This window comes from Octopus sinensis, linkage group LG5, assembly GCF_006345805.1.
Source record: "Octopus sinensis linkage group LG5, ASM634580v1, whole genome shotgun sequence".
In the NCBI taxonomy this organism is placed as follows: Eukaryota; Metazoa; Mollusca; class Cephalopoda; order Octopoda; family Octopodidae; genus Octopus; species Octopus sinensis.
In genome coordinates, this window is record NC_043001.1 from 43,323,376 (window position 1) to 43,395,464 (window position 72,089).

A 72,089-nucleotide genomic window follows, 5' to 3' on the forward strand; every position below is an offset into this window, starting at 1 on the left:
GTATTATATACACACCACAAATATGAGCGGAGATACATGTCAATGGTTAGCTACTAAGACATAATTTTTCAAAATAACAGTACCCCCTAATGTGGAGACCTTATGCTTATGAACACACACACATTATACTAAACCACCTTACTGGATTACCATTAGTATCTCTTAAACATCTTTGTAATCTTTCTTAATAGTTCAAATATTAACTGGAAAAAAAACTTTTCCTTCTGTCTGTTAAATTCTCCTATTACCCTCTTGCAATGAAACTGTTCCTCTCATGATAGATTAATTTCCTTCAACCTAAACCTCTCACCTTTGTCATCGTACTCACTTTTATTCTCTCTCTCAATTGTAAGGTCTTTAGTCTTACAAATTGACCTGATCAGCCCAAAAAGTCACACCAAAACTGAGACATTGGAGCAAGGTGTGATACTCCAAATAGCATTCTGGTCAAACCATCCAGACTTTACCACCACAGAAAGTGGATGTAAAATGATGATGAAATGAATTCAAGCAAAGCTTTTTGAGCGGTAATAAAAATTCTCAATGGATTAATTGAAGTGTGAAAAAATGGGTTTCTAGAGGTAAACTCCATACAACATTCTGATCAGAATTATATTCACCATGAAGTTTCTTAGGTCACTCAAAGTTGTTTACAACAAAGCATGTGTCTTTCTATGTATTCAGTTCCAGTTAACTAAATTATACCTATTTTAAAAGATATATGTTGATGGATAAATATCTGACTCTTGGCATACTTCTGAACATCATTAAGCTTAGAGACTAATTTGTGGTGATGAATGCCTGTGTTTTTATTTGATGTTTCTCTGAATATAAATCTGTAATCGTTTCAAACAATTTAAATAATGAGGGAAAATCTACAACTTAATACAAAAGAATGCTGCAACAGACTATAATTGTTGTCTATCATTATATCTATAAATCCAGTTATTGTTTGCAATAAATATTTCTTCAGCTGTCTTCTTTCTTATCCTTTAGCATCATAAAAAATTATAAACCCTTAGCAAAATTAACAGCTTGTATAAAAGGTATTCTTAAGCATTGCATTTGATGAGTTCTGTTGAGAAAAAGTTTTCTATGCAAAGAATAAGGATGACAAATCCTTTATTACTGAAGATTGCAAGAAGTGTGCAATTTTTTAATGTCATTGAAATACTTTTCTTTATCCATTAAAATTGTAGATGCAATTCTCTAGCCTCAAGAAAAAATTTCAAAACTAATTCTTTCTTTCAGCTTTTGTGTATATTTATGATTTCATATTTTGTTTAAGTTATTGATAGCATTTGCCACAGTACTCTCCTTTCATTTTGGCATATCGAAGCCAGAGCTGTCAAATTAAAATTGTGGAGGGAAGATCTTCAGACGCTGGGCCTCATTGAGGAAATGACAAGGGACCGGGAATGTGGCAATTTGTTTTAAGTAAAATCGCTGTCTTCCATACATACAAGCTTATTCTTTCAGGGGTCAGTGCTTCATAAATGCATCCATGCCAGTGGCATGTGAAAAGCACTCCACACACTTAAATGGTTGACATTAGAAAGGGAATCCAGCTGTAGAAACCATGCCACAACAGACAATTGTAATCTGAACAGCTCCCCAGCTCCATGTCAAACCATCCAATCCATGCCAGCCTGGAAAATGGACATTAAACGATGATGATGACAATCAGATAATATTTATAGCCAGAATTAGCTAAAATCATTACCTGATTAACTAATATATGGTTATGAGAAATAGATATTTTTAAAGAATTATAAGAACAATAAATTAAATTTTAGGATTCTCTTAAAAAGTAAATATTTTAATAAAACAGTCTACCAAACCTTATTTAGCTTCCCTTATAACATCTAAATTTCATTTTTCAATACTAAACAGAAATTGGTTTAGTTTCACTTTGGGTAGTCAGGAAAGCTGAATTCAGCACCAATAACACCTATGTTCTGGGTTACAGAAACAGACTACTAATGGCTAAATAGCCTCCGAGTCACATTGTTACTGCTATGACCATTCTGAAATTGCCTAATATAGTAGGTCTTTAAATTTGCCGTGAAATATGATTAGTTCAACTAATTGTAAACTGCTAACAATGAATGTAGCATGATAATCTACATTATTTTTGGATCTTTTCGGTTTGAACGGCAGTTTTTAACATAATTTCTAGGTAACTAAAAAATTTTAAACTTCGTATACTGGTAGAATGTGTTTATAAAACATCTTTTTCTCTTGGCTTTATTGAGAAAATTCTATAGTTTGTAAGATATTTGTTGTTTTTTTCTGCAATTTCAACCAATCAATGACGTCTATTGAGGTAAAAAAAACATTCTGTGCCGTATGAATATGTCCCTCGTTTAAGAAACAGATTGGGTTTATTTACATTTGTGAAGAAAAAAAAATACCCTTCCCCCCACCCCTAACTAACCCTAACCCTAAAAAAGATTGAAATGCAATAGATCGATACTAGGGTCATAATTATGGGTGACAATTTCATATGACACTGCTAGAAAAAAACTGCTGTTCAAACCGGAAAGATCCTTATTTTTAAAATAATTAAATTTCTGTCAGCTAGATGATTGTATTCATTGGCTATATTGTGTTAAAATATGCTAGATCTAGTTAGAAATTTATTGAATTAGCAATCCTGACTGGAAGGATGAATTAATTCAAAAGTTTTAAGATGAAAGAATTTGTGAGTATATTATGTGCACATATACTAAGCATTCATGCTTAGTGAATAAAGATGCACATTATTGAGGCCAATTGTGATAATTAAACTCTCAGAGCAATCATGAATATTTAGCATTTATTTTGTGCAGTTACTTCTCATGTTCATATATACTCTTTTACTTGTTTCAGTCATTTGACTGTGGCCATGCTGGAGCACCGCCTTTAGTCGAGCAAATCTAACGGTCTCTTTTGCTGAACTGCTAAGTTACGGGGGACGTAAACACACCAGCATCGATTGTCAAGCGATGTTGGGGGAACAAACACTGACACACAAATATATACATATATACGACGGGCTTCTTTCAGTTTCCGTTTACCAAATCCACTCACAAGGCTTTGATCGGCCCAAGACTGTAGTAGAAGACACTTGTCCAAGGTACCACGCAGTGGCACTAAACCCGGAATCATGTGGTTGGTAAGCAAGCTACTTACCACACAGCCACTATAATTTTTTTATTTAATATCGTTAATTGAAATATTACACAGTAGTGGTGCACATGCCTTCGCTGGCATTGGGGTGAATGAAATATGAAATGCTATTATTGATGATCGCAGTGTGAGGAAAAGTAGACCTAACAGATGGACTAGATTTTGATTACTAAACAATAAAACCATAGCGGTAGGGGAACCAGCAAGACCATCAAGGAGAGTTACTGAAAACATTTACTTGTTATAGGACTGGCCAGGCTGGGGCACTGCCATTGATCAAACAATTACTTATACATTTATCAGTTTATTTACTGAACTGCTAAGTTGGGGTGGGTGGGCATAAACCAACACCAGTTGTCAAGGGAGACAAACATATATGACAGACTTCCACCTACCAAGGTGCTAAACATTGGGACTGGACCTGAAATCATGTGGCTACAAAACAAGCTTCTTAACCACAAAACCATGCCTGTGTCTTTGTACAGTGATTTTACATTTTAACAGCAAGAATTAAAATCTATCGAAACAAAAATATGTAATAATTTATGATATGGCATGAACATTTATAGTAGAACAAACAATAAGTTCATTGAATCAACTTTAGTAAATGGCTTGTACTTATTTTATGAACAGGAGAATGAAAAGCAAGTAAGTTAAAATATAAAGATAGCCGAATTAAATTCTCTTAGTCTGGTAAACTAACTAATCTTTCTGCTATACACCTTTCAAATAAGAATTACAATATCATAAAGTTTCAATAATTTATTACAATATAAAAACTAACTCCATTTGACCAATCACAAAACTGTACTTGGTTAATCCCATTTCCGAGATGTGTCTTTGTAGTCACCATCAGGTGGCTCATAATTATCAATTGGAATTGTTCGCACAGGTCCTTGATGTGTATAAGGTATAAGCTGCTCATCAATCTAAAAGAATAAAAAAGAGAGAGCTATTGAATTGATTAAACAATGCTAATTTATACTCATTAAACATCTATTTGTAAAGATAGATAGCTAAAGTTGTAATATGATAATTGTCAGTCAATAAGCCAATGTATTCAGGCGAGAGGACTATAATTAGAGATATGTGATTTGAAATAATTGTGTTGTGTAGTTGATGGAGGAAGGTAGCTGGAGACATAGGATCAAGACAGCCATGGCAATATGAAAATACAACAAATGATTTTCTCAAATACACTAAACAGATGAGAAAAAATTGAAATTGTCTAGAGAAGATAAAGTATATTAAAATACTTCAAAGAATCATAATCAGTAGGAGAGCAGGTTCTGAAAACATGGACTGAAATGAAGAACAGCAAAGAAAAATTAGAACAAGATTAGTACAGAAATAAAATGAAACAATGGAAAAGGAAGAAAAGAATGAATTCTTAATTTTCTTATTTTGAATGATTTTAAATAATCTGATTGGATAAGCCTATTAAAACAGCAGTTAAAGAAACAGTCTAGAAAGGGGTCCGACAGACCCCCTAGGGGTCGGCAAGGAATTACAGGGGGTCAAATGAGAGTTGGCATGCAAAAGACCAGCTCACCCAGATGAACTTGAAATACTTAGCACCATGAAACATGGGAAAACATAAACTTTTCACTGCAGCAAGAAGTCTGCTGTTGCTAACGTTTGAGGCCTGATATCGTAATCAGTGATTTGAGGGGATGCGGACTGTCAAGTGTTTGCTTAATGACTAAGCCTGCTAGGGAAGATGAGATACTAAATACATATCTCATAAACGTTTGTGCCAGTATCATTACCTGGTACGTGTGTAAGATATGGTATGGTAGGGTATTAAGATATTTTAAAGGAAGTGGGTGGTCATTGTAGAAGGAGAAGTGGCTAAAGGGAGTCGATGGTTGAAAAAGTTTGGTGAGCCCTAGTCTACAAGTATTTTTAGGAAAACTACTTAAGAGGTGTAAACAATAGGCTCACTTCAAATTTCCTATGACAAACTGACAACTCCTCACTACTTTTCCTAAAATTTTCTCAACAGTAAAACTCTCACACACATCTACTATTAACAAAGAAGAAAGAAAAAAAATACAAAGTTACTACCTGAATAGCTAAATGATAGAGTTCTTCAGACTCTTTTCGAAGTTCAGCTAAAGCTTCACTCTGAGCAGTTGCAGCATTATCCATTGCTATCAGGTCTTCATGAAATTTGTTTTTCTGGTAAACTGACCAAGCTTTTTTCAGTAGTATTCGATTTTCAGATTCTTCAAATGACAACTTTGGTTTAGCACGGTGCCTCTGACTTTAAAAAAAAAAATCATAAAATCACATTCATATAACAACACAAATAAAAAGACTCATAAAATATCTATTTATCTGTCTGAATATGAGATACATGAATAATCTTACACATTTCTACTTTAAATAACAAAAGAATTAGATTATTAAATAATAAAAGTATTTTGCCACATTAAAATCACTACAGCTATCATTCAAAGTGTGTATGAACTAGTAGTGTATGATCCTTGCATTTCGTCACCCTAGATATTGCATCATCAACTTGTGAGCATTTATGTGGTGTTAAAGAACAAGCACACACTCCCATATGCCCTGCCCTTATCAATGGAAACTGAATTATTTCACACATCAACTAGGACTTAAGGAGACACGGAAACCACTGATTTTGGCAAAACAAATATTTAGCTCTCTTTGCCAGTTTCTAATCCTTTGCAAAGGCAAGGAGGTACTATCCCTTGTAACATACTTTTCCACATTCTTTCCTCTTTCAGGATCCAACCAATATTAAGGAATTTCCTTGACTAGCAATGATAGCAAAATGGCTGCTATTGCTATTCATCATCATCATTTAACATCTGCCTTTGATGCTGGCATGGGTGGGATGGTTTGACAAGAGATGGCAAGGCAGAAGCCTACATCAGACTTCTGTAACTGTTTTGGCAGGATTTTTACAGCTTTTGTCTTTTTGTAAAATTCTCTCTTATTTTCAAATACTATTTTCTTTGAGATGGGATTGGTGCTATCATGCTGGATGACTAGTACATCTCACTAAAACACAAGTTAATAAATGTTTACAAAACTGAAATATAACAATGTTCAATATTTTTCCACTCTTTAGTAAATGGGTGGATATGAAAGTTTCTGGAGACCTTTTGTTGACAGCTGCATAATAATAATAATAATAATAACAATAACAATAACAACAGCAGCAGCAGCAGCAACAACAACAACAAACAACAAACAACAACAACAACAACAATAATAATAATAATAATCCTTTCTACTAGGGAGGTGGAAATGAGTTGATTACATTGACCCCAGCGTTCAACTGGTATTTATTTTATCAACCCCGAAATGATGAAAGGCAAAGTGGACCATAACAAAATTTGAACTCAGGTCTTAAAGACAGATGAAATGCCGCTAAGCATTTTGCCCAATATGCTAATGATTCTGCCAGCTTGCCACCTTAAACCTTTTATTGACAGCACAATAATAATAATAGTAAATTTTTCCTTATTAACCACTAACAGTTTGCATGAAACATTGGTACAGGACAGTGTACCTTGTTTTAACATCATGATGGTTTGAGCAAAACATCATAGAAGTGATGTTGTTTCCAGTCTTCTGTAAAAAATATGTGGCCATGGGGAAATATAACCTTGCCTAGAAACAGTTGAGGTTTGGTGACAGGAAGGGCATCCAACCATAGGAAATCTGCTTCAATAAATTCCATGGAAAAGTGGAAATGATGATGATGACATTGTGCCACATACATATTTGACAAACATCTCAGAGAGATACCATCAAACCACTGTTCAAATATTAATCAACATAGACAAAAGGGAAGCAAAACAATAAGTCACAAGGTAATTTACTAATTGTCAAGATGATGATGATGATGAAGAAGTAGTGGATAATATTCAGCTTGTGTAATAGATGAAAATAATATAAGGTTAGGAATAAAATTTAACAAAATTACATTTTTTTTAATGGGCACAACATATCATTTGCTAGGCCAGAATGGATATAAAATGAAATTTGTATTACATATACAATGAGACAAAACTGTGTTGAATTAAATCAATCTCAGCATATGTCAAGTATTTAATACTTTAATCCAAAATGAATGAAAGAAGTTGACTAGTTGATTTTAAACTAAAAAAGAAGAAATACACCCTTTGGTATTTAGACTATATTCAGCCAAATATTCTACTTATTATATGTTCAAACTGACCATATTCTACAATGCCATTCTTAAAATAAACAATCACATCATCAAAATTTCAAAGCTATGAGATAATGCAAGGGTAATTCAAAACAGTGTGTATAAATAAACATTACATTTGACAGAGTGGTCTGAAATCTAAAGGTGTAAAGTACACTGGTTCTTCACCATTTCTGACAACTTTTTAATATCTATAATGAAAATAAACATCAGAAATTCATGATTATCTTTAAAGACAACTTACTTAACTTCTTTCCGAAGTTGAGCACTTATTTGGACTTCCTCAATAGGTTTTAATTTTTGAGAATATTTTTCAAGTTTTTTAATTTGTTTTTCAATCTTTTTTCGTTTTCGTTGTTCTCGAGCCATAACCACCTGGATATCAGTTTTCTTCTTTTTTTTCATTGGCATTCCACTAAAAAGAAAATATTTATAAGGCAAACTCAAATTTTTGCAGCAGTTGATCAGAATAATGAAAATAACTTTCATTTATATGAAATAGACTCATTTCTGGGTTAAAAAAAAAAGAATAATTTTAATTTATTTTATAAATAATGTACATGCAATAGAAAGAAATGTACAAGATGATAAAGAATTACTACACAATAATGTAGTTATCTTTATAAAGTAAAAAAAAACATGAACTCAATTAAGTGTTCATCATCAGCATCATTTAACGCCTGCTTTCCATGCTAGCATGGGTTGGATAATTCGACTGAGGACTGGCGAACCAGATGGCTGCACCAGACTCCAATCTTATTTCTTTACTACCCACAAGGGGCTAAACAAGGACAGACAAAGGCATTAAGTCAATTACATCGACCCCAGTGCGTAACTGGTACTTAATTTATTAACCCTGAAAGGATGAAAGGCAAAGTTGACCTCAGCGGAATTTGAACTCAGAACGTAAAGACAGATGAAATACCGCTAAGTATTTCGCCCGGCATGCTAACATTTCTGCCAGAGTTTCTACAGCTGGATGCTCTTCCTAACACCAACCACTCTGAGAGTATAGTGGGTGCTTTTACGTGCCACCAGTACAAGGGCCAGTCTGGTGGTACTAGCAACGGCCACACTCAAATGGTGTTTTTTGCATGCCACCTGCACAGGAGTCAGTCCAGCGGCACTGGCAACAACCTTGCTCGAATGTTTTGTTCACATGCCACCGGCACAAGTGCCAGTAAGGCAACGCTGGTAACGATCACATTCAAATGGTGCTTTTTACATGCAACTGGCACAGAAGCCAAACAGCTGCTCTGGCAGTGATCCCACTCGGATGGAGCTGTTAGCGCCCCACTGGTACGAGTGCCAGTCATCGAATTTGGTTCAAGATAAATTAATATAGTGGTTGCTCTCTCTCTCTCTTCAGGAAAATAATCATCCAACTTCCACTCCTATCAAATTTGGCTTTATGAAGTAGTTTATTAAAGCTCAGAGTAAAGATGGACCATGCTTTCACTATATCTGCAGCACATTTCCCTGTCTGAGCAGTGAAAAGATAAAAGCTGAAACATTTGATGAGCCTCAAATCAGAAAATCAAAGAAAGATGGGAATTTTATAAATTCAATGAATTGCATTGAAGCAGCAACATGGAATTCACTTGTAATAGTTGTAAATGACTTTCTGGGCAACAGAAAGCAGCTGAAATAGTCAACAGCATGCTGGAGAGCTTGCAAAAGTCGGGAGCATAAGAGCATAAAGCTGCACAATCTCCAAATCCCCTTAATAAATTCCCTGTAAATCTTGGTGACACAAGTGACTAATGGGGAGAATGTTTCCATCAGGACATAGAATCAATAGAACAAAGATATCAAGGCAGATGGGACTTGCATATCGTAGTGGACTATTGCTGTAATTCAGTTCATGATTTTCCTGAGGCTCAGCACTCAAGAAAATCATCCAAATGCAAATTCATGGGAAATTAGGCATAAACAATGTAATTTGTCAGTACAAATTTTTTAATTTTTACAAGTTATTTCACTAGAATTTTCAGAAAATGTTCTGATTTTGAAGAAAATCAATTTCTATGTATGTTTGTAAGTTATATCTTGTTCCTTGTAAGTTGTTTTATTGAAAAAAAACAATGAAATTCTATGGATCTAGTATCTTAAAATCTTGATGTGATAGTAATAAATGGTTGTCACCTTCAGATTCTGTGTGTCAAAAAACCCCTAGTTCAAGTTCACATTTTTTTGACAATAAAGAAAAAATTTTTTTATTGTTGGCCTGTGTAATTAATTTGAATAATTCTCCATTTTCCAATGCATCAAGTAAAATTGATAGGATATCAAAAACATTTTTAAAATAGAAACCCATTAAAAAGTTAAAACTTACAAAAAAGGAAAACAAAAACAAAAATGTAATATTTCAATTAAATATTTGTGAAAAAATGTACTAATTTATTGTTGAGAATGATGTAATCTCTCTTGACTTAGTGTAATTCAAACCATATTAACTGGCATTCTTCCCTGCAAAACTGATCTTACTTGACAAAGCTTAACTGCAATAAAAAGACCATGTTTTATGGAATTAGAGTTATTTCTAGGAATGTAACACAGATAAACTCGAAGACCTAACCTTCAGCAACATGACAGTGTAAACTATAAAATGCAATCAAACTTACTAAAGTAAATCAGTTGTCTGGAAATACAAAGGAGTTCCTTGGGTGTGAAATAGTCTTGTGCATGGTGAAATCAATCTGTAATATGAGAAAAGAAAAAATACCAACTTAATCAAATATGAAAGAAAAAGTTGTGTGTGTGTGTGTATCATCATCATCATTTAACATTAGTGTTCCATGCTGGCATGGGTTGGACAGTTTGATAGGATCTAATGTGTTCAAGAAGTGCATCATGCTCCAATGTTTGTTTTGGCATGGTTTCTATGACTGGATGCCCTTCCTATTGCCAACCACTTTACAGCATGGACTGGGTGCATATTTTGTGCCTGAGATTTCCGTGCAGCTCACAGAACTACAAACCCTGGGGATTCATTCTAGGGGATGAGAAGACTGAACCACATGAGATGGGGGAAGTGAGAGTGCAGTTACTTGTAGAAGATCTGCATGGCTATCACATCTATTTGGAGAAAGGAAGAGAAACAGAAAAACAATAGGTGCTGCAAGAGATAGATGATGGTAATGAGGTGCCTAAGTGACTCCACAAGCCACAAGGTAAGTTGAAAAATCAGTTTGCAAGATTGTATGAGAAGGAGAATGAAGGGAAGCAGACTGCCAAAATGGGTAGGACTGAAGGGTAGAAGAGCATGGAGCCATGAGTTGGGGATGATAGAAGGATACAGAAGAGAGTGGAATGGAACAAGCAGCAGGAGTAGTAAAGATGATACAGCTGTGAATGAGGAAGGACAAGAAAAGGATTTGCACTATATACCCACAAACAGACAGACACACACACACACACACATATATATACATGAATCACATGCACATATATGTGTACATGCTTCCACATGCATGTATCTGTGTGTATATTGCAATGATTGACCACTAACTCCACAAGTTTTTTTTATTCTCTCTTTATTTCATCATGTTCCTTTCTGTTGAAGAGTGTATAAAGTATGTGGAGGCGCAATGGCCCAGTGGTTAGGGCAGCGGACTCGCGGTCATAGGATCGCGGTTTCGATTCCCAGACCGGGCGTTGTGAGTGTTTATTGAGCGAAAACACCTAAAGCTCCACGAGGCTCCGGCAGGGGATGGTGGTGATCCCTGCTGTACTCTTTCACCACAACTTTCTCTCACTCTTACTTCCTGTTTCTGTTGTACCTGTATTTCAAAGGGCCGGCCTTGTCACTCTCTGTGTCACGCTGAATATCCCCGAGAACTACGTTAAGGGTATACGTGTCTGTGGAGTGCTCAGCCACTTACACGTTAATTTCACGAGCAGGCTGTTCCGTTGATTCGGATCAACCGGAACCCTCGTCGTCGTAACTGATGGAGTGCTTCCATGTATAAAGTATATAGCATGTTTATATGCCCTTAGTGTAAAAGTTCTTGCTAACAACAGATAAGAAAACACAAATCCCATACAAATTCGTGTCAGTGAGGTTAATATTTCTCAGCTGAAAGATAGAAAGCTGCTAGCTATGGTTTCAAATACGATTGTCTAAGTTTACTGGACGACAATAATGATTGAGAAATCCTACAGCAATTCTCTTTAAATTCTTATATTCTCGAATTTAACTAGTTGTCTTTCTCCAGTCTTTTTAACAAACTGAACTTCATTTTATTCTGTTTTTTTTTTTAAGATTAAGAACCAGCAGAATCGTGAGAACGTTGGACAAAATACTCAGCAGCATTTCTTCTGGTCCTTTACGTTCTGAGTTCAAATTCCGCCAAGGTCGATTTTGCTTTTCATTCTTTCGGGGTTGATAAAGTACGAGCCGAGCAAATAGAGTCGATGTAATCAACTAACCCCTACTCTGATGTTGCTGGCTTTGTACCAAAATTTAAACTAAGATTAAATTAAATTACGTGGAAAATTCATAAACACTCTTCCTAAATTATTAATAATATGGTTGAAATTGATTGAGATCTCATTACATTTATATATTCAATTAATTCACTAAAAGTTACTATGCCATTAAGGTACTTTACACCAAGTACTTGCTGCTAAGTTACAAATAGATACATTATTCTAGGAGTCGGAATTACAAATTTCTTAAAAAGATACGATCTCTCAGATTTATAGAAGAGAAACTGAATTGCTTGCTGTCTACGTTATTTTCAATGACATTAAGAAAAAGAATGAATCTTTCCAACTGATGTGCAGACTTGGCTTTACCGACATCATACATTGACAGCGCTCATTCAAGGTCGGATATTTATCAAATAATAAACACTGTAATTTCAATCTTTGCGTTAAAAATATCATTATTAATAATTTAAAGGGACATATTTTTTGACAATTAAAGGGGCATATGAGTTGGCAATTAAAGAAATTATTACTGTAATCTATTTTATTATAGAAACATGTTTATTGTTATCATGAATTTTACAAAAGCAAAATAATAATACAATTAAAGATTCAACTGATAAACGAAAATTATCAATAAAAGTCTTTAAAGAGAGTATTATATATATATACTATGATCTTTACCTTGGGTTTATTAAACTTTTAGTAAATCCCGATATAATGGACGTCATTATCTGTCCGAACTTTGAAAGGTAAATAACTATAATGTATATTAGAGTTATTTGCCCTTAGGTGGTACCCCTAGTCCCCCCTCTCTCTCTCTCTCTCTCTCTCCGTTTGTTGGCATAAAAATACACCATGTGTGTTTGACACACTTCGATTTCAGCATTGCATATTCAGGGTAAAAAAAAAAAAAAAGATTTAGTGCATTATGGGAGCTCCACTTCACAGATAGGACAAGGAGTGATTTTTTTAGACATTTGGGGGTGGGGGTACGCCTTATCTATAGTATATATCGTAATTATATTTCATTTCTGTATGTGTAGATAAATATAGACAGCTTTATTCTTTATTTTATTTAATTTACTGTAAATTTTCCATTTTCCATGGAGATGCCGGTGATGTTCTCTCCATGTAGTAAACTGACTTTAATTATTAAAGAGTAAACACTAAGAGTAAAAGATGTTTTATATGACATCCTACCAGTATCCGAAGTTTGAAAGTGCTTAGTTACAAAAAATTAATTTCTCGATCTGCCGTTCAAAGGGTAAAGATCCCTTTATAACTGTAATTGTAGAGCATCTAGAATCTGCTCTCTAAATGGGAATTGTGTGAGGAAAAATGTCTACAAGTGTACTTTCAAGATTCACAACGTCTTGAAGTATTATATACTCGTAGGTAAAGGCGGCGAGCAGGCAGAATCATTTGCACGCTGGGCAAAATACTTCGCGACATTTCGTCCGTCTTTACGTTCTGAATTCAAATTCCACAGAGGTCGATTTACCTTTTCATCCTTTCGGGGTCGATAACTTAAGTACCAGTGAAACACTGGGGTCGATATAATCAACTAGTCCCCTCCTCGCAGAATTTCAGGCCTTGTGCCTATAGTAGAAAGGATTGTATTCCCGTAGGTTCCACTGTCGGTGTCAAAGAATAGAATCCTTGTGCATTTTCATTCGTTTCACAACAGCTAACTCCGACTTTCCACCTCTTTAACCGAAACCATCTTCAAAAGGAATGAAATTTAAATGGTTGATCATTGATTCTGCCCCTCCCTATCACACAACAGGACGTAAATGTCGGTTATACCAATGCAAAACCATCATCATTAAAACTGACGATCTGATCCTACTCAATAAGCATAAGGGACTAGATATTGATTGTAGACACTGCTTGAAGTGTTTCTTTAACACCTACCTAGGGTAACCATTCTTCTTCGGTACTCTTACTCCCTTTATTTAGATTACGGTGAATTTTACATATCTACTCTAACAGCTCTGTATTCCATTCAAGATTACCAAAACATCTCCATCTTTCTTATTTTGGTGCACCCATATTATGTAATTCAAAATATAAACAATAATAAGCTATAACATAAATTTTGCAGCGTGGAAGAGGTTTATAAGCCATTTAAAAACACAAAATCCATTAGATTCACTTCAACATTTAAATTTAATTTGTCAAAATATTTTCGTTGCATTGAAACTTTGACCTGTTCACTGAACAGGTGAACAGCTCGCGGTTTCAAAGCGATGAAAATACTTCGACAAGTTAAATTTAAATGTTGAAGTGAATCTAACGGTTTTTTGTGTCACTTGCTATGCAAGTACATCTCCGTAATAACATAAATTTTTATTTCTAAAAATGAAAGAAAACTAACAGTAAGATGGAAAACAATTTATTTTTGTATACTTTCACTTTATTTCCATTTGAAAATTTCCTTTTTTTTATTGTTATTGTAGTCTTTGATCAGATCCTCACTTTAACACCATGAACACTTCGAAATTATATTTCCAATTACATGAACCACTTCGAATATTATTTTAGCAAGTTTAAAGTGATTTCCTTTGTGTAATAACCATTTATCATTTCTGTGGTGCCCCTCTCCCCCGCCTCCTTTGATGACCTTAGCACTTGCTTATTTTGCTTAATGGTAAACCCAGTGCTTCTGCCAGATACCAAAGATTGTACCTCCTATTCAGCACCCTGTACAATCTTTGTGCCTATAGTAGAAATAATTATCGCTATTAGTGTTAGTAGTAGTAGTAATATTATAACAATTATTATTATTGTTGTTGTTGCTATGCTTGACTTTTGCTTTGTATTTATACAAGTTAACTCCAAATCTCACCCAGAGACCTCAAGAGACAAGTTAGAAGTTCAAGTTGGTATTATGCCTAGGGTGTCATATATTTGGTTTTGTACATTGTATTGTTCTAGAGCGTTTTAGATTACATAGACAGTATTTTACGTAGGATATGGGCAGTTCCCATGAGCACTATCTTTTGAATTTCTACCATTTTGGGGTTTCCTGGTATCTGAACTAGGTAAGAACCACCCCCTTTTGCTATCATTCCTAAGGCACCTATGACAACAGGTATTGTTTTAGTCTTGAGGTTCCACACTTTTTCAGAGTAACACATGCACGATTTTCATTAAGAAAAAAAAAAAAAATTTTTTTTTTTTTAGTGGAATCAAGTACCCTGACCTCCTAATATGCTGCAAATCCCTTATTTTGGTTCAGGAAGGTGGGGCGGCGAAGGGACCCCCCCCCCCGTCCTGGATTCATTGGAATTTTTTTTTCTCCGTTGAATGAATTCCTGTGACATCCTAATATGCTACAAAAACCTTTTTGGGGTTCGAAAAACGGAGTGGGGTGAGGTGGAAGCTTCAGAAATTTCACCTACCTCTACCCCCATTGATCTTTTCATCAGCACGATTTTCACTAAGGATAAAAAAAAAATTCCAATGAATCCGGGACGGATTTCCCTAACCCTAACTCTGAAAAGATGAATGGGAATGGGGTGGGTGAAATTTCCGAGGCTTCCACCTCACCCCACTCCGTTTTTCGGACCCCAAAAAGGGTTTTGTAGCAGGGATTCACTCAATGAAAAAAAAAAAATTCCAATGAATCCAGGACCGGAAATTTCGGGCCTATAGTAGAAAAGATTATTTTCATTATTATTATTGGTTTTTTAAAACAGGCTATTAGAGTAGAAACTGTAGAATTTAGCAGGGAACTAGCGAAGACTAGAGTAGAGAGAGACCGTTTTGGGAAATTAGAAGAGGCACTGAGTAGAGGCATGGCGACTGATGTGCTGGCAGCGAGATTGGTTCTGAACCAATTCTTCAACACCAAGCATGAAGTTTGCATTGTCAGAGCTAGGGCATGTGCTCTATAGCAAGAGGGAAATGAAAGCTGTTCGATTGGCCTAGGTGGCCAAGGCGCAACGTGGTAATAAAACTACAATTCGGTCTTTAAGAGGTCGGGATGGGCACATGCTACACGAGTCGAAGCAGATTTGTGCGGAATTTCAGCGGTACTTTGCTGAACAGTACGCGCGGTGGCCCAGAGGCGGAGGTGAACTTCACTTACTACCTTGATGGTATGCCGCGGCTTTTGGCCAGGGACATAGAGACCTGCAAAATGCCGATAACAGCTGAAGATACACGTGACGTGTTGCACAAGGGAGCGGTTCCGGGATTGGATGGTCTGCTCTTCGAGTTTTATATACATATGCCAGACTTGTTTGGTGAGCTTTTGGGAAACGTCTGCTGCAACTGGCAGCAGAATGGGAGAATACCCAGATCTGTGAGCCGAGGTGTGGTAACACTACTGAGAAAACATCCGAACAATGGGGACATATTTTTTTCCAATGCTCCAACGATTCTGCGAATCCCTCGGCCTTAATATTCAATAATGAGAGCAATATATGGGTTTTCGTTTCTTGTAATCTGATTAGTATGAACATGCTTATTGCAAATACGCCCATTCTCAGTTCCACAAACATACAATGTTTTGCGATGGTCAAATGATTCTCTTCAATTTCACTTTGTCACAGTCTTTGCTATTTTTACTTTTTTTTTTTCAAAAGAGCTTGCTGTTATATCTGCACTCATATTATTCTGTAACTTTCAAAAAAAAAAAAAAAAATTAACACTTTAATCTCACATGAATTACTTTGTCATATTACTGTGGGAAATTTCTCTAAAAGAGAAATCTTTGCAGAAAGGTGAGTAGATTGATTACATATTTCTTTCATTATGTTATCGCAGTTTTGTGAGATTTGGCTGTTATTTCTAGCATGTGGATAGCCTGCTTGAAGACCAAGGCCGTAGAATTGGGAGGTGGGGGTGAAAAATTGAAACTTTACAATTCTTTTTCAGAATCATGGGAAAGATCCTCATAGGATTTTTAAACAAACCTGGGGGTGAGGAGAGGACGGAAAATTCACAAGATCCGATTTTCCCCTCCATAACTTTCAGGAAAATGGATACATACGGAATCACTCGTTTATGGTGAATGCGATTCTGAAAAAAAACAACAAAATTCCAAAAATCGCAAATTCAAAATTTCAATTCTCTCCCCCACCCATTCCTTCGGTTTTTCCGGAATTTTCTTTTTTTTTTGAGAAATACGTAGATATCCTTACGAGGATCTTTTTTTTTATGTGACACATTGAACCAATATCCAAAGTTTCAAAGTGTTTAGTTAAAAAAAAAATGTGCTTCAGATGGAACTGATCCTATTTATTTTCTACAGTTAACACCCAGCGGGGTTTTTTTTTATTTTCGTTAACGGGTGAGGATCTTTATATAGATCAAACATTTTACAAAATTACGATTATCTAAAAAGATATTTTTAAATATCTATTTTTACCATAAACTCCACGATTCTCTTTTATTTGCTTCAGTTATTTAACTGTGGCCATACTGGAGCAAATCGACCCAGGACTTATTCTTTGGAAGCCTAGTACTTATTCTATCGGTCTTTTGCCGAACCGTCAAGTTACGGGGACATAAACTCACCAGCATCGGTTGTCAAACGACGTTGAGGGGATAAACAGACACACAAACATATATATATATGGCATTCATTCGATATGAGCGCCAGATATATATATATATAGAACGGGCTTCTTTCAGTTTCCGTCTACCAAATCCACTCACAAGGCTTTGATCGCCCCAAGGACGCTATAGTAGAAGACACTTGCCCAAGGTGCCACGAAGTGGGACTGAACCCGGAACCACACAGCCACTCCTGCGCCTATACTAAAAAAAATTCGAAAAGGCGGGAAAAATGAAAATGTTACAGAAGACGAGGAAGACACAAATATATTAAAAATTCGAGTTTCTCTCTTCTTTTGCAAAATCACTATTTCCTAGAAATCGAAAGGTTTGGGTGAAGTTGATAATTGACGGAGGTAAAGGACATGACCACGCCCCATTTCTTTTTTTTTTTACTACAGAAACCCACTTTTTCGACTGCGGAGATTCCGAATCTGCAAAAAGAAAAATCGGCATTTCAAAGGGATTGTGGTACATGTACTTCACCTCCGCCTTGGTAATTTTCGTCGCTATTGTATAAGATTACCTATACACATTTTTCATAACTCTTTTCATACAACTCTGTACATACATATTTGGTCAACATCGACGAGAACATTTAATAAATGTTACTATTCACTCATCACTTCGCTTGTATCTTTCTGAGTATGTGTATGTATGTATTGTGTTAAAATATTATTAGTATGGCTATTTGTACAAACTTGACTTATGTGAGGAGGGGAAAGGGTTTAAAAATTTAAAAGAATTTTTTTTTTCCATAATCGTATGAATTCCCGTATGTAGAACACAAATTCACAAAAATTTCTGAACTTTCCAAAAAAATAAAGTTATGAAGGGGAATACGGGGTGCATTAAACCAGAATTAAACCGCTAATTGGAGCACTTAAAAAGACTAATGTCCGATGTTTAAAATAAAATTTCGCATGCTTTTACGTATCCATACTGATTTTCGCGTATCCACAAAGAAATTGGACACTGAATTTTCCATTTTGAAAATTTTTCATTTCAGACGGTATATTCAGGGATACTCCAAAATTCATCAAGAAAATTTGATGAAAATGATTTGGCCTATTGTTTACGGATCGAATACAATACTCTAAAAAATGTTTAACCTAAGCTGAAATTAAAAACACTCGTACATACATTTTCTATAAAACCCTAAAATTGTAAAATGTCTCATATAAAAAATGACTGTATCAATTGCAGTGTCATTAATCAAATCTTGAAATGTCTGAGTTGACGTTGACGAAAAAGTAAGGCTATTGTGACCTTGTGTAATGCTGATAGTGATATCTTCTTTCTTAACACCGGTCCTGTTGTCAAATTTCTTCTCTGAAATAGTGAGGGCAGTGAGAAATAATGCTGAGTTTGGTATCTATCTTGTTCAAAGATAGCAATTCCTAAAATAAGTTTATATACAATCGAAGACATTTGTTATCGGCCAACACGTGCGTACGATGACCTACCGCATGCTTTTCCGACCAGTTTGTCACCTGATTGCCGCCAGAAACGTAACTAGGGCTTGTTTTGCGATTCGTCCTTCCCCCACTTTTTATCTCACACACGTGTCTCCTGCCTCTTGTTCTAGACCGATAACAGTAACAAGACTTAATTCGAATTATTCTGCAGAACGTCACCAAACTACCATGGCAACTTTACTGAGCGGTAAAGAGGTTTCAGCGTAAGTTAAAATATTATTACAACTATTTATAATTTGCTTCATATGACGTGAAAATTAATTTTAAAATGACAAAACATCATTATTTTAAGTAAGGGAAACTTTTTTTTTTTGTAATTTCACGTTTATGCTGAAATGAAATATGATCATTTAATTTCTTTGCGCGCCAGACAGAACCAGAAATAAGGTTAAAAAAATCTAGCAACAAACGAAACTCAGTAAATAACAAAACCGATATTTAAACAAAGAACTGCGCCATTCAAAATCTGTTTTGAATAACAAGGGTATCCATGTAAATAGTTTGTTGCACTAAAATATCAAAGTGCTTAAACCAGAATTTCGCCAAAATATTTTTTCACGAAAATGTTTCGGATTGCGTGCTTCAAGATAACGGGAAAATGCACGAATCGTTTAAATATAAGCATGCTTCTGTTAGTAAACAAACTTCGTGATAAGAGTGGCTTGGAAAATAATGGTCACGATATAAAGATCTTCACCCGGGAACAAAAAAAATAATACACCAGCCTGGTGGGTGTTAACAAGTATGTAGAAAACGAATATATGGGGGTGGGGAGAGGACTTTCGGAAAATTCACAAGTTCCGATTTTTCCGTCATAACTTCCGCTAAAATGGATATATATATATATTGATTTTGTTTTTTACGGAATCCCACGTTTTTGGTTATGGAGGATCCGATTCTGAAAAAAAAAAATTTCAAAATTTCCATTACCCCCCGCGCACTTCATTTTTCACTTTTTCCGCAAATTATTATTATTATTATTTTTATTTTTTTTGCAAAATACGTAGAAAAATACGAAGTTAACGATTCTGAAAAAAATTCGTTTGTAAAATTTCAATTTTTCAACAGGAAAAAAAACAAACAATATATACCCTCAGGCCTTCAAGCAGGCTCTCCACATGTTAGAAATAACAGCCAAATCTCACAAAACTGCAATCACCTTACTGCAAAGATTTCTTTTAGAGTAATTTCCCATAGTAATATGACAAAGTAATTCATGTGAAATTAAAGTGGGGTTTTTTTCTTAAACTTTTAAAAAAATTTTTTCGAATTTTTTTTTATTCCATCAATCTACGTAGGAAAATACGGAGATTAAGTATATGGGGGAAAAAATTTTGAAGTTTTTCAGAATCGTAATCTTCGTATTTTTCTACGTATTTCGCAAAAAAAAAAAAATAATAATAAATTAAAAAATTGCGAAAAAGTGGAAAATGGAGGTGGGTGGGGGTATTGAAATTTTGAAAATGAGATTTTTGAATTTTTTTAAATTTCAGAATCGGATCCTCCATAACCAAAAACAGTTTTCTATCACTCAAATGAAAATAAATGAATCTAAACAATATTTTTTTCAAACTTTTTCCATTTACACTCAAGCATAAAAATAATTCTTGAATTTCTTTCCCTTACTATTGCCGTTGAAAAACAAAAAAATTATTAATCATATTTCGCAATTTTTCTTTTCCATAAAAAGATGCTGCCCTTCACTTCCAAGAGCATTGTCCAAAAAAAATCGGATAAATTCCATCTTATGTGTCCAATGAGTCCAACTACATCATGTTTCAGTGTTTGCTTTGTCATGGGTTCGACAGTTGGATAACCTTCCAAATGCCAATCACTTTATAGCATATTTGATGATATATAAAGCATATATTCAGCACTTTTGAAATCACCATGCAGTTTACAGGACTATAAATTCTGGGCGGAGTCAGCTTCATGCTAGGGGACAAGGGGTTAGACTGTGAAAGAGGATTCAGATCAAGTTCTTGTAGAGGATCTGCTTTTTTCTATAAGCTTTGTAACTAATTGAATATTTCTTTCCTGGAGGTGGGGATCTTGGCATCTTGAAGTGAAGGCTAATTTATCCATAATTCTGTCATCTCTGGGAAATGAAAAATGTGCCATGTAAAATTCAGCTTTATAGGAATTATATTGATTCTTATTTGTTTTTTGTCTACATTTTCTAATGGAAAAATAGTAATATTGCCATGAATTGTTCAGGTTCACCATCAACTGTTATTTTAGAAGTTACAGTAATCACAAGCAGCTTTTTTTTTTTTTTTTTTGTGGTATGGAAATTGTAAAGAAAAAAGTTTTTACAGAATGCAAAGCTGGGGGTTTGGAAGAGGAAAGAAAAGAGAGAAGTAAATGAAAAATGTTGGTTAGTGGGGTGGGAGTGTGAAGAATACAAAAGATGTTAAAAAAAAAAAAAAACGAAATACCTGAGAGGTACAGTGGGGAATAGTGTTAAGAGATTTTGAAAAGCATGAGCTTTTGACAGTTTTCCTTTTTAAAAACGTTAAGTGTTTCAGAATGTGTGATGTTATACAATTATAAATTATAAAATTTATTAACTCTACATATTCGAAGCTTGTTTCTTTAGAAAATTTAATGATATTTAATCATTACCATCATTATTTAATGTCTATTTTCCATTCTAGCATGGGTTGAATGGTTTGACAAGAGCTGGCAAGCCAGAAGACTTTGTCAGGCTTTGTTGTCCATTTTTGCATGGTTTCTATGGTTGGATGCCCTTCCTAACACCAACCACTTTACAGAGTGTAATGGGTGCTTTTTTTGTGGCACCAGTACCAGTGGGTTTGCCAAGCAACTTGTGAGACAAAGTCCTTTGACTGGAAGGAGTAGTATTGAGGGAGGTGGCTTTGTGCCAGTTGAGAGGTTAAAAGAATAGTTGAGGGATAGAAATGGGCATCTTGCTGTAAAAGAGACACAAGAATATCCCAGTTAGTCAAAGAGAGTGAGGAGATGGGGGTGGGTGCAAATATAGGTGGAATGATACAGTGGATTGAATTGGGGATGTGGACAGTGCGGATATGTGCAGGGGAAGTTTCATAAGAATGTAAGGAGTTTAGTATTTTATTCTGGTTTCTGTTCACAGTATCAGAGCTTTGGAGTTGGAATCAGTTGTTGGGTTAATGGTGTCAGGATTAGTGAAAATATACTGACTGCAATATATAATTAATGATAAAATGCAATAATAATGCATTAAATTTTCCAATTTTAAAGAAGCTAATTTTAAAATATTCAGATCAGTTTTGAAGACTTCTGTGAAAGATCTAGTGGCATTAAATCTGTTTATAAGAACAAGATGTTAATAAATTTCAGATTTAGATTTTTGATTTAACCCATATTCTTTTGATATAGTGTTTTTTTGCAGTTTAATTTTTTAGTGTGTTTAATGTAATTTTTCATATTACATTTGTTAAAATTATATATTCAAACAAAACAATACTTTAACCTTGAAAAGGATATGGTCATTTATCCATTTAGCATTTGTATTACTCTGTCAAATGTAGTATTGAGATTTCAATGATGTGGTTGTTTAGGGGTTTTTTTTTTCTTTTTTTTTTTTGTCTAGAAATACCTAGTCGGGTAGTCTTGGGATGGTGGATATGGCCAGTTTAACCCTTTGACGTTCAGATAATACTGTGAAATTTAATATTTATTTATTCACATTGTTTTGAATTAATTGTGCATTATCTTGTAGCTTTGAAATTTTGATGATGTAATTATTTTCAGAATGACATTGTAGGGTAAGTGTGAGAGGCCATATATTAACAATTTAAACATAGTACAGGTAGAATATATGGGCCAGATAATGTCAGTTTAAATGCTAATAGGTTAAGTTGCTTAGTCTTTTATGTTTAACTTTGTATTTTAGATTTTTTGAACTTGTAAACAGATGCTCCAAAAAGCCTCATTTTTTAAAATTTTGTGTTTTGTTTTATGCTTAATTGCTTATAGTTAAATAAATAATATTTAAAAATTACAACATTAGAGCTTGGTTAACCCTTTCGTTACCAACCTGGCTGAAACCGGCTCTGGCTCTGTTGTACAAATGTCTTGTTTTCATAAGGTTTGAATTAAAATCTTCCACCAAACGTTAGTCACAATTTATGTTCCTAACACTAGCTGAATGATAACTAAGTTATTTTACTACATTCTTTGTTATATTTAAAGTAATTGAAAGAAACACTGAGCATCTCAAAATAAATACAGTAATGAAAGGGTTAAGGTGTTAAAAAGTAGCCTGACGACCCACATTGTCCATGTATGTTATACATAATTAGTCAATTCACAAATCAAGGGGTTAGAGGAGTGATAACATAAATTGAAGAGTTGAAATTTTGCGTACTGACACCACAAACTTGCATACATTTTGATATTAACTATTACTAATTTCTTGCTTGCTTTCTCTCAAATCTGATGTCTATACAAGTATAAGAAAAAATTATTTACACATATAATAGCCAAATCACCTCACAATTATGCATATAATAACCAAATTACCGAGCAATCACACAACCTGATGACTTGGTAGGAAAAAGAGAACAAACAGAATTCTAAATATAGAGACAAATTGGTCGAGGCTGACTTAAACAGCTTTTTTTTTTTTTTTTTTGTACATAGATTTCTTGAAGTTTCACCGTGTAGATGAAACTGTATGCTATTTAAGTGTCTTTGATTTGTTTTGTTAATGTCTTTTTAGGGAGATCCGCAATAAATTGAAAGAAGATATTGAAAACTTCCAAGACAAATATCCCAAATTTTTACCTTGCTTAGTTATAGTCCAGGTGAGAATTATTTCTTGAAATTAATGTCTAATCATAATAAAAGCTGGGTTAGTTAGATATAGTATTGCAATTAATATTCTATGTTAGATAACAATTAATCTTTGAGCTCAAGCACCTTAGAGATAATCACAGATGTTATGAATACTGCTTGAGATATTCAAATAATGACATACATACCATTGGCAATGGTTAAGGGAACTTTTAACTTTTCTCTTGTGAGATGGTTCAAGCCATCAATGTGAGCCATAAATGATAACTAGACATGAACTAGGGATCACTTCAACTGACTGCACTCTCTTTCTATAAAGAGTGAATCTCAGGTATATCAAACTCAGTGTTTTTTCTTCTATAGTTGTATATAATTTACTATTTTTGTTACCATCACTTACTATATGCTTATAAAGAATTACTTTAATCTTGGCATATATTGATGAAATACAAAGTAGCTGCCTTATCTTTAACGTTTCCTAATGACACAATCTTTTTTTCTTTTGCGATGCTTCATCAGAAGAGGAGGGCTAGGATTAGTACCCATGACTTTCTGAAGATCTCTTCGGTATGTGGGATTGATGCAGTTGATGCCCATTCTGGATATCTGCAAGGAGCAGGGTACTGAAACTCTGGTTCAAATGCAACTAAATGAACTTCACTAAAGACACCCGAGGATATTGTTTTAAACTAAATTGTATTGCATGTTAAGGATTAGGATTATCACTAACATTTTGAAACTGTCATTGGATAATAAACATGAGGGCAAAGTCTTTGTTTTTATGAGATTTCCAAGATGAAGATTTCATTTCAGAGAAACTAATATTGAAAATTAAAAAGTATTTAAAATTGCTTCATTTATAGAATACAAAATAAAGTAAAGAAAATATTTGTTTCCATGTATAAATAAATGGTTTAGTCAGGTGCAGAAGTTTATATAAATGTAACAGAAATAAGAGCAGTAAGCTTAACTTGAAAGACAAGACAATCTCAACCACATGAATTAGACTTGTTACACTACTACTACTACTACTACCTGTCTGATACTAAATATCAGACAATTGGTGTTAGTAGTAGTAGCAGTGTATAGTCATAACAATTCTTTTATTAGGTTGGAGACCGTGAAGATTCTAATGTTTATATTAGAATGAAAGTAAAGAATTCAGCTGACATTGGGATGAAAGCAGAGCACATCAAATTACCAAAATCTTCAACTCAAGCTGATGTAAGTTAGATAACAGTACTTACTAATTCAGTTCTTTTATTGCCTTCTCTTGTTTAGTTATTCAACTGATTTTCATCATCATCATCATCATCATCATCATTGTTTATTGTTGCTTTTTGAATAACAATACTTCTTTCATCAAACTAATAACCATGTTAAATAACACTGATCACCTGACTTTCAGATTGGGTCAAGTGATATAATAAACATAAGCATCACAGGAAGCCAGCAACACTACCATATGAATATTGTGTCTTTTTTAAAATATGTTGTTTCAAAGCTTTCTATTCGATTGTGGAATATTCTTAAGCACTTATTTTTTACATGACGCCATTACTTAAAATCATGTCTGCTAATAAGTTTTGGAATTAACAAATTTCATGCTGAGAAGTATTTTGCTTATAATCTTATATATGACAAATATTGATAAGGATTTAATTACTGGTGTGCAATAGACTTATAATTTATTGCTGCAATAAACATGTATCCTTGCTTACCAGGCTGCTTAGTATTGTATATGACCCAATTACACTGTTTGAACACACAGCCTGTGTGTGTAGTTTGTGTGGTTAATGGATAAGTTTATTGCAGTTGATGTTCAAGTGTTACTCATTAATGGTTAAAAGTTACAAAAGAGACAAGCACACAATTCGACTATGAGAATTGTAAAGTGTGTACCTATCAGTTCATCATTATCATTTTCAACATCTATTTTTCTATGCTTGCATGAGTCAGACAAGAGTATGCTGAAGTGTGTTCTATGGTTGGATGCATTTCCTGATGCCAACCCTCAAGATATTTGCATTTACATTTATTTTATTTTTTTAGGTGTTGGCAACAGTTAACAGACTCAATGAAGACCTTACTGTCCATGGTATTATTGTTCAGGTACTTTGACAGCATTCTGCCTTTCTTTTCACAATTGGTAATTCTATTCAGTTAATTGGTTGATAACCTATCGGGTGGGGGCTATCTACAGCTTTAGGGATTAATCGTGTGCACTAGGAAACAAAGTTTAAATATTAACCAAGCATAAATTGTTAAAAGTATCCATAGAGCCTGGGACTTTTACAGGAAAATAAAAGGGATCATGTGAAAGGCTTATTTTCTCTAAAATCCTTAGTGATACAAGTCCAATTAAAATGGCTTTGATAATCAAAACCTTGTCTAAGCAAGAGAATATTAAAATAAAGAAAATTGCAATGTACAACAAATTGCAGCAGTTTGCATTGTTGCCCTTTCTTTCATTGTTTATATATAGGCAGCTTTACAGTAAAAAGGCCAATGAGTGAGTCTTCACCTAGTTGTTCAATTTGCTAGAAATAACAGCCTAATTACATTCTATCAGCATAAAAAATTAACATTGTATAATTTCATGGGTGTACTTACCTGGCGATTTGATGTGTGACTATGTGTTGAAATTAAATTACAATGTGGAAGACACATCCTAGACAATCAAAAGCACACAAAGACTGTTAACTTCACTTAAATATTTATTTTTTGGTGTCCAAATTTTTGTCGCACCAAATGATAAATGCTTAAGTGTTGCTAACAGTCTTTGTGTTTTTGAGTGGCTGATATTTGTCTTCCACACTGACATTGTATAATGTCATCTTAGATTGGATGGTCATAATTGGGATACCTTCAGCCATAGATATGCTTGGTCACAGCCACGTGAGGCTAAGCAACAACTGTATAGTAAAGAGTAGCAACAGTAGAGACTGACCAAATACCAAAGAATAGAGGGAAGTCATGTCTACAGTTTTATTTCACTTCTTGGTAATAGTTAGCTTAGTATTACACAATCTTCATTTTCATTCACCTGAGTAGAAGATTGAAGTTTTTTTAACTAAGAAATCAGTATAAATACAGACGGTTTTATCTTTTTAATTATACACATTTTTTTAAAATGATGATTTTATTAACCCCATGATAACAGGGTTTTTTTTAATCAAGCAACTAGGTTGCATTGATGGTAGTCATCTCGGCTGAGATCAGCAATTAAGCACACGACAATGGTTCAGCGTATATTTACATCAGGGGCTTTAACCAGTTTACAGCAGTGATTCATTCATTTGCCTGCACGTGGCTACGGTAATTGCACCAATTCAGGTCAGCACTTAGTACGAGATAATGTTTAACATATAGTTACATCAACCTCTTTAGTGCAAATATTGTTTATTTACCTAAACTATATCGCTGTGCAGGATACTCATGCAGTATTATCCCTGAATCAGATCGCTCAGCAGCACAAGTCGGATCAACTTCATGTATTTACAATCACGTGAATTCAAAAATTGACTTTAGTGTGGTAGAGTTCAAAACAGGATACTGCACATAGTGGCATATCACATTGTGAACAAATAGTATTTAGTTTCCTTATGTTTCCCTTTTGCTTTACATACTGTGCATCTCATTGGAGCATTTGTCTTCATGGCGGTGGGGGAAAATGTCCAACATGGGGATGTCCACATGTTCTGTACTTTGGAAGCTCTGATGCTTCTATCATTTCATAAAACAGTAGATTCCTGAATGTCAATTCATCCCGTTACACCACCAATTATCTGCCAAATCAAAGACACATTGTCAATTATACACAAGAAAATTTTTTTTGTACCATTTCACAAATTTTCTCACCAATTTGTGTGTTGTCGCCAGCTGATCTCAGCAATCAACCCTGCCCATCCCTTCATTGTATGAAACAACTACGCTTGGTTTCATTATAGCATTACCATCCTCATCTTGTTTCCTACTGTTCTTCATGCTTGCAGAATGTGTTGTGGATAACATGCAGACGTTTTTCTTGTCACGTCACGCTAGAGCAAGAATGCTACTATCAGTGCATAGGTACACTGTTTCCCCCTTTCAAAGTTTTATCAGGTGGCATGTTTTCCCTGTGTATCCTCACAGTCCCACAGGCATTAATCTTCCTCATCTGCAACTGCAGGAAGAGGTCTGGACTGGAAAACCAGCTGTTCATATAAATATTGTAGCCTTTGACAAACAAGCTTTCATTCAACTCTAATTGACACTAGAGTAGACACTGGAAGATCCAATCTGTCCTGATCAGTGTAGATTTTGTAATTCCACATATATCTACAGGCTTTGCTAGTTGACTGGCATACTTTATAAACCTTGACTCCAAAGCAAGTACATTTGGTCGGGTTGTATTGTTTGAATCAGAGCCTTCCCTTGAATTTCCACAAACTTTATCAATACAAATGTCCTGTGTGGGGACATACATCATTCTGAAATTTTCAGCCACTTCATCAATGATAGGATGTATTTAGTGCAACCTATCATCCTGGTTCTTATCTGAGTTGAAATGTAGATTTCAAAAAGCGCCAAAAATTGATCATGTGCCATCATTTCTGGAAAGAAATGTGTTGGTGTGGCTGGATCCAGATTCCAATGACACTAAGGTCGGTTTATTCACGATGCACATCAGTATCAGCAGGGCAAGCAGAAATTTGATTTTGACCGTCTGGTTGGAAACCAATCACCACCATGCTGGGGATGGTTTTCAGCATACTCATTTTTGTTCGCTATATATTGGAACATTTCATTCATCAAAAACTCATGGAAGATTTGCAATGGTGAATTTCCATGTTCAAGGTTTGTCTTTATGTCAGGCGTACCAGTAAACCCATACCATTGGACAAAATTGTCTCTTGCACGTCACATGATAGTCTGTTGTTTGGGGCCATTCACTACTGCACGCCTGTGCCTTTGATTCACTGGAATATCACTATCACTATTGGAATCATCTGATTCTAAACTAGTAAGAATACTCACTATCTGAATCATTGTCTGAACTGGAAGAAACAACTGGTGAGGTGGTGAATTTTGGTATTGCCTGGTGCAACAACCGTAAATTTGACAAAACAGGATGTGACAATGAAGTGGTAGGACGTGATGAATGTAAATTCGACGAAACGGGATGCAACAGCAAATTGACAGAGCCGGAGTGGCAGGACCAGCCTATCAGGTAGTAAATATTTACATGAAACATGTAATTGACCTATCAGTTGGCAGGTGGACCAGGCAGCATATAATTACATCAACCAAGCATGTACATTGCATGTGTAAATTTATGTCAACTATTTTAAAAGGATTAACTTGAATTTACATTCTGAAGATTCTCTGTTAAAAAAAGATTCAGGCATTTTGCTTTGTTTTTATTAACTATTTTTCTTTGTCTCTCATTCTCTCTCTAGCTACCAATGGAATCTGAACATGAAATTGATTCTCATCTTGTCACCAATTCTATAATTCCCTCCAAAGATGTTGATGGGTAATACCAAAATATTTTTTATAGGAAACATTTCCTTTTGAAGCTTGCTTAACTTGGAAGACAGATATATCTGTGTGTATGTGTATAGGTGTATTGTATATAAGTTTTCTTCCCAACTATAAATCCACTACTTGACACCTGGTAAATGCCTTCTTTAGCTCCTGGCCAACAAAAGCCTTGTAAGTGAATTGGGTAGACAGAAACTGGAAGAAGTCTGTTGTATTATATCTTTCATTATCATTTAATACCTACCTTCCATGCTGGCATGGGTTGTTTGGTTTAACAATATCCAATAAACCAGAAGATTGCACAGAGCTCCAACATCTGCTTTGGTAGGGCTTCTACAGTTGGATGCCCTTTCAAGCACCAACCACTTCACAAAGTGTACTGGAAGCTCTTTTCAAAAAGAGGAGTCTCTGCAACTAAGTAGTAAAAGAAGAGGTGGTTTTATGCCAGGTGTTGTGAAGCTAGAGTATGATAGAGGAACTCACATAAATGTTTTGGTGTAGGGGATATATAGGGTTATGTTGCATTATACAAGTGGTTGGGAATAGCTGGAAAGAATCTGTCTGGCAACCGTGTCGGTGGCACGTAAAAGCACCATCCGTTCGCGTCCGTTGCCAGCCTCGGCTGGCCCCCGTGCCGGTGACACGTAAAAGCACCGTCCGTTCGTGGCCGGTTGCCAGCTCTGTCTGGCCCCGTGTCGGTGGCACGTAAAAGCACCATCCGTTCGTGTCCGTTGCCAGCATCGCCTGGCCCTGTGCCGGTGACACGTAAAAGCACCATCCGTTCGTGGCCGTTCGCCAGCTCTGTCTGGCACCTGTGCAGGTGGCACATAAAAAACACCCACTACACTCGCGGAGTGGTTGGCGTTAGGAAGGGCATCCAGCCGTAGAAACACTGCCAGATCTGACTGGGCCTGACGAAGCCTTCCAGCTTCACAGACCCCAGTTGACCCGTCCAACCCATGCTAGCATGGAAAGCGGACGCTAAACGATGATGATGATGATGAATATAAGGATGTTGGTAACAAGGAACAGATAAAGATGTAGAGGTTAATGTAGTGAGTGATATACAAGGGTGAAAGTGTAGTTAATAGGAAATATCTGGGGCTGGTTATGCGAAACTGGTGTAGGAGACAGCTGTGAACTCACTTTATATGCCGGGTCTTCGCAGTCACAGCATATCTCCAGAGGTCTCGATCTTTTGTCATTGCCTCTGTGAGGCCCACGTTTGAAGGTCATGCTTCACCACCTCATCCCATGTCTTCCTAGGTCTACCTCTACCCTGGATTCCTTCAACTGTTTGGGAGTGGCACTTCTTCACACAGCTCTCCTCATCTATCCATAGTACATGGCCATACCAGTGCAAACGTCTCTCTTGCACACCACATCCAATAAGAAATGACTGACTTTTTTAGAGTCCATTTGGATCTGTATAAAAATAAACAGTTGCTGCTTGGTGTGATCTGCACATGCATGTATTTTCCACATACACTGTCATGCTATTAAACTGCTAGTCAGTTAACTAATAACCCATGTTATGTTTATTAAATAAAATTATGGTTATTATCTTGCTTGTATATATTTGTCTATTTAAACAGGTTATTGTTTGCTAACAAAACTTAATAGATCCATTGAAAATTGAATTTGTATTCTTTGTAGTTTGCATTCAGAAAATGCTGGAAAGTTAGCTGTTGGTGACCTCAGTCACTGTATTACTCCCTGTACTCCACGGGGATGTTTAGAATTAATCAAAAAATCAGGTATAGTTTTACTTTTATTTTTTATCTACCATCATTATCATGAGGTGTTATCATCTCTAGAAGCTCATCTTTATTGTCATGGTATTACGTAATTACCAAATTTTGCTAAACCTTTCACTCTACAACATTATATGTCCCAGATTCTTTTTCCAAACACAGATTTAAACTTTACATTTCCTGTTAACACCATAGCAGTTACTTGTGACCTTTTAAAAATAGATTTAATTTCATTCTTTTTTTTTTTTTTTAACTAATCGTAAATACTTGTAGTTGTATAAAGTACATGTAGGTGTAATACACACTAGTGATTAATTATATTACAATATTTAGCTGGTGGTGGTGAGTTGTTGTATTCTTATATTTTAATATTTGGATTTTTTCTAAATTAGCTTTGTAATGTTGGAGGCTAATCTCTATAAATTAGTATAAATGATTCACTTTATTGATGCAAACATAGCACCTAGCTATTACACTGTATTTACCTAGCAACAGTTTGTTAGTGATAGTAAACTTGATTATATATAGTTGTATGGTAGAAGTTTGCTTCCCAACTACATGGTCTTGGGTTCAGTCCCACTGTGCGGTAGCTCAGGCAAGTGTCTTCTGCTACAGCCCTGAACTGACCAAAGCCTTGTGAGTGAATTTGGTTGACAGAAGCTCATCATGCGTGTATGTATTTGTGTGTGCATAAGTTGGTATCTCCTTGTCTCCACATCAAATGGTTGTTGTAAATGAGTGTCACTGTCATACAAGTGCTGTCCTTCATTTCCAGTCTTCCATGGAAGCATGTCTGGTCATGGGGAATATTACCTTACTTGGCAATAAGAAAATCTGCCTCAAAAACTTCTGTCTGATACATACAAGCATTGGAAAAGTGGGTGGTGGTAGCATAACTTGATGCCTTATTGATATGCCATTTGGCCTTACATGATTCAAGAGAAAAAACATGAGTATAGTTTTCCTGTTACCTTTTCCATACCTCTAAGAAAGAGCTGAGCTTATCACTACAATTTAACAAAGCATTACTCAGTTATTAGGCTTTTATTTGATAACTGGGTTGTTTTTGGTAGGAGTATAATGCAATACTGGAAACAACAATAAATGATGACCTTGTTAGTTACCCAAGGTTCAATACAAGACACCTCTAAGTATTGCAGTGAAGTTAGATCCAGAACCATATGATTTGGAAGAAAACTTAACCACGCAGCTATGTCTGAATTCATGCATCACCCATATTCCTATTAAGTTGTCATCTCCTTTATCATTTAAAAGGTAAAGTTTATTTGATAAATATTATTTAACCTTTTTGATACCTACCTGTCTGAGACTGCTCCTGGTTCTTTAATACAAACTTCCATTTCTAATAAATATTAGATATTTGTTAAATCAAGTCTTAATAAATTTTCCTGAATTGAATCTATTCCACTAGGGGTGCCAGTTAGTGGTAAAACTGCTGTTGTGCTAGGTCGAAGCAAAATAGTCGGTGCTCCCATGTCCAATTTGTTATTATGGAACCATGCTACTGTCACAGTTTGTCACTCAAAGACTGTTGATCTGCCAGCTGTGGTAAGTTTGACAATATTTTTACATATCTTTGTGTTACATATGTAATTCTTATTGGATGTTTTACTTGGCATTTCTCATTACTTGTGTGGGTTGGGTTAACCTTACGATGCATAGATCAAGATATTTGCAATGATAATCTACTTATGACATTGTGGTAGGTGGGGACAATTTGTTCTTCAGCTGACGAATTGCTGTCCAGCTGACGAATTGCAGAAACCTTATATTTTGTCCTCTGAATACAGTTGATTTCAATGGAAGGAAAGAATAATGGTATTAGAACTTGTAATTTAAACAAGTGAAACTGAATACTTTACTTTCTCTGTCAACTCACTCCTCAGTAGAATCTTGATTAATTCATAAGATTTTTATCTTCTGTATCACTCTGCAGTTTAGCATTACGTTTTGCAATTATCTAAAGTTGCATATTTTGTATTATTGCATTTTGGTTCAGATATTTATAATAAATAAATAAGTGTGCTTATTTATTTATGATGAACTAATTATTAAGGAATACTTTTACTTCCAAGTTTAGTGAGCCTAAAAGTATTCTATATGGAAAATGAGCCATTTTTACATTGCTGCTACCTTTGAGAAAATTAAGAGAGGCTATATGTAGTCAAATATTCTTCAAATCACATCTTTCTGTCTTACAGAAATAAAAGACATTGGAGAATGTAGTTTCAGATACATTCTTTAAAAAAAAAAAAAAAAAGACATGGTCGTAGAGCTGATTTAGATTTAAACAACAACTATTGTTATTGATAAGAAATGTTTGCATGAATTACTAGATTAAATATCTCTATGTTGAAAACTTCTTTGAAACACGCTACTACATTGCTGTCACAAATTAATGATGTTACTTATTATTTACTTGATTTTGTACTGGTTGCAATGTTGCTGATAAAATATTCTTTTTTTCACATGTCTGCAATTAATATTTTTTTTACAATTTTAAATTGTGTACCAACTCTGATTTTAAAATATTCTTCTGTTTATGTAAAAAAAAATTGGTCTGATTTTTTTTTCATTGGAAACAAAAGTAGACATCATCTCTAAAAGTTTTTACTATTACACATACCACAAGTTAGCATAGTTTTAAAAAAATATGATGCATTTATGAGCAATGTGTAAATAATTGTAGCTATAAACAAATGTCTAAACTTTTAATCACATTTGCACTAATGGGCTGGATATTAGAAAAAGATGTATTAGTAAACTGTCACTGGGTTCTTAAATCTATGTATCCTTTGGTACATTTGCTTCATATGCTTTGCTCAGCTGTACGTGCGACATTTGTCAGTGTCTTCCTTTTATTATTGAAAACTTTTTAAGCTTCAGTTTAAGAAATTAATTTAAGTGTTCTTTTTCTGTTTTCAGGCTATTATCTTTTCATTGCAACATATGTCTAGATGATGGAAGTTTATCAATGTTAAATTATTTTACTGTATTTAATTTACAGACTTGTAATGTAAATTAAGAAATAAGCTTGTTTTGTCACCATCTTGTAGTTTTTTCTCTTCACTTAAACTGCTATTTACTTTTGGAAAAGATTTGAATAGATGTAACACTACCTATCTTTCCCTTTTCTAAAGCCATAAACAGACACCTAATTATGCATTTGACAAATGATTGATTAATTGTAAACATTACCTTTAAAGAGAAGAGTAGATATTCATTTGCTAATTAAACTAAAAATATTGTACAGGTGAGAACAGCTGACATACTTGTGGTTGCTATAGGAAGACCAGAATTTGTCAAGTCAGATTGGATTAAGCCTGGTGCAGTTGTTGTTGATTGTGGAATTAATTCTATCCCAGGTTAGTGAAATACCTTCATATTTACTTCAGCTGGGGCATTTGTATAACACTTGTGTATATATACGTTTTAAGGAGACAGTTGCAATGTCACATGTTGATGCAAAATCAAGTTTTATTTTCTACACTACCCTCTCTTTTCAACTTCACCCCTGTCTCTTGAAAATGCAAGTAGTCATGTTGCTTCTCTACAGCAAGGAATTTGTTCTGCTCTACCCCTTTTCCTCACATTTTATTCCTCTCTACTTTTTATAAGGTTGCTCTTTTCTAGATTCAGGGTTCATAGTCTTGCGAGCTGCATGATGGCCAAACTAGTGATGTTCGTATAGAAAATTTTCCAGCACATACTGTAAAATGATTGGAATTGAGAACATACACCTTCATACATGCCAAATAGACACTGGAGCACTGATGTTGGTTTGTCAGAATTACCATTTTATTAGTTCAGCATAAGTCAGCATGAAAAAGACGTGTAAAGGGGTGATTTTTATATTGGCATATTTTGAAGTTTAGTGTTTGACAAGATAGTTAAAGAAACTGTTAATGGATATTTTCTAAGAGAAAAGTTGATGAGGCTTCAGTGTCATGTAATTATACAATGCGGTAAATAACTATATAGATCAAATTGTCTGTATGTTTTCTTGTTTTACAGATGAGACAAAGAAAAGTGGAAAGAGACTTGTTGGTGATGTTGATTTTTGTGGAGCTAAAGAAGTTGCCTCTTGGATTACGCCAGTTCCGGGGGGTGTTGGTCCCATGACTGTGGCTATGCTGCTTCAGAACACTGTAGAAAGTGCCAAGAAGTTTGCGCCCAAGCAGTTTGAAAGTTGAAGTTGTTACAATTACAGTAGTTGTAGTTGTGGAGACACACTTGCACATGACTGAATCTAGTAGTAATTCACTACTTTGTGAAAAATAAAGTGTTCAATATATTTTGCATAAAATTTTTCATTTATCTGTTATTAAATGTGTTTTGGTAAAATGATAAATATTGCAGCCTTTCCTGAGATATCAATTGCAATGGCTCATTGAGAGCTTAGGAATTCACTGTGAAATCCATCTCATTTGAAATGGTCTTTAACTGATAATTTCAAATGCAAATACACCAGTCTTCTCTTTTATATATATATATATATATAAAGCCGATGTTAATGTAGTGAGCATCAAATCTAATTAGATATTATCTGAGTTGATTATTTTACAGTTTTTACATGCTAGCATAGGTGGATAATTCAGGTATATTTTTTTACAGTTTGATGCTCTTAGTATAACTAATCCTTACTTATTTTTCAGGTACACTAATTTGAATTAAAATGACAGCATAATCATTATAAGATTTTTCTTTCTGTTTTCATTGAAAAGAACGTATAAAACTCTTTCACTGGTCAACCATTAGCACTGTATCCTTACAAAATAAGGTACATTTACACCATCGTTTAATATTTTCCATACTGGCATGAGTTGCAACTAGACAGCAGCTGGCCAGCCAGGGAGCTGTCTAGACTCCAATTGTTTGTGGTATGGTTTCTTGGGCTGGATGCTCTTCCTTGTGCCAACTACTTTACTGTTTGCTGGGTGCTTTTTCCATGCCACTGGCACCTGTAGAGAACAGGGCTGTGTACGGATGTCAGCCATTTTACTTAGTTTGATGCAACTTATCAAGTACAGTGAATCACCACAACTTCCAGTCGTCTCAGCGAGGCCCAGTGTCCAAAGAGCCTATTTACCACTTTGTCCTGTCTTCCTGGGTCTACCCCTACCACAATGAGCTTAGCATTTCTTTATGCCACTGTCTTCATCCATATGCATCATATGACGAAACCAGCAGTACCCAATAATAAAGCTTAACACGAAAATTAATAATTTCCCATTTATGCACATTGTTTATATTCAAATGCTGAGAATATATAATTGCATTTCCATTGTAGACAATATGTTATACTGTCATAAAGCATCCTTTATACAAGGATGCATCACAAAAGAAACATGTAAAATAGGTTTCACCTTGATACCTTTTTTCTCCCCTTTATCTTTTCAAACTAGTGGAAGTTGATATTTTCTGTTTACACCCATCCATTTCAGTTCATTTTGCTTTCTTGGAGAATAGCCACCTGCAACCCACTCTGTAACTGACATGTAATGTCAATAGGAAGTTTCTGATGGCAGTCTTTTGATGGTGATACCTTGTGGCTTTTCATGTACACAATAAAAGAATTTAGAGATTAAATTTACTAAAAATCCCATAAGATATATCATTTTCTTCCAGGATGTTTCACTGGATAGCATAATGGTTTGATTTGACATTGCCCCATTTGTTTATATGATTGAGTTTACCTTCAGTACCAACACCTGTTTTTTGAGTGGTAGACATGAACATTTGCTGTCTGTCCTTGTACAAGGTGACTTGCAACTTGCTGTCCTCGCCAAGTGTCTCCACTCTTCTCATTTTATTATTTTGTAAACTTTTTTTTTTTTGGTGTAACCTTTTATTGTACTGCAAATGTTTACAAAAACATTCTGTCAGAACCACTGTAAAACAAGAATAAGTCAAAATACAAATGCTTGTATTGACCCCAATCCATTTTGTCTCTACTTCTCTCAGTGTAAATGTCAAAAGTTTACACAGTAGTTGGTGAATTATGAACCTCCCATTCAGTCATGCCCTAACTGGCATGTTTTGCTAGAAATGTACGCTGTTCAGAAATTATTGCTTCATCATGACAGATTTTTTCCTGGAAAATAGTTTGATTTTTCAGATGTCAAGTCCAACATTGGGTACACCTTGTATAGAGGGTTGTAGTAATAGTGCAGATTAATACCTGGTTTGGGGCATGATACTGGATATATTATGGTCAGTGTACCCGATATCCACCTTCCCATTTGCTATTCCTGATGTCATTAAAAATTTCAATCCACAAGACGATCTACCTCCCAAAGCTTAAACCTCTAATTTCTTGCTTTTACTACAAACATATGCATGCACATTGTTCACGGTATTCAGAAAGAAATGGCTTTTCCTTTCATGATCTTAAAGCTATGAGATTTCCATGACGATTTATTTGGTCATAGAGTGAATACTTTAGGCCAGTTTAATTATGCAATCCATTTTTTTGTGGGTCAGATGGAATTTGCAATAGATTGTTCTGTCTCCCAACCCTCACCTATTTTGAGGCCAAGGTAATATTTCATGACAGGCTTCTTTTAGCTTCTGCCTACCAGTCCTTTTCACAAGGAATTGATTGGCCTGAGTATAGAAGATACTTGCTCAGGATGCTACAATGAGACTGAACCCAAGTTTACTTCACTGGGGAGCAAGCTTCTTAACCATATAGCCACACTTGTACCTATGCCTATCTGAACAATTAGCCCCAATGACTGTTTTCAACCCATTATCATTCAGATTATTTCGTCAAATGTAATAATTATTTATTCATTGTTTTAACTTTTAGAATGACATTGTAGAGGTGAGAAGCCAGATCTGGCCAATTTAAATTCTAATGGGGAAATGGTTATCTACAGAACATGTTAGTTAACATGATTCCAAATATTTTTCAACAGTGTTAAATATCTCTATTGACCTTGGTATTTCTGGTTCATAGTCATGTATCCAAAAAGATGCATAGATAAGTACCTGTTTGCAACCACTTATAAAGCCAAACATTAGTGTCTGGTATGGAATAAGAATAGTGCTGAGGGCCAGAGCTGGCAAGCCACACCACACTCGTCTGATATGGCATGGTTTCTACAGCTGGATGCCCTTCCTAACACCAGTGTACTAGGCACTACATGGTACGAGTACTTTATACCATCAAAAGGATTGGTCTTAACACTTCTGCTGCAGATTATGGGTTTCTGTAAGTGTGGCAAGGCGCCAAAGTCCTTTGTCAACTCACCTGAAAGGTTCAGTATCCTGAGGTAGTTCTTCAGTACTTCATCTCGTGTCTTCCACCCACTTTGAGACATTGGCACTTCCTTATGGAGCTATTGGAACACATAGGAACTAATTCCTCTTCTGCCTTACTTCTCTCTCAGAACACTAGCACTGTCAAACATGTTCACTTACATTACACATCCAGCAGAGCATACCAGCCTCATTCCTCTCTAAAACAAGTGGCAGCTCTGTGAATTTCTTGCATCCTATTCTTATTCTAGTAATCACACTCTCCATGCACCTTCCCTCATTACTAATTTAGTCCCCTAGGTAACAGAAATCTTTCAATGATTAATTTTAATAAGAGCAAACCCTATGTAATGATAAAAGAGCAAGTTTAACATTCATCTTATTCTAACACACTGAAGACTTAATTTTACAAAGCAATCTAGTTACAGTCACTATTGTGGATTCCACGTCAGTTACAAGGAGAGTGGGAACAGGTTAAAGCCAATAATTAGAAAACAACAAATTTATATTAATGCCATTTATTGAACTTCATTCTAAGGTTATGCTACATCTTCCTTAGTGGCTCTGGTGTAGATGATCTGTGAATGGTGTTTGGATACCAGCTTGATGTCACCTAAAATTTTTTAAAAAAATAACAGTAAAGATATCTACAACAAAAGATAAAATTATGAAGATGCAAAATAATAGAAAACAAATTTATATATTTACAGGCAGCATGTTCAAGCATACTATATTTACTTGTGTATATAATATGCAGACCCACGTGTGAGCAACAAAATATCAGAAAAGTATCTCGTGTATAAAATGCACAGACTTCTCTAGTATATATGGAAACAAGTTATAATTGCTGTATAAAATACACCAAATAAATGCACACATCCTCCATAAAAATCTTTGACCGTTACCAATTAAACATTTCTTCTCTCCCACATCCTAGTCTCCGTCATTTCCAGACCATCTTATGTTGCCTTGAATATACATACCTATCATAGAGTATTGAATGTTCATACCAGCATCCCAATCACACATCGCTCTTATTTATGCCTCATTCAAAGAGACTAGCGAGCAAGCAATCAAGCAGAGACAGGGCTCTGAGAACCCCCTAGTCATATTGAAAACAGTTATTTCTCTAGCACTAGTGTCCCCTCCCCCACCAAAAAACCACACACTCTACACTTTAAAAAAACGTGAAGATTGTAAAGCCTAACTGAGGATGCTAAAGCTCTAATGCTGGCATGATCAAAATCCCCAGTACACTGGAAAGCCATTGCTATTAGGAAGGGCATCCAGTTGTAGAAACCAAACAAGATGAGATCCTCTTCTAGGTGAAAACAGGATGCTTTAAATACAGACTATCTGTCCAATCCATGCTAGAGTAGAAAGCAGATGAAAAGGAATATATGTACAACTACACCATATAGAGTGGCATTAAAAATACAAAATCTCTCAAATCACAACCCTTTTCTATGCAACCAATGCATGAAAATTACTCAACACAAAACTTGAGAGTGTGACCTGTATCACTCACCTAGCTGAATATAAAAGAAAAGATCTTAAACCAAGTTAACCAACTATCAAACCACCTGTACACATTTCATGATTTAAAAGCGACAAATTTTGAACTGAACAGAATTTGATACTCCAGAACAGCATTAATTAGTCATTCTTTATATGAGCATTATCTTCTTATAATTATATAAACTAAAACACTTTTGAGAAACAAGAATTTGCACACATACTACCATACAATAAATATCTAGCTAAGATACAGGCTATTTCTCTTAACTATCTTCACCATCCCTACCCTTCACAAAACACTAACTCTTTATGACATTGACTAATAAATGCTTACTTAACATGAACTTCAACTTTAAACTCACCAGTTTAGGAAGTTCTGCAAAAATAAGATATTGCTCACTTGGATTAACACACAAAGTAATTTTATATGAAAAAAAATAAAAGTTATTAGAATTTTCAAATGTATTTTCAAGCAAAACAAAATATAACTGTCTAGAAAAAAAATAAAGAACAAGGCTTATGGACCAAAAATAATAAGCCTGGTTATCTGTTCAGAACTTCTTAGAGGATAAGAACATCATAATTAACTTCAGGAGTCAGAACTTTATCATCTCTACAGAGAACCCAAATCAACTATTGAACAAAACATGCAAACTGAAGAATAACAAGATGCAGAATATAAAAATATTGTTAAAATAAATGCTAGAAAGTATTTTGTAGAATATATTTTAATTTGTTTGGTTTGGAGAAAGGTACCTGTGGCCTTTTGCACACATTGAGACTAGTGAAATAAATGTAGCTAATTTTCCTAACGATCACCCACCAACATACATGCAGCTAAAATAAAAAAGTACACCAGATCAGGCTCATATTAAAACAACCTATACATTTTCAATTACTTATAAACTTCAACTAAAACATTAATACTATGCCAAAAAAGAAGCTAATATTTTACACCCAGACCCAGACCAACAGATACCACTCATATTAGACTAGCTTAAAAGCCTGTGGCCCCAAACTAAAGAGAGCAATAATAATAAAGCATTTATTGGTACCCTATCAAAATGGTATTACTTTAAATTCAGAAAAAATGAAAAACTTGTAAGTTCAAAAATTTTGGGAGTTCTTTTAAAATTCAACTGTTAGCATATAAATTCTCATCTAGACCTGATCACAATGCTAGATGTTCAAGAACCAAATGAAGGGCAAATTTTCTATCTCAGGATCATCCTGATTCCAAAGACATATATGTCTATGTAGAGCAAATATAGACTGAGATACAGGCTATTGAGTAATGCAGTCACTTAACACTGGCGCTTCTGAATTAAGTAATCCATGCCATAAAAAAAACTTGCAAATGAAATTTCATAAAATATAGGATTTAGAGGAAACAGTGTCCATGTCCGAAGAAATTTTGTAAAAATAACCATTTCATTATTACTCAGATGTTTAAAATAAAAAGCTATTATGTAAAATAATAGAAAAGTTTTAATTGAAAATGGACAGTTTAGTATCAAAAGGAATGTTTTACTTTCCAGATAAAAAATAAAGAATTGCTATTCATTAAAAGAGCTAAGCTGGTTTAGTAACATTTACTAGCAAACCAATATTGTCTTGACCTTATCTTTTTTTAAAATTAGTTTGATTTTAGATACTTCATGTTGAACTTAAAACACCACTTCATTTTCACATGTTAGTGCAAGATATTTTACGAGTAGAGACCGACAGCCATCAGGGATGCTTGGTTCCACAACAGAACTGATATTCATAACCATGAACTTTTGATCTATCAAAAATCAGTTTACAAAAACTCACAATTTAATTAGACATCATGAATTGTATTTCAAAAAGTGATGTAACTTTTCAATGTTGTAAAACAAAGAATTGTCAAGACAAAACTTGGTGCCTCACCTAGTTATTTCCTCTTTAATTTTTATTTTCTTCTTTAATTACCAGATACTGAAAGATCACCTTTTATGCTTAATGACATGCTATATACATACATATATTATATGCATGCAAATTTAACTGAATGTTTATATATGTTGACCGTTGCTTTGAGCCTCTGAGAGCTAAGAATATAACTTCCTTCCTTGGTAACAAGAATAGCAACTGGTTGCAAAATCCCACCTCATATACACCCCCCTCCTCCAAACCATAGAAAAAGGGTACTACTTAAGAAGAGTGGTCCGGGTGTGTGTACTCGCACATCCGCGCTAGCTAGTCGATCCTTTGTGTTTTTGTGCTTTATTTACTGTTTTTAAAAAATTATGTTGTGTTTTATTTATTTTGCTAGGTAGTTGTTGTAGGATCGACTAGTCACGGATACCCGCACCGGGACCACTCTTCTTTAGTACCAGAAAAAGTTACACAAGCATAAGACTCAGCTACAAGCCACATGCAGTTTGAAAGGTATTAATATAAATGTCAGTTCTCTCCCCACAAATTTCGTTGCAATTGTAATCTATGCAGATTGAAAGAAAAAAACTTGGATCTTGTGAATTTTCCAAAGTCCTCACCCCACCCACTCCACTGCTTTATGTGCATTTTTGTTTTCATACTGCACTATTTCTTTTTATTTCATTTCCAGGCAATATTGTAAGCATTAACTATATATTTCAGTCTCAATCTGATATTTTATGCTTACGTCGAATCTACTGCACGTCAGTTCTCGCCCAAACATGAGCAAAAATCATTCAATTGATCGATCCCTCCAATCTATATTAGTAGTGCTTTTCAAACTCCAACCACCAGCAATTGAGCTTAACTTGCCTTCATGCATTCAACAAAGTTCTTTCAGAAGTGAAATAGCACATTGCTCTCTGGTCTCTCACAAAGAGGATTACTTGACAGTAGCCTTGTACCAAGTTGAAATTTCAAACAAAATCATTTCTTTCATTTATACAATTGCTAAATTTGAAAACTCTGATCATTCCAATCCGGAAGTCCAATGTTTGTTATAGTGTTTATTCAATACACACAGCTAGCTATTTAATGTAACCTATTCAGTATACAAATATAATTTTTAAATTACAAACCTGTTAAATTCTCATTTTAATATTGACAGTTATAAAGAAAATATTTTCTAGATACCATATAAACTCAACTCTAAAATAAAAAAAAAATTTAATGAATTGCTACAAAACAAAAAAAATTCCTACCTAGTCTTTCCAATTCACGGAGGGCAAGTTTTGCCAGAGAACCACGAATCTTCAATCTTTCACTAACCACTGAAGGTGTGACCAGTTTATAGCTTGGGACTTCTTTTAACAACTTATCATAAGTAGCATTGTCAAAAAATACTAAATTATTTAACTTGTCCCTGACTTTTCCTTTTGACCACTTCTGCAATGGAAAAAAAAAAACAGCAGTTAGTAAAATACTTTGATCAGTTAAGTAAAAGTTTTTCATGAGATATGTATAAAATGAGTGATAAAGTTCAGAACATACACATAGTGCACCTGTCTTGACGGACTTAATTGTATTTGTTTCTTTTCTAATCAGAAGTGCTTTTGACCAACAAGTATGAAGTATTTGGCAGGGAAATTTTGCTTGCTCATCATTAATAAACTTTCTTACTTGTGGGAGCTTATGAATAGTTTATGTAGTACTGAACTTAAGTTTTAAATATTTTCCCAAGTAATTAATATATTTTTCTAACACTACTGTATTCATTCACAAAATGTGTTATATTTCACATCAGTCATCATTAAGCTATTCTTTTCTGATGAGGTCTAATAAGACCAGAACATATCTAGGAGTTACCATACTTCTTGAGATCAAAGTCAATTCCCATCGGACTCCATGTTTTAATATTTTTCATCTCCCCATTATACTTCACTTTTTAAAAACCAAAATTAAAAGGATTACATTAATCACAAAGAATGTAATTTGAACTGTTTTATGACTGTCACTGCTTTAATGCAAAAATTGGTAGCCAGCCAATTCATGATAATTTCATTTAACACTTCAATATCAGACTGGAATTGATTTGCTAATAAAAACAAAATCCATAGCCTTCAGTGTTATTTATACACAATATGTATGGTATTTTGAGTTACTCAACAGTTACATTAAATGATCCATAAATTTATTATGTTCCATTATATAAATGCAAGATTGTTCCTGGACTCAGTGTTCCAGTCTTGGTCATCAAGTTTATCTTAAAAACACATCAATGCTTTTATAATATTAAAAAAAAAAATTTTGGAGCTTTTCCCTCATAACTTTCAGGAAATGGATATATATTGGATTTTTTTTTTATGGATTCCCACGTTTTCAGCTATGGAGAATCCGATTCTGAAAAAAAAATTGTAAAATTTCAATCTGTCAAAAGAAATTTTTTAAATTGCATGCAACCCCCCCCCCACGCCCAATTCTACGGCCTTGGCCTTCAAGCTGGCTATCCACATGCTAGAAATATGCAATCAATCTACTCATCTCAAGTGAAATTAAAGTGTTCATTCTTTTGCTTTGAAAGTTATAGCAAAGAAATACTGTGACAAAGTGAACTTAAAGAGAATCATTTGACCAGCACAAGACATTTGCGAAACAGAAATTGGTCTTGCCCATTTGAGATTTGGCTGCTATTTCTAGCATGTGGATAACCTGCTTGAAGGCAAAAAGCCGTAGAATTGGGAGAGGAGGTTGTTGGGGGTTTTTTCCAATATATATCCATTTTCCTGAATAATATGAGGGAAAAATCGGATCTTTTGAATTTTCCGGAAGTCCCCTCCTCCCACCCATATTCGTTTTTTACAATTAACACTCAGCAGGCTGTTCTTTTGTTTACGTTAACGCGTGAGGATCTTAGAAATATTTTTCAGAATCGTAATCTTCGCATTTTTCTACGTATTTGGGGGGGGGGGTAGAAGGGTTGAATATATTATATTGATAATGCGATTTTTGAAATTTTTTTTTTTTTCAGAATCGGATCCTCCATAGCCAAAAACGTGGGATTCCGTAAAAAAAGAAATCAATATATATACATATCCATTTTCCCAAAAGTTATAACGGGAAAATCGGATGTGGATTTTCCGAAAGTCCCTTCCCCCAACCCGCCAGGGTCATCAGCGTGCATTTTTTTCTCCATTTTCGTTTTCCACACACTTGTTAACCCCAGGTTGGCTAATTTTTTGTTTTGTTCCCGAGTGAAGGTCTTTATATTGACCCTGATGCATCCCCATTCCTACAGGTAATCAACAATCGAGAGTAACATACTATTAACGAAAAAATTTTAAATCAGGTTATATAAAAATTTCCACAATTTGAAACATATAGACAGCATTTAGAATCGATATTTACCTTCTTTTTGGCTTTACCACCGGATCCTCCTTCCTTCTTTTTCTTTTCCGGCTGTTTTCCTCCTTTTCCTCCCTTGCTATCTGTCTTTTTGGGCGGCTACAAGAAAATATTTGACGGTGAAGATGAAAAATATATATTTTTTTTAATGAAAATCTATTTTAATTTGGTTATTAACAAGGCGTTAATAGGACCACTCTTCTTAAATAGTACCGCGTTAAGATTATATGCGCTCTTATTTATATCGAAAATTGGCAATCTTTCGTCTCTAGTAGACCTTTCCGTCGATTTCCGTAAAAAAATTTTTTTTTTTTTTTTTACATATGGGCTTGCGGGAACTTTTGAAGCAATGAGAGCGAAAGAGACTAAGACAAAGCCATTAGAAACATGTAGGACGAGAAAATTAGTCATTTCGACAAATGGCTTAATTGTAAATATATTCCTCGTTATATCCAAGACTCCGATCAAACAATATACTTAGGTTAGCAAGCGTCGAGAGGACATGTCAATCTTAACTAAAGCGGAGTCGGCTATAATAGAATGAATAAAAACCCAAAATAACTCAAAATGAAACGAATGGCTAAAATTTTCAAAATATGTGACTGATAAATTACTTCAGAATACTGTTTACATTTAACAGCTTAATTTCCTGGCAGTCTTTTTAATTCCATCACGTCGATTAGCCATCTATTTTTGTACATTACTGTTGATGTTATTACAGAAATATTGGTTTCGAATTTTGGTACAAGGCCAGCAACTTCAGAAGAGAGGTATGTCGATTACATCGACGCCAATATTCGACTGGTACTAATTTTATCGAGCTAGGTAGAATTTTAAAGCCGAACGGAACAAATGCCGATAAGTATTTTGCCCGGCGTGTCAATTCTGCCAGCTTGCCGTCTTGAAGAGTATCCGAAAAAAGAACAAAATCAAACAGTACATCGTAACGGAAAAAGCAAATTTTAAGCGAATTGAATATGTAGTAGAAAGCAAATTAGAACAAGCTATAACTGTTTGAGCTGATTGTATTTGCAACAAAATGAGAGGAATGTGATATTTATGGTTAATTTTCGCTAAAATCGCATTCTTTCAATTGCCCAGATGAAAAGAAATGCGTGTATCCCTAAAAATACCACGTGTACTTTGATGGTAGACAGACCACATTTATGAATTATTTTGTGACATTCACAAACCGATTTCAGGGCTATTTTGTACCTTCATACACCATATACATATCAATTCCTAAAGATCCTACTTCCGGATAAATTAAATGAAACTTTACTTTAACAATTGTGTTAAATAAGCTGCCATGTTGAGAAATGCATTGAGGAGGTAGAAGAAATTATAACGTATAATTAAAAGACATTAACTTACTCTAAACACTAAAGAAATTACTATCAGAAGTAATGTAATCGATTAAATTGTGTTATATTGAGCGTTGGTAAGAATTTAAGCAACACTAATAAAATGAATTGCGAAAAAATAAGAAGGAGAAGAACGTACCATCCTATACGTCCACGAGGTTGTAGCAGAAAGAAAGACTTCAAGTGCGACTGCGCAGAGAAATTGCCCGGATATATATAAGGCCGCTTAAGATTAAGATCTATCTTTGATAGATAAGGGGGAAATTTCGAGGGCAAAAACCATCTTCAAATATTTATTGATCCTGAATGATATAACAAAAATGCTCACAAAAATATTCGTTCACAAGATTTCACTTCTGTTGCTATTTCGAAATAAGAGGCATAGCATGTCAGAAACTGTATGTGTGTATGTGCGCACGCGCGCAACCAACCATGCCATTGAGGAGAAAATATATTAAGGAAACATACTGATTAAATACGCATAAGGTCTTATATATGTAATATAAGTTGGGGTTGAGAAACTTCGATTAGCTGAGATTAGTCATGCAATTAATAGACAAGACCTTTCTAAAACTTTTTAAAATAAAATCAAGCAAGCAAATTTTGGGGAAAATAAATATAAAGAGTGGATCTGGTTTTTAGTATCGTTATATATGTATGTATACATTCACACACACACACACACATACACACACACACACACACACACACACACACACACACACACACACACACACACACACACCACACACACACACATATATATATATATATATATACTACAGAAAATTAAGTAAATTTCGAACGAGGGATAGCTGTACAAACAGCCTAAAAGGTTGGGTAAATACTTCTAGAAGACGGGGAAAAAAAGTTACAAACAGGCGGCTAGAGAGAATCGAACCCTGTACCTCTCAGATACCGTCTGCTAGCAACTTTTTTTCTGTTTTCTAGGGGAATTGACCCAATTTTCTTGGTTGTCTTCATAGCTACCCAGCGTTCGAAATTTAATTTATTTACTGTAAAATACCAACCTATTCGATGCATCCTAAGTTTGTTGACAAAATATGCTCATATACTTATGGGCAGCTGCTCTTCCATGGAAACAAAGTTTCCGGACCTCGCGCCGAACAATCATCGTGCTTAGAGTAGATCCTGTGTGATGGTGATGAGGGGTGATAGACCATTATGCCGTAGGACCCTCTTCAACATCCGACGGTCTTTGGGGGTTAACATGGTCAGCCTGAACGCTTTTGGGTTGTACACGACTCTTCACGTTTCCACTTCGTTCTTACATCGGAAACAGTGGACCTAGGGATATTGAGGAGGGTGGAAATCTCGTGCACTGGCTTAATAGACAAGTGGTGGCGGACGTAAAGAATGTGGACCGCACCCTCTTTCATTTTTTTTTTTTTACAGAATACGCCATTTTCGAGTACGGAGGTACTGTTACTGCAAAAAAAAAAAAAGCTGCGTTTTAAAATTTTAATTCCCCCTCCAATTCTTGGGTGGGGTGGGGGGAAATTAAACTTTTAAAATGATCCTGCACAATGGCAGTTAAATCGATTGCAGCAGGAGATGAAAGAGAACATACGGCAACGAGAGAGTGCGTCAGCAGGTACGTTCTCTGTTTCAGGTATATGCCGAATGTCACTCATGAACTGGGAAATGTAGTCCAGGTGACAAAAAGCACGAGGTGGGTGTCTGTCCAATTTAGATGACAGAGCAAATGTAAGCGGTTTGCGATCAGTATAAATCACAAAATCTCGGCCATCAAGTTGATATTGAGAATGACGAACCGACAGGTAGATCGCTAAGAGTTCACAATCAAATATACTGTAATGATGTTCAGCTGGCTTTAATTGACGAGAAAAAAATGCCAAAGGTCAAGTTTGATTATCGATGGTATGTTGTAAAACGGCCCCGACCGCAGAATCCAATGCATCAACTGTTAAAGAGAGACAAGCATCAGGAACTGGATGTGCAAGCAAAGGAAAAGAAGCTATTTCCTTCTTGATTTACACAAAAGAAGATAGTGCCTCAGCAGATAAAGTGATAGGAGAATTTTTTTGTTTTATTTGCTTTCAATAGTTGAATCAAAGGATGTAACATGTTTGCACATTTAGGTATGAATCCCCTGTAGAAGTTGACGTTTCCCAAGAAATGACACAGATGGCATAAAGAAGTGGAAAGTGAGATGCATTGATTTGTATCGACTTTGGAGGAGAGAGGTCAGATACCATTAGAGTCGATATAATGACCTAGGAATTTCAGAGAGGTTTATCCGAAAACACATTTAGCAGGGTTGATTCGCACATTGTCGGGGCAAAGATGCTGGAAAAGTTGAGATTAGTGATGGAGGTGATTTTCATGTGAGTCACTAGCTATGAGCAAATCATCCATGTAAGCAAGCGCACAGTCAAGTCCACAGACAACTTCATCAATAAACCTCTGGAATGTACTCATTGCATTCTGCAAACTGAAGCTCATAAACAGGAACTCAAAACTTCCAAAAGGAGTGGTAATGGCAGTTTTTGTGTATATTGTCAGGGTTCATCGGAATTGGATGATAAGCCCAGATGAGGTCAACCTTGGAAAAAACAGTACAACCATGCAAGTGTGAAGCAAAATCCTGGAGATTCCTTAATGGATAGTGATCTGGAACAGTGACCGCATTTAAACATGTATAATCACTCACTGGATGAAAATCTGAATCCCCTTTCCAAGCCAAATGAAGAGGAGATGCTCAAGAGCTGGTGGAGGGGCGAATAAGGCTGAGTTGAAGCATATACTCAAACTCAGATCAAGCCTTTTTGAGCCAATCAGGGGCGAGTCACTGTGGACATGAAAAAACGGGTGGTCCAGAAGTAGTGATATAATGGTGAATCGAGTGCGTAATTTTGTCTGATTTGAAAGTCGGATCTACCAGCTCTGGGAAAGAAGCCAAAAGAGAGTGGAATTGATCTCCAGCAGTGGCGACAAAAAATGACTGGCTGAAAACAGCATTAGTAGTAACCCGAGCAGGGGTAAGCAAAGATGTAGAATCGTCCATGAGTCTGTCGCCTGACATCTTACTAATAAGTGAAAGTGGCTTTAGAAGTCTGCACCCAGAATAGAGTGTGGTAGATCTGCTATAATGAAACCCACCTAAAATCCCTTCAAAGGTTGAGATCTAGGTTTAATGAGACCTGACTGTAAGTTTTTATTGGGGATAGATTCACCGTATGCAGGTTAATGACAGATTGCTTTGCTTGTCTGAAGTAACATGCAAAGGCCAACTCTAACAGCTGGATCCAGTGTCAACCATGAATGATTCGTTAGACTCATGATCCTTAACAAAGAATGCATGATGAGATGAAAAAATGGCGGGAAGAAACTGACATGCCCAAATCTTCTGCAACTAGTTTTCCGACAGCTTGAATGAACAGGGTTGGATGCATCAATGGGCTTTGTCCTTAAATCTAGCATGGTACCAGCAGAGATTGGAAACCATTGAAACAGAACTAGATGACTGTGACTAAGAGCTGGTGTGTTCTTGCCACAGTGTGTCCATGCAACATGTTAATGCATCGACTCTCTCCAAAATGTTGTCATATGATGAGGCAGGAGACTTTGTAGTAGTAGGTGAAGCTACTAAAGGGTCTGAACAGGTATGGTGAAGTGCAGGCTGTACAGTAAGCTCTATGATCTTGTCCACCATGGTGGCTATCTGATTGAGCAAATTGGAGTCGACTGTTGTGGCCAGTATTGATTGGACATTCAGCGGTAGACAAGAGGAAAACAATTTCCTTAGCAGAAGATTGTCCTCAAGTGGAATATTGCTGAGTTCTCGCAACCAATGAAGAAACTCAGATGGTGTCCTATCTCTCAGATGTTCATCTTGCATCAGTGTCTGGAATTTACTCTCTGCGGATTGTGTGTTCCAACGGAGAACCTCAGATTTCATGGACACGTAAGTTGCATCTGGATGTGGGTCAGTGATGAGATCTTTCACTGAGCGTGCGAGAGGTGAAGGCATTCCACAGTACAAAAGGTTCAGTTGCTGTTGGTGAGGTACAGCATGGGCGGAAAAATATGCATCCAATTGAGCAAACCAAAGTGTGACATCACCAGAGTATGGAGGCAAGTTGGGAAGACTCATCTTTTACAGAGGAAAGAAAGGGAAAAGGAAAAAAGCATGGGAATGTACAAAACTCTCACAGAGAAAAGGACCAAAGAACCGACAAAAATGTTGTTGGAATAATAAATGTGTGTGCAGTAAAAAATTTTCTTAACAAAATAAAAAATTTTTTTTGTACTATGTGCAGAAAGGAAAAAAATATTTTCTTTTTTGTTTTAGTTGCCAAACCTGTGTTACAGTCCGCTGAAAAAAATATTTGATCCATTCTTTTCTTTTTTCAAGATGATGTCAGAAATTGTCAGGCGAATTGATATGTTTTCTGTTTCTGACAACATATAAGGCATTGGAACATGGCAGTAGACAGGAATGATGGCTATAGGCTTCAACAGGTAAAATGGCTAAAATGAAATGGCGGGAAACAATCTCATCATTGCAAGTCTACCGGCTCATTCCTAGCAGTTTTCATCATTTCTCAACATGGCATCGTTTGTTTACTTTGTCTATGGAGCGTGGTACCTCAGGGGAAACGAGTAGGAGATGAATTTGTGATTCTTCTCTTCTGTTAATTCGTGTATATAAGTTTGTACTGCTTTTCTGTTTTGAGGTGGAGCAAACACATGAACATAGAAAGACACAAGGTGCAGCACTGAGAAGCAACTAGCAAGTGGGAATATCTACAACATTCAACAACTGGAAGATAAGGTGCAAAGTCGTCCACGTGTGAATCTCATTCTTTTAGGAATTGTAACTATGGTAAAACTTTCATATTCAAACTTGGGCTGTGAAGTTGATGGCTGGCTTGCTTGAAGTATGTCCTCTCATTGCTGCATTTAGAAACAGGTGAGCCATTTTAACAACAATAGAAGATTCCGGTTGCTGAAAATCCTTTTAGACAGAGTCACTATTTTATAATGGAAGGAAGGTTTTTATGATACTTTTTGGGTATCTTCTTTTTCCATTATAATTATTCTGTTGATTCAAGGAGCTGGAGATACAAAGAATGAAGCAGAGTAAATTCAATAACCGTTTATTCACAGGTACTTCGTACAAGGGGTTTGCTTTTAGTAATCATCTTCACAGCAGTGCATAGTTAGCCTTCTCTCCCATACATGTGAGGTTCAATAACTCCTGGAGACAAAAGTTCATTGTGAGCTCCTGGCTTCAAAGTGTCTTCTCAGTGTCAGCGTGAGAAGAATGAAAGGGAAAATGTTGTTGTCTTTTCCTTAAATAACAGTTGCAGGTGAGATCTTGTTTTTGTGTCACATATGGCAATGATTCCAGGCAAGATCTTGCTGTTTCAAAATGGTGCTGGCTTCTTTGTGCCTCGCTACAACCTTATATTAAATCTGCACTGATTCCATGAACAAAGACCTTGAAACCATCCACCTCTAGATTTATATCATTTTTGTCTCCTCCATCATCAGACAGATTTAATCAGTGCACACACCAAGGAAAGATTCTTGCACCTTAAATCACAAAACATGAACAACACACTACTAGAATCTTCAAGAATGTCAGAAATAATAGGCTTTGCTATCCCTGAAGATCTTTTCTGGTAAACAAACATTCTTAATATGGTGAAGATTGCCTTTCTCTTCAGAGCCTACTTTCTATATATCTTAGTTAATATCAACAATGGAGTCCTATTCCCACATCTAGGATGAAACTGTAGGTACACATACACACATCCTAAACTGCATCCAAAGAAATTTTACTTGACTGATTGACAGGAAGCTTTTAAGCAACACACTCTAATCTCTGCTTTACAGACATCTTGCTTCAACTCTTCACTATTTCTACCATTATTACAGGGGCTGCTGCACCTTAGTTCTGTCTGGCCTCATGCTTCCTCCACTCAAGAACTCCTGACACACATGTCATTCCATTTGTTCTCCTATATTGTTCCCCTCGTTTTGGGCTCCACACTAACTCATGTGTCCATCCTTCTTCCCAGAACCTCACCATTCTGGAACCCCTCTTTGAACATCTTTGCTTGTAGCTTTCAATCAGCATGCATAGGTTCAAGATCAATGTTAATAACATTAATCTTACTGGCCTCAGAAGATCTGCAAAACAAATGAACGAAATTTAATTTTTGTAGGACAGGTTGAGTAGATCTTAATATGTTACTAACATGTATTTATTGATCTTTAGGTGTGAGATGACGGTAACTGATGAGTATTTACCCTGTGATTTATCAACTTTTGTTAAATGTTAACAATTAAAGTTGGCTTTAGTGGAACTGCAACTCAAACTGTACTTTTATTGGTTTAAAAACACTATGAGATTAAAAATATAATTAATTTCAATAAGGCAGTATATAAGATTAGATGTCAGGGGCTAAATATTTCCTTGTTTTCTGAAGAGAATGGCTAATCTTTGTGGTGCAGACATTACCATGTCGAGGACATGTGCTTGTTAGGACAAATATTTGTAATGAATTATATACTGCAAATAAATGAGAAAATATTATTATTTGAAACGGCCCTTTATTTTCATTGTTACAATATAAGATACAACTTCTTCGAGATGCTGTTATAAAAGGATAAATTGCTGTTCAGCTTTCTAATCTTTAGGTAGTCAAATTCATCTTTTGTTGACTACTTGAAGATTGATGGAAAAGGAGAGAAAATATAAGAGAGTTTACCTGTGTTGACTGGTAGAGAGGGTGAAAGTTAAATGCTCCCTCTTTGACAGCACATAAGTAAAGGAAGAAACAGGGACGCTCTTTAATGGTCAGCCAAGAGAAGAAGAGCTAAAACCAATTTTGGGTTCTGTATTTATATTTTTTAAAACTAAATTAGGTGAGGTTAGAAAAAGGATTTTCTGTCTCTTATCTGCCTGAACCCTATTTAACCAAAGAATGTTAAGTTAAACAAGAAAACTTTACTAAATGTGACTGTTGACTTTCATAAATTTTGTAAGTGCAGAGGCTGAAAACAATATGAAAGAAACAGGAAGAAAACTCTAGACTAGGTTTCAAATCTTGGCTTAGAATCTCGGAAGCGATTCATTACATATTCATTGATAGTGAGGCCTAACATTTGTAGAAATCTCATGCATCTAGTCAACTAATAGGTTGGATTAAATTCATCAAAGCTTTTGTAACTAGTTTCATTATATATGTAAGATCCAACAGCATTTGCATTTAATATTCCACATGCTCCTCTGAGGTATTTTCCTTCAACATATTATTGATATCCATACTCAGCACCATACATTTCCTCTATTTTTCCTTAGCTCTATGATCAATGGATATGGTTGAGATAAATTCAGTTTGAGGAGCATTCTGCATACAAAATACAAATAGTCTCACAATATATAGTCAAATTAAAAAGAATTTTCACCCAGATTCTTAAACATTCTCTCGGGAGAGTTTCCCTCTAAGGCAGTGATTTCCAATGTGGGACCTAGGAAAAGTGTGGTGGGTGTGGTGCTGTAGTTGTCAGGCACAAGATTCTCATTAAAGTGATTCACCATTTTATTTTTTTCTTAGTCAATAATGTACTTTTTTTGTACTCAGTACTTAATAAAAGATATACTAGTAGATTCTTTTGTATTAAATAATTGTGGTGAAATATTAAAAATAAAGTTTTTTTTTCCAACCACCAGTGGGCATTTATTTTTTGCAAAGTTATAGTGGAGCCTGGGGAAAAATAGGTTGGGAAATAATGCTCTAAGCTATTTAAAAAAAAAAGTAAAAGCAACAGGCAAGGTAAATAGTTCCAATAAAATCATTTAACTGGAATATGATAATGTTGACAGGATAGGATCTTATCAGGTAAAAATCAATAAGTAGCCCACCCACCTCATACACCCAAACTGATAAGCATTCACAAAACTTTTAAAACAGAGAGTCATACATATACATACATACATGCATATATACATATACATACACACACACACATACATACACTATATATATATATATACTAGCAGTATCGCCCGGCGTTGCTCGGGTTTGTAAGGGAAATAACTATATAAGCATTTTTAGAGAGTTATAGCCAAAAAATAGCAAAAAATGCATTAAAAATGGAAAAAATATGATGGTAAATTTTTTGAAAAATCGTTGACTCATCGTAGACATTTTTAGAGAGTTACTTCCCTTATATAATAGCGAAAAAATGCATTAAAAATGGAAAAAAAACGATGGTAAATTTTTTTTTAAAATCGTAGACTCATGTAGACGCTTTCTTAGCCATTTCTGTTTTGGTGTCTTCAAGCCATGAAGTCGTTGTTCTAAAAGAACGCTGGTCTCCTTGACAACGCATTACGACGTTGATTTCCTTGCACTCCCTTCCCCACAGGTGCAGGTGTGAGCGTGGACGCCAACTCCGCCGCCATCGACACATCGAAAAATTATGCATTAAAAATGGAATAAAAAATGATGTTAAATTATTTTTAAAATCGTAGACTCATCGTAGACACGCGCTAATACTCAGACGGGCTCGATATGAATCACAACTATAAGCTACCCGAATTTGGTTAAACTGCACCGCAAAATGTGGGAGTAGTTAGGAATCTAAATCGAAGGGGACAGACACTCACACAACTACAGTTTTATATATATAGATATACATAGTGCAGTAGTGGTGAGATGTGACAGCAAAGAAAAGCATACATTCACTCTCTGCATGCAATTAGACTCGGAAAGTTCGTGAGGAACCCATTGACCCAATTTGCTGACTTTTCCGATAGCACACAGGTCTCAATGAATGGTTGAATGACCAAATCCAAGCTTCTCTGCTAGTTCCTCAACAGTTACGATGAGATTTTGTTCCACCAGGGTTTTCAGGATGTCCTTGTCGAGTTCTACAGATCTTTCAGGATGAGGCTCGTCTTCTAGGCTGTTCCAATATAGCTTTGAAAAAAATAGCTGTTAAAATCGAAATGCACTCTTCAAAACTTGCACTATGAATAAGGACAAGATAAAATTACTACCTGCTTTTATAGCAAGTTAATATAAGTAGTTTATCCCATTCCTCTCTGACTTTTAGTTCAAGCTGTTGAAAAAACCGCATTATTATATATATATACATACATACATACATACATATACACACACACTCTCTCTCTCACACACATGCACACATTTGTATTCTGTTATTCTTTTATATGTTTCAGCCTTGAGGTTGTGGCCATGCTGGATCATGTGTGTGTGTGTGTGTGTCTATCTGTCTGTCTGTCTGTATGTATATCTCTTATTATAAAAGGCAGATTTTATCTGCCTCCCTTTGGGAGTTATACAAATCTACAATATAGGATTTCTTCAATTACAATTTACCTTGCATTTTTAAGAGTACAATGCATCGCGTCATGCCAGGTCCAGTTTTTAAAATTTAAACTCCAGTTAAGCAAAATTTACAGAAAACTCACATTCTGGTGTGTGTGTCAAATGCTTTTCTTAGTCTGGTTTACAGCACACGCAAACGCACACACACAGTGGGCAACGAATAAAATGAAAGTAATTGACTTACTGTAGTGAGTGATTCTTTCACTCTGCCTCCCACTTCCTCTTTCCACACAGACACGCAAATATATAAATAAAATTGTAAGCTAACGTGCGTGTGTGTGAGTGGGTGTGTGTGGGTGTGCGCGTGTGTGTGTGTGTGAGGGTGCGCGTGTGTGTGTGTGTGCGTGAGTGTGTGACAGGAAAGTTTTTTTACTACGAATATAACACCTATATCCAAGTAGCAGAAAGATAAGACAGTAAGGTGTGATTTGAGGGAGATCTGGCTGCTATTTCTACCATGTCTAGCTGCCATGTAGGGGTCTCCCTCATAGGCTCATACATACATATATACATAGATAAGACAGTAAGGTGTGATTTGGGGGAAATTTGGCTGCTATTTCTACCAGGTCTAGCTGCCATGTAGGGGTCTCCCTCATAGGCTCATACATACATATATACATAGATAAGACAGTAAGGTGTGATTTGGGGGAAATTTGGCTGCTATTTCTACCAGGTCTAGCTGCCATGTAGGGGTCTCCCTCATAGGCTCATACATACATATATACACAGATAAGACAGTAAGGTGTGATTTGGGGGAAATTTGGCTGCTATTTCTACCAGGTCTAGCTGCCATGTAGAGGTCCCCCTCATTGGCTCATATATATATACATACATAAGACAGTAAGGTGTGATTTGAGGGAGATTTGGCTGCTGTTTCTACCAGGTCTGTTAGGCCTTCTCATGTAAACTCAAGCTTTCTCATGCCTTCAACATATGACCAAAGCAGAGAATGTATTCTTTTATTCTTCTGCTTTTTCCAGCCATTGGTCTGTGGCCATGCTGGGGCAATGCCTTGAAGAATTGTAGTTTAATGAATCAACTCCAGTTTTATTTTTGTAAGCATTGTACTTATTCTATCTGTTTCCTTTGTCAAACCACTAGGTGACAGGGATGTAAACAAACCAACATTCGTTGTCAAGCAGTGGTGGAGGACAATCACAAGCACAGACACGCACACACACACACATACATGCATACACATATACACACATACATACATACATACATACATATATATATATGTGTGTATATATATATTGCAGCGTGGAAGGTGTTTGTAAGCTATTTAAGAAACACACAAAAACCGTTACATTCACTTCAACATTTAAATTTAATTTGCCAAAATATTTTCGTCGCTTTCAGACCGCGACCTGTTCACTGACAAAAATATCATGCTAACAGGTCGCGGTCTCAAAGCGACGAAAATATTTTCACAAATTAAATTTAAATGTTGAAGTGAATCTAACGGTTTTTGTGTGTTCTTAAATGGCTTATAAACACCTTCAACGCTGCAACTGTTTTCATTCCAGCACACGATCTCAGATCAAGTCACTTGCTATGCAAGTACATCTCTGTAACTATATATATATTATATATATATATATATATATGTATATTGGTAAAAACAGTAAGATAACAAAAGAAAGAAAGAGACCTCAATATTATGTAAATAGAGGAAATCTTTATATATAAAAGTGAGGTTGTGTGTCTGTCTCCTATGATTTAGATTCCTAACTACTCCCACATTTTGCGGTGCAGTTTAACCAAAACCGGGTATCTTATAGTCGTGATTCATATCGAGACCGTCTGGGTATTAGCGCGCGTCTACGATGAGTCTACGATTTAAAAAAAAATTTACCATCAATTTTTCCCATTTTTAATCCATTTTTGACATATATAAGGGAAGTAACTCTCTAAAATTTATTATTAAATCTCAGAACGTAAAAAGCTACAGTAACACCCCTCCCCCTTTGTGGTTAGCCATATTGAGATGGCTATTATACTTTACATCTCTAAAAATGCTTATATAATTATTTCCCTTACAAACCCGAGCAACGCCGGGCGATACTGCTAGTATGTATATGTATGTGTGTGAACAATAATATTTTCAACAGATGTGTTGCAAATGTATCTGATTGTTCTCAAGCTTCAATACTGTGTGTGTGTGTGTATGTGTGTGTGTGTGTGTATGTATGTATGTATATGTATGTATGTATATGTATGTATGTATGTATGTGTGTATGTATGTGTGTGTGTATGTATGTATGTGTGTGTGTGTTGTATGTATGTATGTATGTATGTATGTATGTATGTATGAGTGTATGTTTACTTTATTACTAACACAAGCCAGTACGGTTATTTAATGTAAAGTCTTCCTCAAATCACTATCTCTGGCTATTTACTCTCTTCCAAGAACATTTTCACTCACACTTATGTGTTAGCTTCCCATACATTTTACTCATGTATCTATCAGCGTGATAGAGAGAAACAAATATTACATCTAGTTTCACTTTATTCGTTGCCCACTGTGTGTGTGCGTTTGCGTGTGGTGTAACCAGACTAAGAAAAGCATTTGACACACCACACCAGAATGTGAGTTTTCTGTAAATTTTGCTTAATTGGAGTTTAAATTTTAAAAACTGGACCTGGCATGACGCGATGCATTGTACTCTTAAAAACGGTAGGTAAATTGTAATTGAAGAAATCCTATATTGTAGATTTGTATAACTCCCAAAGGGAGGCAGATAAAATCTGCCTTTTATAATAAGAGATATATATATATATTAAAGTTAGATAAAGCAGGTTTACGAGATTATCATAGGTTTCACATCCACAAAGAGCTTGGCTTTATGGTGTATCATCAGATCCCTAAACCTGTTGGTTAAAGACCTCTCTAGTGAGTGGCCTCTAGAATATGGAGGAGAAAATGACTCTGTTACTGTGTCAACAAAGGGGATTGTCTTCACTTGGCTATCGATTACTAGTGACCCTGTTATCCCATGGGTTCTACTAAGCTAGCAGGAATTTCTTGAAATGTAAGAAGAGTCTGAAGACCTCCATTCTGGAGTTCAGGATGGTCCCTGGGTTGCGGGAGTCCTTTAGGATCCTTGCCCATTCCACTATGCCTAATTTACAGCAGTTGGTTCCGTTATAGTAGGGAACAGGATTTTCCAGGATTCTCCATGATATTGTGTATGTAATCCTGTCGTCTATTAGCTGTCATGCATGGCTGGCTAATGATGTGATGAATCTCCTTTCTGGTATCCTGAAGGAGGATCTGTGGTTGGAGAGGTGTTGTTTGAACGAGTTCCTTGAACAGCCGATGTATCTCTGTGGTTGGGTGATGGCAGTGGTGTGTCTGTTGGTGTTGGCTATCACCATTGATGGAGGCACTCTCATTGCTGTTGTCGATGTCTTAGTGATGTCTCTGCTGCTGTTTCTGTTAGGGATACTGCCATTGTTTATCTTTAATGTTATTGTTGTTTTTGCTGGTACTGCCACTGCTGCTACTGGAACTGTGGACTAGGGTCTGAAAGTTTACCACACCATAGTGGGTTACACCATGGTACCTCTGCTTTGTGACAGAAGTAGGAAGAATGAGTGAGAGAAAGAGTATAGTGGGGTTCACCCCACCCGCCGGAGCCTCGTGGAGCTTAGGTGTTTTTGCTCAATAAACATTCACAATGCCCGCTCTGGGAATCGAAACAGCGTTCTTACGACCGTGAGTCCACTACCCTAACCACTGGGCCATTGCGCCTCCACCCTGCTGCTGTAGATGTAGCCTTAAGGGAAGCTGTTGCTGCTGTTGTCATTAGGGATACTGTCACTGCTGTCATTGATGTTGTTATTGTGATGAATCTCCTTTCCGGTATCCTGAAGGAGGATCTGTGGTTGGAGAGGCATTGTTTGAATGAGTTCCTGGAACAACTGATGTATCTCTGTGGTTGGGTGTTGGCTTTGCTACCACCACTGTTGCTGGTGCTAGTGGAGTTGGCATCATTGGAGATGGCAATGGTTGGCAAAGGTGCCATTGTTGTTATTATGGTTTTTACCATTGATGTATAGAGTGGGTATATTGTCCAAAGTGGGCGGAGATAAAGATCATGGACTGCACCCCCTTTGCGATTTTTTTGGGGGGTGGGGGAGGATTTTATTTCTATATAAACACACATTATCGAGGGTGGAGATTCTGAATTTGCAAAAAAATCTGCATGTCATTGCTGTTGTAGATGTCATTGGCGATGTCTCTGCTGCTATTTCCGTTAGGGATACTGACGTTTGCTTATCATCGATGTTATTGTTGTTATTACTGGCGATGCTGTTGCTGCTGCTATTGGAATTGTTGAGCCTGCTGCTGTCTTCTTCCAATCAGGACTCACGCCATTAGCCACAAAGAATAATCTCTAATTCGAGCCTACTCTAAGCTACTAAGAATGCGTGTGGCAACTTGAAGATCCACCCACGACACACAATAGACTGGCGGTTGCACGGGCATGAAAGCTACGTAAATGGTGGCTTTTAACAGGTGGAGAGCTGAACTATCCTGGGGTACAGAGGATTCGCAATCTAGACTAGGGTCTGAAAGTTTACCACACCATAGTGGGTTACACCATGGTACCTCTGCTTTGTGGCAGAAGTAGGAACAATGAGTGAGAGAAAGTTGTGGTGAAAGAGTATAGTGGGGTTCACCCCACCCGCCGGAGCCTCATGGAGCTTAGGTGTTTTTGCTCAATAAACACTCACAATGCCCGGTCTGAGAATCGAAACCGCGTTCTTACGACCGTGAGTCCGCTACCCTAACCTAGGGGTACGACGGAATGTTAGGTAACAATCTGATTGTATAACCCTACGCTCATCAGAGATAGCCAATATGGAATCCTCTGAGTGTGTACAACTTCCTTGAAATGAATGACGTGTGCAACGTCCTGGAAATGAATGACATATGTACCACTCCTTGGAAATGTATGACAGAATTTTTTTTTTAGAATCATAATCTCTGTATTTTTCTATGTATTTCACCCCAAAAGATGTTTTTAAAATGTGAAAATCTAAGAAATTCAGAGGTGGAGATTTAAATTTTGAAATGCAGATCTTTTTGCAGATTCAGAATCTCCGCCCTCGATAATGTGTGTTTATATAAAAATAAAATCCCACCCCACCGCAAAAAAAAAAAAAAAATCGCAAAGTGGGGGGTGCAGTCCATGATCTTTATCTCCGCCCACTTCGGATAATATACCCACTCTATTGACAGGTATACAACTGCATCTTTTTCCTGACTTATGGGACTTTTAGACGACTTACTTACGTACACACACACGTGTATATAAAACAAAATAAATTAATTCTCATTCCTCAAACATCATTTCCATTTGTCGATGCAAAATATGCGCTTATGTCGAAAATATTACGAGAAGATCAAATATTAAAAATGCATATTACTTCTAATTGACTTTATTTAAATTTCGTTATCAGGTTTCGAATAGTTTTTACCCGGTCTCGTGAGAGGAAGTCAAACTTTGATGAGCCTACAACTTTTCATTGTTGAAGAGTTCCACAATTCAGTAAACTACTTCCTTTAGACGCACGTGGATTATTTAGTTCGCAATAATTATCTGAAATGGGTCCTCCTGGTAAGTCTTAAATTTGTCTATTGACATGTATAAAATATTTTTTATAATATATTTGTATGTTCGATGTTTCTTTTCACAATATTTTCTACTGCGATTGAACTATAAACCTGTTGGTTCTGTTTATATATTCAGTGGAAGCCTCTTATTGCGATCAGATGAAAACTTTCCGACAGTAGTAACCGGCTGATAACATTAGGCAAATAATAAGTTTGTGGCCTCGTCTAAGTATGACGAGAATAATCGGTTGATAATATCCGTAATTATACGTGGCTTCCACTGAGTGCTTGTGAATCAATAAACCATTCCGTGAAAAATTTTGGCTCGATTCCTTTGAAATATTTACATAAGGGCTGAGGAAATACGAGCGAGGGAATATCTACGCACTCGTTTGAATTACTCCCACATGGTCACTTTGTACTATGACTATATCGAAATATCCCACTTTTTTTTTTTGTCTCATTGGGCATTTTAGATTGTTACTCATGTTTATATATTAATGTGCAACTATTGAAGATGTAGTATTTTAAATTAATCAGATGAATGTATTTTTGTTTATCTATCTTGTTGAATGACAGCACGTGTCGGTATACTGCACAAAAGGCCGAAAACAAATACTAATATTGCAAGAGTGGAGAAATTGCTTTGCTGTAGTATTTCATTCTTTGAAAACATACTATTTCATATTGTCATCGATGTTAGAAAGATTTTAAAAATAATATTGTATTGATCAGTTGTGCAAAACTTGTGTTTATTCAGTTATGTATTTTAAGAACCATACAGATTTTAAATTCTTGAATTTAAAATAAAAATAATCATACTGAGAAAAAATAAAGTTCCTAATGACAATTTTATTTCGTTCATAAATTCTCTGGTCAGGCATTGTAATGCAATTGTTATTCTACCCAAATACGAATTATATCTCTGGGCCATGATGTATCGATATATTTTATACGTCTCCTCGGGAGTGCCTTCATGAACCACGTGGTTTTCTATTTAAGAAAACATTATTTAGGTGGCGAAATAAAGTAACGTTTTAAAAATCCGTCTGCTTCATTTGTGTAAAACAACAAATTAGTGGCAGCGGTACAGCGATATGCCTGTTATAAAGATTAAAAAAAAAAAATCGAAAGTAAACAATTGCAAAGGTGATGGTCATATGGTAAAGGAGTTAAACGTGTTCAAGTCAGTTGAATCAAGCGGCAAGCGTGAGAAATGGTGGCGTCATTAATCCTATTCCCAAGGTTCTGTCAAACGAGAACAAGTGCGAGACTTAACAAATGGGTCGATTTTATGAGCTTTTATTTCATTGCTAACGAAATAGACGAAAAACTTAAACAGCTTTATTTTACTTAGCATAGGCCAGGGGCGAGAATTAATGACGGCTGGACAGGAAGAAATATCAGCAAACGTATTCAGAACTTCTGAAGCTCATGAGATAGAAAAACCAAACAAATGGGTTGAACGCTTAGAGTTCTCTTTAATTCAACAAGTTGAAGAGTCAGTGGACGAATATTTGGATAGACTTAAATCAAAAGCCGAAAGATGCGACTTCGGCACAAACCAGGAGGAAAGAATCCTTGAACAAATAATAAAAGGACTGAAATGGAGAAATGAAACAAAAAATCTGGTAAACGAACCAGATCTTACTCTAGAGTTAGCTATTGAGAGCATAAGGACATATGAAGCTACGATAGAAAGCAGTACATGTTATGATGATACTAGTGAAACGAAAACAGATTCATGTCATGATGATACTAATGAAACGAAAACAGATTCATGTCATGAAATAACGGTGAAAAATGCCAGACCGTGTGGAAGATGTGGAAAAAACCATGGAAAGAGAAAAAAAGACTGTCATGCATTTAACAAAGAATGCAGAAAATGCAACAGGTTACACCATTTTGAAAAATTTTGCCTTACAAAAACAACTATGTACCAAAACGGAAATTCCCGTCCACATTGGTTTGGAGAAAGAATCCCATATGATCCATACCAAGAAGAAATCTATGAGTACCCGGAAAACGGAGGAGAGAGTTTTAATAACGGTAAGGAAATATTTACTATCATAGATTGTAAAGACAATCAAATCTGAGAAAGGATGAATGCCAGAAGAAAGAAATAACAACAGAAATGCTAAAGACCCTCCTGAATTAAGTTATAGGCAGCAGAGTGTCAGTCCTTCAAGAAAATTAGATATGGTAACCATCGTCAAAATGCACAGTGATGGACGACTGTTCCAGTGCAACAAGTCACACCTGCAGCAGTTATACAGTCCAGAGAAACAGGTTGCCTTCAGTTCGCTAGCTCAACAGATCAGAGACAATAATCAACCAACTTTGGCCTGCAAGGGTGAATGTCAGTGCTCAAGATAATCGTATTCAGTGAGTCCAACTCACAATGTAGGCAGAACAGACTGACCAATCACCAGTGCCATTGGGCCATTCTGTGAGAATAAGTATGCCCCAGTAAAACTTCATATGTGGCATAAATACCTAATACGTTGACTAATTCATAATTGCTAACTTCTTATTTGATAAACGGGTTGTGAAATCATGCGTCGGTATATTTTACAAATTATGATGAAGGCACACTTTGAGTGTACCTTAATAAAAAAAACATATTATGTGATATTAAAAAAAAAAGACAAATGAGATGGTGAATTAAAGTGACATGTTTTAAAAATCTTTTTGCTTCATTTATGTAAAAGCAATATAACAGGCTGAAAGTAACTTGCAATGAAATAGTGACTTAGTAAATTGGCACTGTTTAGGAACACACAAAATGATCTGTTGATTATTCGTATAGTTCAGTAATGTATAGATTTCAGGATTATTTTGGAGCATTCTTTAATTTAGTAGATTCTGTAACTTCAAAAGTTTTTAAATACATCGGGGAAACCTGGTATTTAAATGATTAGTGAATTAATTATCAATTGATATATATTTAGACTTGAATCATATGTATTGAACATGGTAACTAATTATCAACAGAAATTTACTGAAGATTGTTTTTTTTAAACATGTTTGTGTTCCTGCATGATTATAACCATTTACAGAAGAATAGTAAATTGAAAAATAATCTGCAAAAAGTTCCATTTTCACTTGGCTTCTAGAGCAAAAGGTTTTTTTCTAGTCTAAACTTAATAATTTACACAATTTTAATTGCTAGCAGTGTAATTAAATTTTATCGTAGAATATTAACTGTTCATTTAACCTAACTAGCAATGTATTGTTAATTTTGAATTATTGAAAGAAGGAAAAAACAAACAAAAAAATATCAGCTTCAAAAATTACTTGAATTATGGTTTCTAGAAATTTGCAAGCAATAGGCACAAACTAGAGAAAGTGACTCCTGATATAACATATCTGATTTAGAAATTAGAGAAATGTGACTACAGTAATTGTGAATATGCAAAATTATGAAAAGCAAAGAAACGCCCCAAGTTGTGAAGGCTGTAGTAATAGTATTCAATAGTGGAGTAATACAAATATAATAAGGTGTAAACTACTGTTGCAGCATTCACATAGAATATGTCAACTACTCCTCCCTTTTAGCGTTGAATGGAACATTTGCCAGCTGGATAAACAGTGTTGACATTAATGATTTTTAAATCTAAAATAAGACTTTATGCTAGTAAGGGTAATGAACAACATTATCCAATGTATCCTTCATTTTTTAAGAGTGTATAGTATAACTTGAAAGATATACTAATTCTAATATATTGTGCAACCATGCAAGAGCTTCCGCAGTGGCTCAGAATAAGGTCTTTAGAAATATTTTATAAATACAAGAAAAATTCAGAGTAGCTGTTTGTCCTAGCTCTTAGATGTAGGAACTATCACCTTTGAAAAATTCATGCTTCAGCCCTGCTCCCATTGGTTTATAAGAAAGTCCTTGTGGTTGCTTGACTAGCTAGAAGTAGCATATACATTCTGCTATCTGAGAAAAGGATAGAAATATCAGGCAGTCTAGTCCAGGATATATTATGCCTGAAAAAAAAGACAGGATGGTCATTGTCAGAATGCTTTTGATTGTAGGTCTGTTTGATTAGGGTCTAACTTGGGGTTAAATAACAAGTATAGATGCATTGTAGCCAATTGGTTAAGAAGTATGCTTCATAATCACGAGACCCTTGGTTTGATTCCACTGCATGGCAACTTGATCAAGTGTAATTTTTTTATATAGACAAATCATCCCATATCCTTGTGAGTGAAACTTGGGTAGATGGAAACTGTACAGGTGTCTGATGGATGGACTCTATTTGTAATTCAAGGGTACAGCTTTGTCACATACTGTCATGCTGATTCTGCTTAAGAATTACATTGTATCCGTGAAATGCTCAATCACTTTTTTCTTCCTATCTGCCAAAGGAGGTTCAAGCACTTTGACACACATACACAAAAGAGAACTTCGGCCTACCAAGTTCTCTCACATGCCTTTGTGGTTGATCTGAGTTTATAGAAGACACTTGCCCAAAGTGTTGCACAGTTGGACTGAACTTGAAACCATGTGGTTGAGAAGCAAGCTTCTCATCCATACAGCTATACTTTTGACTATAAAAAAAAATGCATACTCATATGTGCAGAACTATTTGTGTGTAGATTTTCTATATGATGCCCTTTCTGATGTTGACTCTCATCTCTATCCAAGTGAGATAATGTTCTTCCTATCTATCAGAGGTGGTGTATTAACATCATTAACCCTTTCGTTACCAACCCGGCTGAAACTGGCTCTGGCTTTGAGTACAAATGTCTTATTTTCATAAGTTTTGAATTAAAATCTTCCACCAAACCTTAGTCACAATTTATGTTCCTAACACTAGCTTAGTGATAACTAAGTTATTTTACTAAATTCTTTGTTACATTTAAAATAATTGAAAGAAACACAGAGCATCTCAACAGAAACACAGTAACGAAAGGGTTAATTCATTTGATTGAACCACTGAATACTCATTGTTGTTATTGACAGAGAACCATCCAATAAGAGCATTGTAAACTTGAAGACTTGACCAAGTTATTTACCAAATTTTAACTGAGAATCTAAAGCATTGAATTCTCTTGATGAAACTATATTTTGAATCAAATAAGATCTTGTAGAATAATTTGATAGTGAGGTAGCAAGCTGAAAAATAAATCTCAGAATCTAAGTTACCAGAAAATCGATTTTACTGTACTACATATTTTGTTAGTGGAGGGCTGAAAGGTAAAAGTGACCCTAATATGATTTGATTCTCAGAATGAGATGTAACTGATCATCACAATGTCTTTCTGCCTGCTTTCATCGGTAAGATATCAAAATTAAAGAAACACTAAATGTTGAATGATATTTTTGCAGATAAACAAAACTAGCAACATAGTGGTTGTCCTTAACCCTTTCGTTACCAACCCGGCTGAAACTTGCTCTGGCTCTGTAGTACAAATGTCTTGTTTTCATAAATTTGAATTAAAATCTTCCACCAAACGTTAGCCACAATTTATGTTCCTAACACTAGCTTAATAATAACAAAGTTATTTTACTAAATTCTTTGTTGCATCTAAAGTAATTGAAAGAAACACAGAGCATCTCAAAATAAATACGGTAACGAAAGGGTTAAATAGTTTCAATACTCAAATTTATTGGTTTCAAATTTTGGCACAAGGCCATCAATTTCGGGGGTAGGAGTAAGGTCATTACATCGACCCCAATACTCAACAGGTACTTAGTTTATTGACCCTGAAAGGATGAAAGGTAAAGTCAACCTCAGCCAAATTTGAATTCAGAGTGTAAAGACGGATGAAATGTTGCTAAGCATTTTGCCTGCCTTAATACTCAAATTATTAAAACTGTGATCATTGTTGATTCTATTAATTTTCATTATAATATCAAGATTATCATTCAAAGATTTTGTAACTTCATTCAGGATTAACACTAAATAAAATAATTTAAATAATATTCTTTTTTTCCTTCTTTTTCAGGATTCTCACCTCGAGGTGGTGGACGCGGAGGTGGTCGCGGTGGCTTTGGTGGCCGTGGAGGTGGACGTGGAGGCTTTGGTGGCGGAGGTGGACGTGGAGGCTTTGGTGGTGGAGGTGGACGTGGAGGCTTTGGTGGCAGAGGTGGCGGTGGTGGTAGAGGAGGATTTGGTGGCCGGGGTGGAGGTGGCAGAGGAGGATTTGGTGGCAGAGGACGTGGGGGTAAATATCTTTTTAATTGTCTTATTTTCTTAAAATATTTGGTGCTATTCAGTTCTTTCATTCTTCCTGATGATAGTCTTGAGAGTACACTTAAATTTGTTTGCTTTTTAGGTGGCCGAGGTGGTATGAGAGGTGGGCAGAAAGTTATAATTGAACCTCACAGACATGAAGGTAAGCTAATAGTGATAGTCTTCAGTTTTTAATGCTTATTTTGATTGTGTTTTACTTTCATTAAGATGTCCTGTTTTATTTCATGTATCTAATAGTTTTAATCTTACTTTAAATAGGTGTTTTTATTGCTCGTGGTAAAGAAGATGTATTGGTTACAAAAAATATGGTCGTTGGAGATAGTGTATATGGCGAGAAAAAAATTGCTGTTGAAGTAAGGTGTCTTTTTTTCTTGTCTTTTTTTTTTTTACTCTGTCAAATGTAGTACTTATTTATTCACATTCTTTTGATGTCAATGATGTGATTGAGACCATTGGTATTATATTGTGCTTGAGAAGACCCAACAAGCCAAGTAAAATTGCAGTTGTGGCAGATATTGCTGTCACGCAAATGGCACCTGTACCAATGGCATGTAAAAGCACCTTTTAAGTGCTGGGCCTCGCAGAGGAAAGGACTGAGACTATTTGTCATTATGCCGGGCTTTGAGCATTGGGCCTCACAGAGGCAATGACTTGAGTTCATTTGGCATTATTCTGTGCTTGAAAAGACCCATCAAGCCAAGTAAAAACGCAGTCGTGGCAGATACTGGTGTCACGCAAATGGCATCCATACCAGTAGCACATAAAAGTACCCATTACACTCTCGGGTGGTTCGTGTTAGGAAGGGCATCCAGTCATAGAAACTTTGCCAAAACAGACTGGATCCTAGTGCAGCTTGCCAGCCCTGATCAAACCGTCCAACCCATACCAGCATGGACAACGGACGTTAAATGATGATGATGATGTAATTGCATATTTTTAGAAGGACATTGTAAGGTAGGTGTGAGAGGCTGGATCTGGCTGGTTTGAACAAAACATAGATAGAATATTTGGGCCAGATATGGCTGTTTTAAATGCTAAAGGGTTAATGAATATAAGTGCCACTTGTTAATTCTGTACAAAATTGGTAGGGTAAAGAGGGTTGGAGAAATCTTACTTTAACTATTTAGCATTTAATCCAGCCACATCCAACCCAAATATTATACCTGTTGTATGTTCAAACCAACCATATCCAGGCTCTCACACCTACCCTACATTGTCATTCTAAAAATAAACAATCACATCTTCAAAATTTTGAAGCTGCAAGATTCTACATGGTTAATTTTTTAAAATGTAGATAAATAATACATTGCATAAATGAATCTGAATGTTAAATGGTCGTAATTAGTCATGGCTTATGTCAAAGCTTCAAACTTTTAATGTGGTTGTTTACTTTTAGAATGATATTGTAGGGTAAGTGTAAGAGGCTGGTTTTGACCAGTTTAAACATGAGACAGGTAGAATATTTGGACTGGATAGAGTAGTTGTCATGTATAGAACAGCTTGGAACATAATCATTTTTATGCACTGAGTTTTGAATATTCTTTTCTAAGAATTCTTTTTCTGTAGAAATGGCTTTGTATTATCTGCTATTGGATGCATTGTAGGATCAGAAAACTTGCTAGCTTTAATACTTTGTAATTTCGTACAATATTGCATATTATTTGATACAAATTTAATCTCTTTTATTTATTTATTACTTTTTCTAATTCCAGGAAGGAGACAAAAAAATTGAATACAGAGCATGGAATCCTTTCCGGTCCAAGTTAGCAGCAGCTATTCTTGGTGGAATTGATGACATCCACATGAAACCAGGGAGCAAAGTTTTATATTTAGGAGCTGCTTCAGGGACCACAGTTAGCCACGTTTCAGATCTCGTTGGTCCAGTGAGTTGTCAACTTGAAATTTTTGTTTCTGTTTGTAAAATTAATATTTTTGTCCCTAGAAACCAGCCTTTGAATATCAAGTCTGGGGAAAGTACAATTTTTAAACTTTAGTTACTTTCATTTATGGATATTGGTTGTGAAGTATTGGATTACTTTCCATATGAGGAAAGTAGATACCATTGTGACTGAAGTTGGAAGTTTGCTTCCTCACTATGTGGTCTCAAGTTTAGTCCCATTGTGTGGCATATTGGGCAAGTGTCTTCTCCTATGGCCACAGGCTGACCAAAGCCTTGTGAGTGGGTCAAATAGACGAAAAGTGAAAGAAGTTCACTTATCTGTGTGTGTGCCTGCAGTTAAATCTGAAGTCTTTACAATTTGAAGAAGAATAAGTAACAGAAATAGAATGTAGAATAAATTCAGAGAACACAAACTTATAACAATGTTGGATGGTGCACATTAATAAAATCGCACATTATCAGTAACATAACATAATTTGTATTGGTATATTGATGTAAAGATGAAAGGTAAATCAAGGGGATTTTTATAAATCTGTCACTCCAGTTTTTGTTCCTGGTGTTAGTACTGAAAATTCTGGAATGTTTGCTGCATAGTAGAATTGAAATATTTTCTCACATGTTAGAGAAAACTTTTAGTGGTTCAGGCTGCTTTCAGTAATGTACATGTGTTGGTTTCAGAATTATGTGCGAGGAAAAAAATCAGTATTATACTGAAACATTCAGAGTAGATACCTTCATTTTGGTTGTTTATAGTAATATAATGTTTTGGTAGTTCTCTCTCACCATCTGTTGCTTTCAGTAATGTTCTTGGAAATTTAGAATTGAACCCTTTATTAAATCCATGGGGATAGATTGCTCACCAAGACTTACTAATAACTGGAAGATGTTTCTTATTTGGTTAATATAAGAAATTTCCAAAGCAACAAATAAAGTTTTATTAGGAAAGATGCTGTTGGGAAATATCTTATTAATTTTGAGTGTTTTTTTTTTTTGTGTGTGTAGGTGTGAGATATTTAGTTGGGAATATGAAGATAAGGCTGAGCTAGCATTTAGTCTGTTGAACTTCTTGACCTCTGTTAATGATCTAAATTCTTTTCTATAGGAAGGCATTGTCTATGCTGTAGAGTTTTCCCATCGAAGTGGTCGTGATTTATTAAATGTTGCTACAAAACGCACCAATATTGTTCCAATTATTGAAGATGCTCGACATCCATTGAAATACAGAATGTTAGTTGGTAAGCATTAGTATTATCAGTTTATTTTGTATTCTCTGTATTCTTTATAGTGTATTTTATTTCAATGCTGATCATAAATATTTTTTTTTTCCAGGCATAGTTGATACAATTTTCTCTGATGTTGCTCAACCAGACCAAGCTAGAATCGTTGCTTTGAATGCACATCACTTTTTAAAGAACAATGGATATGTTGTCATTTCTATTAAGGTAAATTCTTAATATCTTCAAATTAAATAATAGCAATATTTGATTCGTATTTGTTTTACACTTGAATTTAAAAAATAATGCCTCAATCAATTTAACTGCTTATTTCTATTGGCAGTAGAATGAGTAATAGTAATATACTGGGAAAATTGTTCTTGATTTAGTATAAAAATTATATTCTACTCTTTTACTTCGTATTGGGTTGGAAAGTAAGTCCCATTATATTTCAAGATGAGAAAGAAACAAATGTTTCTTATAATCTTTAATTGATTTGTTTAATCAAGATATTTCCCCTCGTTACTGACAACATTATCCTATCTATTTGGCAAGTTGTTAATCCCTTGGGTGTAGAATTCTTCAGATGTCAAAGCAAAGAAGCAGTATCATTTTTAACCTCTTCACATAGAAAAGGGTAAAGTTGATACAAATTTAACCACTATGGTATAATGTTATCTGCAAAGAAAGACAAAGAACAGTGTAAAACTTAATGCATAAGTATTGAACAAGTACCCTCAAAGTGATCATGCCAGAAATGCAATAAGACTTTTTTCCAACTTGATACATTAGTTACATCATCTAATATATATTTAATTCCTGTTACTTAGCATTATTTGTATTGGAATTATTGGCTTAGTGATGTTGTAAGCAAGACAAGTCTTAATTTGGTTTCAATTACTTGTTAGATTCATTTCACATATATTGCTAATGTCGCTTCTGTCTTCCAGCATATCCTTCATAACACTGAAATATATTATTTGAACTATTTTTTCCTTCTGTGTTGCAGGCTAATTGTATAGATTCTACAGCAGAACCAGAAGCAGTATTTGCTGGTGAAGTAAACAAAATGAAAGCTGAAAAAATTAAACCCCTTGAACAGCTGACACTTGAACCTTATGAAAGAGATCATGCTGTAGTAGTTGGCTGTTACAGGCCACCACCTAAAAAATAGACATTATTTTATATTTTTAACATTCATGAACTCATCCATTTTTTTGTGTATATACAGTACATAAAAGAAAACACAAGACAAAAATCATGGCTTTATATCTTTTTTCTTTTACTATTTGACCAATGGAATTTTCACAGTATATCCTACTGAAAGC

General features: G+C 35.4%; 5 protein-coding genes across 8 annotated transcripts in view; 2 read left to right on the top strand and 3 right to left on the bottom strand.

Annotated features, from left to right (window-relative positions):
* Positions 1-3,918: 3,918 nt before the first annotated feature.
* On the bottom strand, positions 3,919-12,667 carry LOC115211856 (39S ribosomal protein L40, mitochondrial). Its single transcript, XM_029780584.2, has 5 exons — positions 12,494-12,667; positions 10,003-10,077; positions 7,623-7,793; positions 5,239-5,437; positions 3,919-4,100 (listed from the first exon to the last, which is right to left on the bottom strand). The coding sequence occupies exons 1-5, from the start codon at positions 12,538-12,540 to the stop codon at positions 3,987-3,989; spliced, it is 606 nt and encodes a 201-aa protein (XP_029636444.1). The 5' UTR covers positions 12,541-12,667; the 3' UTR covers positions 3,919-3,986.
* Positions 12,668-18,548: 5,881 nt separating this feature from the next.
* LOC115211855 (C-1-tetrahydrofolate synthase, cytoplasmic) lies at positions 18,549-35,303 on the top strand. Of its 2 annotated transcripts, XM_029780580.2 has the most exons (9): positions 18,549-19,058; positions 23,582-23,666; positions 24,766-24,879; positions 25,708-25,767; positions 29,097-29,173; positions 30,838-30,938; positions 32,368-32,504; positions 34,210-34,321; positions 34,971-35,303. In XM_029780580.2, exons 1-9 carry the CDS (start codon positions 18,835-18,837, stop codon positions 35,147-35,149), a joined length of 1,089 nt encoding a protein of 362 aa, XP_029636440.1. In that variant the 5' UTR covers positions 18,549-18,834; the 3' UTR covers positions 35,150-35,303. The 2 variants fall into 2 exon arrangements, with proteins under 2 accessions (XP_029636440.1, XP_036359249.1); XM_036503356.1 differs by lacking the exon at positions 23,582-23,666 and having other exon boundaries at positions 18,551-19,058.
* A 3,418-nt stretch (positions 35,304-38,721) lies between these two features.
* LOC115211824 (40S ribosomal protein S25) lies at positions 38,722-46,655 on the bottom strand. The gene is made up of 4 exons (XM_029780533.2): positions 46,542-46,655; positions 45,042-45,137; positions 42,899-43,082; positions 38,722-38,832 (listed from the first exon to the last, which is right to left on the bottom strand). The coding sequence occupies exons 1-4, from the start codon at positions 46,542-46,544 to the stop codon at positions 38,759-38,761; spliced, it is 357 nt and encodes a 118-aa protein (XP_029636393.1). The 5' UTR covers positions 46,545-46,655; the 3' UTR covers positions 38,722-38,758.
* A 3,161-nt stretch (positions 46,656-49,816) lies between these two features.
* LOC115212127 lies at positions 49,817-50,621 on the bottom strand. Its single transcript, XM_036503121.1, has 2 exons — positions 50,132-50,621; positions 49,817-50,101 (listed from the first exon to the last, which is right to left on the bottom strand). The coding sequence occupies exons 1-2, from the start codon at positions 50,538-50,540 to the stop codon at positions 49,917-49,919; spliced, it is 594 nt and encodes a 197-aa protein (XP_036359014.1). The 5' UTR covers positions 50,541-50,621; the 3' UTR covers positions 49,817-49,916.
* Positions 50,622-61,293: 10,672 nt separating this feature from the next.
* Positions 61,294-72,089, top strand: part of LOC115211967 (rRNA 2'-O-methyltransferase fibrillarin) — an 11,141-nt gene continuing 345 nt past the window's right edge. The window contains exons 1-9 of one of the 3 annotated variants that reach the window (XM_036503357.1): positions 62,720-63,154; positions 63,191-63,490; positions 67,400-67,618; positions 67,730-67,789; positions 67,906-68,000; positions 69,360-69,530; positions 70,650-70,782; positions 70,877-70,989; positions 71,771-72,089. The exon at positions 71,771-72,089 is cut by the window's right edge and continues 345 nt beyond it. In XM_036503357.1, coding sequence (XP_036359250.1) covers positions 62,821-63,154; positions 63,191-63,490; positions 67,400-67,618; positions 67,730-67,789; positions 67,906-68,000; positions 69,360-69,530; positions 70,650-70,782; positions 70,877-70,989; positions 71,771-71,935 — 1,590 coding nt within the window. In that variant the 5' untranslated portion in view covers positions 62,720-62,820 and the 3' untranslated portion in view covers positions 71,936-72,089. Of the gene's footprint in view, positions 61,446-62,718; positions 63,491-67,399; positions 67,619-67,729; positions 67,790-67,905; positions 68,001-69,359; positions 69,531-70,649; positions 70,783-70,876; positions 70,990-71,770 lie in introns of those variants that run through there. The other 2 variants (XM_029780739.2, XM_029780738.2) reach the window with 2 other exon arrangements.

Coding starts and splice junctions, on each gene's coding strand:
- LOC115211824 (XM_029780533.2), bottom strand. Junction 43,083..45,041: donor GTGGTAAAGCCAAAAAGAAG/GTAAATATCGAT, acceptor TTTCCATTGCAG/AAGTGGTCAAAAGGAAAAGT. Junction 38,833..42,898: donor CCGTGAATTGGAAAGACTAG/GTAGGAATTTTT, acceptor AAAAAATTTTAG/GTGACATCAAGCTGGTATCC.
- LOC115212127 (XM_036503121.1), bottom strand. CDS start 50,540: ATGAGTCTTCCCAACTTGCCTCCATACTCTGGTGATGTCACACTTTGG. Junction 50,102..50,131: donor ATCAATACTGGCCACAACAG/TCGACTCCAATT, acceptor ATCAGATAGCCA/CCATGGTGGACAAGATCATA.
- LOC115211855 (XM_029780580.2), top strand. CDS start 18,835: ATGACCTACCGCATGCTTTTCCGACCAGTTTGTCACCTGATTGCCGCC. Junction 19,059..23,581: donor AGCGGTAAAGAGGTTTCAGC/GTAAGTTAAAAT, acceptor ATGTCTTTTTAG/GGAGATCCGCAATAAATTGA. Junction 23,667..24,765: donor CTTGCTTAGTTATAGTCCAG/GTGAGAATTATT, acceptor TTCTTTTATTAG/GTTGGAGACCGTGAAGATTC.
- LOC115211856 (XM_029780584.2), bottom strand. CDS start 12,540: ATGACGTCCATTATATCGGGATTTACTAAAAGTTTAATAAACCCAAG. Junction 10,078..12,493: donor AAAAGTTTAATAAACCCAAG/GTAAAGATCATA, acceptor CTCATATTACAG/ATTGATTTCACCATGCACAA. Junction 5,438..7,622: donor CAACTTCGGAAAGAAGTTAA/GTAAGTTGTCTT, acceptor TTTTTTTTAAAG/TCAGAGGCACCGTGCTAAAC.